Genomic DNA, 69,675 nt, shown 5'->3' with positions numbered 1-69,675 from the left:
AGTTGTTTGCAGGACAATTTTTAATAAGTTGATATTGATCCGGTGTATTAAAGTACAAAATATACACATGAGAATATAGTACATATGATAAGTGTCAATTAAGATCTTATCAGACTTTATATACAATGTTTAGATATTATTGACACGTCAGAAGCAAATACTTTCGTATTATAAACATTTCTTTATCCCTTATTAATAATGATGTTTCATATAATTCTTCACCCTTATTAATATTGAATTAATGAGTATGACTTTACGTCATCTCATAATTTCTGACATACTTTTACATCTGAACAGTGTGAGATAGAAAAAAAAAGAATCTTTTCATTCAAATATTTTAACCAGATAACCGAAGGAAAAACGTGAATTATAAAAACAAGAAAGTGAGTTGTTTTTTTAAATGGATTTTTATTTTTAAAACTTCCTTGGCATCATCAGATAAACCTTTCAAAAAAACAACTTATTATTGGTCCTATAGTGTAGTGGTCATCACTTTCGGTTTTGATCCGGACAACCCCGGTTCGAATCCGGGTAGGACCTGTTTTTTGAATTTTTTTTCACAAGAGTTCAAGTTCAGAGTGCACTACTTCAATGACGGTGAATCAAATTGACGAGTCTACAGTCCACTATTGTGACTGTTGTTCGTTTCATATAAAAACATTGAATTATAATATAAAAGGTCTAGTAAATAGAAATCAATCCTAATCACGCTCTTACTTTGAAGTTTCTTGTAGACAATAAAAGGAGAGTTCTTCGAATATCAAATTATATGTGAGAGAAAGATAACTGATTATTTCAAATCAACTTCCCCTTTAGGTGGTCTCCTTCCTTTAGGTTTTTCTTCTTTAATTTCCTTATTGTCTTCCTCTTCCTCATCATCATTTACTTCTAATTCAACTTTATTGTTAGTTGATACCGGTGTATCTTTTGATTGTTCAGTTTTAGTAGCTGGTGTTTCAGGGACTGGCTTCTCTGATGCCAATTCCGCGTTATCCAATAAGTTTCTTAAAGCATCAACTGATTTCTCATGGTAAGCTAACTTGGCAGCTGCAAAATCCTTTAAGTTTTGTTCAAATCTGTTGTTACTAATAATTTCTTGCATTACCATTATAGCATCCTTAGTAGCATGATTAAATTCATCTTCTAAAATTTCCAATTCAACTTTCACTGTACCGTTCTTTTCGTGTTTTGAATATTTTTCTCTTGCAATATCATACTTTAATCTTTTATGATAGACCTCCTTACGGTATTTTGAGGCTCTTTCGATACTTTGGGCAATTTCTTCCCTCAATTGAAAGTTAAATTTGGCTTGAATACTATGGTCCTGTAGCAATCTGGCTTCAGCAATAGAAGCCTCAGCATTACCGACGTTAGTTAAAAGATTAGCAATTCTCTTATCATCGGTATCGTGCAATTTCTGGAATTGTTCACTTGCACCCATGGAAACTTTACTTACAGCATAATTTAAAGTCCTTGGGGTTTTACCCGATGAACCTTCAGTACTGACTCCATTTGAAAATTCATACATTTTATTACCAATACTATCAGTAAATTCATTTACAGATTCCGAAAACTCTTTTGGGTAATCATAAGATTCCCTTTCATAAATAGAAGTGATCTTCAAAAAATGTTCATAGACACTCTTATAAGTATCAATCTTTAGTTCTAAATCCAAATATTCTTGTGGCAATGGAGAAATATCATCGACTTGACCCAATTTCTCCTTAACCATACGATGTGTGCTTTGAGCAACGGTTGGAATAGTTGAAGTCAATTCTTGAGTCTTTGTCGTTAACTCCTGAAATTTTTTACCCACAGATTCACTAAAAGCACCAAATGACATTTTTTCCTCCCTATTAATAATTATAATTATATTGATGTGATCAATCACACCTTATTAACTCTAAAACATGAATCAAATTAAAAACTTCAATACTATACAATAATTGAAACGTAACAATTTTATATCCCAATCCCTGTAAATTTAAACGTCTTTCGGGTCTCGAAATCAAACTTTAAAGCTTTCCTTGATAATGATGACATCATTTGATACAAGAACGATTTTTTTTTTCAATTTCGACTCGATTCGAAATTAATAAGGAAGAGTCTAGTATAATATTAGTAGTTTGGTACTTGGTTGAACTGAATTTGATTAGGTTTGGTTTGATTAGTTTATAATTTGAGATGAATCCAATTAGTTCATTCTGTTACGAGTTGTATAACTATAGACTTTTTAAAAAATTATCTTTGTAGTTAGGAATTAGGGACAATTGATGGTGAAGAAGGAACGTGAAGGTATCAAATTGATTTAGTTAGGAAGACAGAGGTTTTCCATTGAGAGAGATAATATTCATGTTATTGGCGATGAGGTCAAATTTTTTAATTCATAGACAACTGCTGAAATCTTGTTGTAATAGAAAATTCGAATTTAAGTTTCAATCGCAGTTTCTACGGTTTTATAGTGGTAATAATAGTTTGAATAATGATGACTCAAATTTAATGAAGGGCAATTTAGGTTCGAATTCAAGTGGTAAAAGTTTAGACGATTTAGATTTCAAGAAACACCATAAGATACGATCGCAAATCGAACTTTTGATTCAGGATTATGCAAAGAAACCAATTCCCAAACTGACTTATCAGTTATTAACAGAATATAAGCCACCATTAACTGATAATGATAATTTTATGTTAAGTATAAAAACAATTAATTTATTGTTGTCTTATACTTGTAGAAGGCTCAATGCTTTGCAACAATTGCCATATATCGCTGTTTTAAATCCTAATATCGAAATTAGCAACTCTTTATATTTGAAGACTTTACAGTCATTATTATCAATAGAATATCCGTATGGTCTACATAATAAAGAAAACATGGTAAAATTATTAAGTGGTTTCTTAGATGATCACCAGGATACTTTAGAAACTTTATCCCGTGGATTACAAGAAATTATTGAGTTTTATCCCAAGGAGAAAACGTTTAAATTTTTAAATGAACATTTAAGGGACAGAATATCAATGAAGTTATTAGCGACCCATTATTTAGCATTAGTGGATCAAACCAAAAAGATCGAAAATGAGAATCTAAAAGATTTCAAAATGGTTGGTATCTTACATAAGGAATTAAAAATCTCGGAATTAGTTAAACAAGTGACAGAATATGTCGGCGATTTAACCTTTGTCAATTATGACAGAATCGTACCTGTAAAGATAGTCCAAGGTGAAGATATTACATTCCCATGTATACCGACAAACTTGGAATATATTTTAACAGAAGTGATTAAAAATTCTAGTAGAGCACATATTGAAACTAGTACTCCAGATAATGACTTGGCAGAGAAACCAATTGAAATTGCAATCTTCCGTCACGATTACGATAATGAACTAGAAATTAGAATTAGAGATTTTGGTGGTGGTATAGCACCACAAGTTGAAGCTAATATGTTTGATTACTCTTACAGCACCGTTGAAGAGAGTAAAAAAGATAATGGTGTAGAGGCATGCATGATTCCTGGAGAAGTTATAAACAATGTATGCGGTATGGGATTTGGACTTCCATTATGTAGAGCATATATGGAGTTATTTGAAGGAAGATTAGACATACAGAGTTTATATGGCTGGGGTACCGATGTGTACCTTAAGCTATTAGGGCCTACGGAGAACGAATTAAAATAATGGATTGATTTAATTAAACGTAGGATTCTTGTTTTTTTTGAGTAAAGTTAAACTATGTTACGTAATGTCAGGTTATATGTATACAAATATATATGTATATTAGAATACGTATATGTATAATATTTACATGAAATGAATGATATATATTGTATTTAAGTTTCTAAATGATGGAATATTCTTTTCTATTATTGTTGCTTTGCATTAAACTCTAGCACCTCCTCTCTTAGCAGAAACAAAAGATGAATCTCTACAGGTCTTAGGCAACAAACCAATAGCTTGACATCTTCTAACAGCTTTGCTCATTCTACGTTGGTTTTTAACTGATAATCCAGTAACATCTCTATGTAATATTCTACCTGTTGAAGATAAGAAATGAGACAAATATTCGGGATTACTGTATAGATCCAATGGGTTTATGCCACAAACTTCAAAGATATCATTTTTTGAGTTTGATTTTGTTTTAAACTTTGTATCTAGATGTAATTTTGCCAATGAAAAATCGAATGGATCATAAGTTGAAGACAGCTTAAATCTCCTCGAAAACTTGGCATCAATCTGAGTCTTTTGTTCACTTTCAGCCAATTCATTGTTAACCTGTGTCAAATCCAACTTTGTCTTTTGTACTGGAGTTATGTTAACTTTAAAAGAAGAGTTGATCAATGAAGATGAACTGAATCCTCTCAGATTATTCAATTTCCAGCAATTTTTAAAATTCATTGAAAGCATCTCTATCCTTAACTTTTTCAACAAAACAAAACAATCCAATACAGTACAATTTCTAGAAAACAGATACTTCCAAGCTTAAACAATAATGTCAATATTCTTCTTTATAATGTTCTTGTTATATGTATATCTATCTATTTTTCAGTTTCTTCTTAGTCGTAACTTAAACTTTAATAGCGTTCGTTCTTAACAAATTGAAAATTTAATATATTTAAAAAGTTAGCAGCAAGTAAGCAATTTAAGTATATAAAAAATCAAGAGATAATAAATTTGTAATATAGATCTGAGCTCTTTAAGATGTGGTTTGTCAATATAATAGGTTATATGTATATATTGCGTATATATATTGTGTATGTATGTATATATTGTTCAGTACAGTTCGAAACCATTAAAAGTTGGATACATAGAAACACAGCATCATTATGGACGGTAGATCTTGAGAGGTTATCCCAATTTGAACAAGTTGGCAATAAATTGGAACTGACGACGACTATAAAAGAAGGATGAATAATTGTAACGTTTCCCATTTAATTGATGACTTTATTATATAGTTCATCTTTATCATTCTTTGGTTATTTATTATATAGGACTGATATCTCCAGAGAATTATATAATTAGTTTAGAATGGGTGGAGCTTGGATATTTATATTTGCCGTAGTATTAAATTGTGTTAACTTATTTGCACAAGTACATTTTACTATCTTATATGCAGATTTAGAGGCAGATTATATAAATCCAATTGAATTATGTTCTAGGATTAATAAACTTGTTAATCCGGAAGCTTTATTGCATGGTGTTACCTCGTTGATTTTTCTACTGACTGGCCATTGGTTTGTGTTTTTGATTAATTTACCCTTGTTGGCTTACAACGTCAATAAGATTCAGTTGAAGAATCAGCTATTGGACGCTACTGAGATTTTCAGATCGTTGGGTAAACGTAAGAGGGAAAGTTTCTTAAAGCTGGCCTTTTATCTGTTGATGTTCTTTTATTATTTGTATAGAATGATTGCTGCATTGATTGTAGAAACTGGTAAATGAACAAAATAAAATAAGATAAAATTGAACATGAAGATGAAAAGAAAATGCAGATGCAAATGCAAATGAAATTGAAAATAATAAATTAAAATAAAAGGATAGCCATCATTGGAATGGATAAATAACTTTTATTTGTTTTTTATTTTAGTGTTAATAGTTTTCATTTGATATTAATTGTTTTTGTAGGATTGAATTTATTCTATCAATCTTCGCAATTGTTCCATTATAGGGATCCAACGTTGTTGATAATAGATTTGTATTTGATATATTTAAATCTTTTTTAACAATTTCTGTATTATTTAATAAATTTTGATTTAATTGATTTAGTTTATTATTCAATTGTATTCTTTCCTTTAGTTTGGTATGTTCTTTCTGCAAGCTGTACCAATCATGTCCATTCTTGATCTTGCTTAGGTTTGACCTTATCGTCACTAAATTCTCATTCATCTCCTCCTTTGCGTTGACAATCTGTCTTAATTGGTAGCACAATTCGTTGTTGGAAACGTTTATATCTAAAATATCTTTTAAATCATTTTGCATCGATTTCATTACCATTGTGAAAATTTTTAAATCTAATTTCGACATAAGTTTATCGATCTGCTCAGTGTTGCTATTGAAGTCATTCAACGCTTGTGGTATCAGATCCAATTCGAATAAATCGGTGAATAATGAAATGAGCACGTCTATAGTGGTCACTGAAGTGATAGAAGATGAAAGCTGTCGTAGTGGGATATCATTGAAGTTATATTTAGTTTGTTGAGCAATTGAAACATCATCACGATACCCTCTTGGGCTATCTACTTTTGGTTGTTCATTGTATTCGTCATCATCTAATACATGCGAGTATTCGATATTAGGAGGTTCATTATAATGTGGTGCTTCGTCAATTGGCGCATCATCAATTGGTGCCTCATATGTTGGTACCTCATCTATTGGTGGTTCGTCGAATCGGGGTTGTTCGTTGAATTGAAATGATTCATCTTGTACTTCTCTTACTGGAGTTCTGATAATTACGGGGACATCAAATAATAAATTTCTTAGTCTTTTACCTCTTCCTCTCTGTCTGAGAAGTAACTTTGTTCCTCTGTCCATCTCAAACTATGTTATTGTCTTGGTGAACTTCACTTACAATCACAGAAACAGTTGACTTTTCCCTCTTTTGCTATCTCATCTCATTTCTTTATATATACTTTTTCAAAATATATATACATTTGTTGATTTTTTTTTGTTCGTCGTTACAGCACGCAGTTTAAATTATCGTGTACCTTTATTAAACCAGTATATTTAAATATAAAGAGACTAAACTAAATAAAATTAAAAAAAAAATAACACTGAGAGACTCACGATGGAGACAGATAAAATATTTATAAAGACATAATAATAATAGTTAGTTAGTTAACTTGATTTAACTCCAAATCACAATGATTTTTTTTCATCGTAGTAATGTTCACCTCTTTTTGCAGCTAATTTTAAAGCGGATTCTTTACCATCGTCCAAGAGAGCAACTCTAAAGTCAGCCAAGACGTTTTGAGCAGCGTTTGAGTGACGGTAAACACCACCATTGAAAGCGCTGGTGGCGTCTTTACCCAAAGCTGATTTGATTAAAGTTTTACCACCTGGGTGATCATTGATATAGTTCTTAACGTTATGCACAACACCGGAGATGACGACTAATTCTGGATCACTCTTTAAATTTTCCAAGAATTGATCCTTTGACCAGACTGGTAGATCAGTTAGACGAGGGCCCCAGTTCAATTTAGCACTCTTGGCGTCGATTTTCTTTTGTTGTTGTTGGATTAAAGCCTGTTCGATTGCATTTTGTGAGAATTTTTTCAAATCGAATGCCATGCCAAATATGTAGTTTGCGTAGATGAACATCTTAGTAGGGTCGTATTGATACCATTTGATTGCGTTTCTATAATCCGAAGGGAATTCGTGGTGGAAGTTATGGTAACCTTCACCGAAGGTGACGATAGCGGTCATCCAGTTGTCTCTTGGGGTTCTTTTGTCGTCAAAAGGTTGAGCACCGATATAGTGAGCCATTGAGTTAATACAGAAAGTGGCTTGTTGGATGGCGAATACTCTTAGGATACCTGCGTATAGGAAACCTCCTAGGTAGTCGTTGAAGAAGTAGCCGGTGACTAGAGAAGGGATGACGAAAGCTGTGATGATCATAATTGTGACATAGTGTCTGTGTTGGAATCTGACGATCCAGTCATCGTTCAAATCTTGGATGTCAGCTCTGGCCTTGTATTTTGGGTTTGGTTTGACCAACATCCAACCCATGTGAGAGTACCATAGCCCTTGTCTTGCGTCGTAAGGGTCTCTTGGCGTGTCTGTGTATCTGTGGTGAATTCTGTGAGAGTGGCCCCACCATTTGATTGAACCTTGGACAGAAGCGGAACCGAATATACCAAAGAACAATCTTAGTGGCCATCTTGCGGAGTAGGCTCTGTGAGACCACAATCTGTGGTAACCGGCAGTAACACAGACACCACCCAAAACGTAGTAAGCGGCAGCGAAGAGTAGAGTGTTTCTATGTAATGGGACCAAACCTGAGAAGGCGGTGATCCAACCTAGAGTAGGTATGAATACGACTAGGACCATGTTTAGCCAGTTGATGTGATTATGCCAGTTGTTGAAGGTCCAAGGTTGTTCGGAGATATGTTTTTGGGATTGGGATTGGGATTGGGGTTGTGAATGGGAAGAGGAAGAAGAGGAGGAGGTAGGTTTATTGAAGTCTACCATTTCTTTACTTCCCATTAGAGAGCCGAAACCGTTTACGACTCTTTCATTTTTTTTATTCAAACCTTGAGCGAGCACGTTAGCTTGCGAGACGTCTAGAGACTCTACTTGAGTTAGAGTCGACATTATTGCGATATGGGGGGGGGAGTATATGCTAGAGTGATTTAATTTAGTTATTCAGTTGATAATTAAATAAGTAAGTAATAAGTGTGAAGGGGAAGGGAGAGTGGGATAGAAGAGATTTAGAATTGGGATGTTGAGTGAACCAGTCATCCTTTATATATGTGATGACTTTTGTAGAATGTGCAAAGAGTCGATCGAGAGAGAGAGAGAGAGAGAGAGATTGGTGTCTCAAGATATTGCAGATGAGATAGCAAGAGCGATTGCAAGTGAGTGTTTAATACAGGATATAGCAGTAAGGTGTAGTGTGCGGTAGGCTTTAAACAGTTTGGTTTGGTTTGGTTTAGTGTGTTTAAAGAAATCCACCGAGCGGAAATCCAACAAATCAGCGAGAGCGAGAGCGAGCGAAAGCGAAAGCGAGCGAATGTAGATTGTAGATGCGAGACGAGACGAGACGAGACGGGACAAGCCGCCCAACCAAACCAAACCAACTCAACTCAACTCAACTGCGACTGATACTCACACAGATACTCATACTCATACTCATACTCAAACCAGAAACAGGAAAAGGCCCAAACCCAAACCCAAACCCAAACCCAAAAACCGAAATCAAAAGCAAAAGCAAAATCAGCAAACCAAAAACCAAAAACGTAATCCCCAACAAGAACAAGAACAAGAACAAAATAGACGCAGGCAGTAACGTGACCGGAAACAAACAATGGGCAGTGTTGCCTTTGCTGTTATCATTTGACAAGAGAGAGAGACACAAAACAAAAAGAATTGACAGAACTTTTAGAGACACAAAAACTAAAACACAAGAGAATGGAATCTACACACTGCATCCACATCCATTTTTTGTGCATTTATCGCGCAATCAACACTCGCTCCGTTCCCAACACAATTATTGTTGAACCTGTTATCCCCGTGGGTGTTGCGAACCATATCACATAACACATAACACACAACACAGAGAGACAGAGAGATAGAGACAAAGACAAAGACCTCTACACCACGGCCGTCCCTTATCAGCGCAAGGCATTTATGATTTAAACCCAAAAAACAAAACATTTTTGGATTTGTATATCCCTATCCCATCCCATCCCATTCCTTACTAGACCCGTCCCCCCTTCCCCCCCCCGTCCAGCCAGAATCTCTCAACTGCTCTCCGGCCCAGGTTTCCACCTTCCTCTTCGTCTTCTCATCCCATCCCATCCCAACCCAACGGATATAAAACAAATTGGGTTTCATCTCAACAGAAGCGAAAAAGGGACGGTCGTATCGTATCGTATCGTATCATATTGAACTGATTTGAACTGATTGCATTTCACTTCACTTCGCTTCACTTCACTTCATCTGATTCCACTTCTGTTCTGTTCCTGTTGTTGCATTGATTTCAAGTCAATTCGTATGTTTCTGTCACATCCACTGCAACTCTCAGTCCAACCCAGCAATTGTTGGTTGAAACATACACAAGCTCATTCACACTCACACTCACACTCACACTCACATACACAACCTCTCTCGGGAAATGGGCCTCTTTGACATCCTATTCCTCTGCTGTGGTGCCCAATCTTCCGCCAACTCTCACCAGAACAATCGCAATACCAATACCAATACCAATCACTCCAACAACAATCACCTTTCCAATAACGGCAACTCGCTGGATGTTGAACAGAAATTAGAGATCAACACTTCTAAACTAATTACACACCCGGTAGTTCCACCCGTTGTCTCTGACACCTTCTCACCAACAGTCTCATCCTCTTCCTCTTCCTCTTCCTCTTCCTCTTCCTCTTCCTCAAACTCATGCCAACTCCATGGTACTCTCCCAATCAACCAAGTCTTGGCACCGGAACAGGAAACTATTCTTACTCAAGAAACAAACACAACTACAAACACAATCACAGATTCCAAAAATGAAGAACTGCAAGATCACCAAAGTACAGCCGATAGTGTCCAGGACAACTTCTCAACCATTTCATACTCTTCTCTACAAAAAAATCAATTCCACGCTCCTGGTTGCAACACCCTCCTACCACCAATCCAACAATCTCTACAGAATAGAAAATGTCTCGTGCTGGACTTGGACGAAACTCTAGTCCACTCATCGTTTAAATACGTCTCAACCGCAGATTTCGTCTTGCCTGTAGACATCGACGACCAATTCCAAAACGTCTACGTCATTAAAAGACCAGGTGTAGACGCTTTCCTACAATACACAAGTAAACTCTTCGAAGTAGTCATCTTCACTGCCTCGGTAGAAAAATACGGTAACCCTTTACTAGATATCCTAGACTCTACAAACGATTTGGTTCATCACCGTTTGTTCAGAGACGCTTGCTATAACTACAATGGCAACTACATCAAAAACTTAGCCCAGTTGGGTAGACCGTTAAGCGATATCATCATCTTGGATAATTCACCAACTTCATATCTATTCCACCCAAACCATGCTATCCCAATCTCTTCTTGGTTCTCAGATGCTCACGATAACGAATTGTTAAGTATTTTACCATTGCTCACAGATCTAGCAAATTCAAAAGTTATAGACGTTTCAAAAATTTTAGATGTCTCTATATAATTACATTTAGACCGCTCATACATATACACATATACACATCCACGTAACACATACACATATATACATACTTATTGACCTATCTCTTCCAATATCTCTTTGCCGATACGTTCAATCACATCATGCGCCCATAACACATCCAAATGGGAATACTCATCGATATACCATATCTTGTACTTGGAATGATCCTCGTGCTCAATGAAATGATTGATCAATTGCTTACCGTCGACTAACCTATCTTGGCGTGGTACAAACAACAATATCCTAGGTCCTTTCTCTTCTATCCATCGTCTATCTTGAGGAAATATCTTATGATACCCATGTTTAAAACTCAATTGTTTACTGCTCAACCACCATTTCATTAAATTAACTGATATATTAACTGGTGAAAATAAAAAATGTCTATCACGCAATTTTTTATCCCACAGATAATCATTCCAATCAAACATATAGTTAAACATAATGTATGATAAATATGAAAATATTCTCCATCCAACTAATATATCACGCATTGTGATCATAAATGGCATGAACGATCTATTACCAAATATCATAGGATGATCGATACCTTTTGCCATCAATTTCACAAATATCTTTTCATGCAATAATGGACCAGGGTATACCGCTGGGGCTAATGCTACAAATGTCTCTAGTTTATCATTTAACGAAAACTCATCATTTTCATATAGTTTCTTTCCATTTACCAATCCCATAAACCCTTGGGTGGTACCTTGCGAGTGTGCTATTAAAGTAATCTTGGGATATCCTGTCCGTTCTATAACTTGTTCGACCAATAGTTTTAGATCATATTTAACCATATCATTTATATCCCAATTCCACTTAGATCTTCCACTTTTATTTGACTCGGTGCTCCATTTGGGGTTAAATCCACATCTATTATTACCTAACCAGACGTCATAACCTGATTCATTGAAAAAATATGCTAAACTTTTACGTCCAGAAGAAGCAAAAGACCCACAGCTCTGTAGCAGTCCATGCAATAACAATAAAGGTTTCCTTTTAACACTTAGATTTTCATTTCTATTCTTCATATGCCATAATTCGATGACGAATCCATCTTCAGTGGTCAATTCAAAATTCTCAATTTCAATATCGTATTGGTTATAGTAATAGTTCAAATCGGGCACTAGATTTGTATCTTCTAGGTCCAAGACGTCATGGAATGGGTTTTCAATATTTTCCGATCTCTGTTTTCTTAATTTTTCATCATTAGGGTTTGTGATGGTATGATCGAATTCGATATTGTTTAAAGTATCCAATTCCAAATCTATTTCTTGGTCGACCTCATTTTGCAAAGGAGTAGTGGAGACAGTTCTCTTGTGTTTTTGGAATTTTTCATTTGGTTGAGACTTAATTTTAGTGTCAGTACTTTTTGTTTCTCTTGAAGCCTGATCATTCCCGAATAGGTTAACTATGAAGATGTGCCATAAGGAGCAGATGAACAAGGACATCAGTGAGAAGAAGAGGATTATGCCAGAACTGACTTTATAGATGAGATCGAGTATTGCTTCCATTACGAGTATGTTTTGTTTTGTTCTTTTAGATTTTAGTATATATATTTTTTCACACACAGACAAAAAAATACAAGCAAAAGGGTTAGGTTCTAGTATACCTTATGCTATATAGCGAGCATGTACTTTGATTAATGGGGTTGTTGTTAGTTGGGACCCTTTTTCCAGTTCCACCAAACAGTATTGAGATATAAAGGTGGTGACCAGATGCAAATGGGTAGTTGTCTCACAGGGGAACGATTGTGTGATTTTATAAGTTACGTGGATCAGTAGTCTGTAAACTTCGACTTCGACTTCAACGTCTAAACTTCAACTTCAACTTAGAGTTGGTCCTGAATCTCACCTGAACTAAACTGTAACTGTAACTGTAATGCTTAGTATCGGATATTTTCTTATATAGTTCGAAGATGTGTCAAAATTTCGGTCATTTCTTGTTTTTCACCTCTGGGAGCGGAGCTGAGCCGAGGGCAGTGGGTTAGACCAAAAAAAGGAAAACGATAAAAAACACACACACACACAAATATTACGTCATCACATCACGTGCCACACATCAGGGTAACAACAAACACGCGTCACCACCCACGAACACCGTACCACATGACCCAGAGAAAGAAAAAAAAAGTAAAAAAAAGTAAAAAGCAAAAAAATTTAACCAAAAAAATTGAAAAACCAAAAAAAACCGAACGAATACACACACGCACACGCACAAGCACTCACAACATCTCTCGTTTTCCTATTTAAACATTTAAATTAACCATTCATACCTATAGTAATAATAATATACAATATAATATAATATAATATAATATATAATATATAATATAATATATTATATACTACCAATATTGTTTGACTTAAAGCTTAATTTTAATTTGCATTTGAACAGTTGGAGGATTGTTCGTTACTGGGTAGCTATTTCTTTTATCTTTCTTTGCACATATATATATATATTTACTTCTTTATATACACTTGTATATGTGTATGTCTATGTGCGAGTAACTGCATCTTCATCTTCTTCATATCTAATTTCAAAAGTTATTCTTAATTTTGATTTTACTGCTGCTTTACATCCAACTCTGTTTATAACATCTGTCTGAACAAAGTATTGTTAATTTGTTTTACAGTTACATCTACATCTACATTTACCTTTACATTTTGATTTTTACGTTGATTTTTTACTTTGATTTTTTTTTTCCCCCACTAAGAAGTAACTTTTCGTCTTTGGTTGGTCCATTAAATTAAAAACAAAACTAAGTTTAACAAGATAAAACAACACAGAACAGAATCAGCCTACTCTTTTTTAAAGAATTGCTCTCTGCTCTCTGTCCTCCTCCCTGTCTCTGTCTCTGGATTGATTCCTTCTCCAGAAATCAAAAACTATAGTTATACCGATTATATTTGTGCAACAAGCAACAACAGAACTGTGCCTGTCTCTCTTGTCTGCGTTTGGAAATAAAACTAAAAACAAAGAAAGCAAGCTAAGCAAGACAGATATAACAAATAGGAAGTTCTTCTGTTTTTTTGCCAGTGATCCATCGAGTCTGTTTGTGGCAATATGTCAGTTACTGATCCTTGGGCATACTCAGATTTTGCTCCTCCTTCAAGAGGAAATAGTCCCATTCTGCAAAATGATAATGGTGTCAATAACAACAAAATTGATTCCGAACTGGCATCAATTGTTTCGTCGTTAAGCGCATTGTCAAACCCTGGCTTTGGAAACACTAACAACGCTAACAACAACAATAACAATAACAATAACAACAACAGTTTGGGCTCTTCTTCTCATCAAATTGGTTCTTTCAGAAGATCAAGTGTGACCACCACAACCAGTGGTGGTAGCATCGCTAACGATGATCAAAATGCTAACCCAAACATGTTGGATGCAAACGATTTATCCTTTTTACAAAAAAGTCTACTAAATTCAGCAAATAATAGAAAGTCCCCAATGTCAGTAGGCACCGCTCCAATCATGAGTGGGAACAATGCAAGAATGAATATCTTGGGTCATTATTCAGCAAGTATCAATGGTCCTTTGTTATTTTCAAATTCAAACAATCAACAATCTGCTGCAAATGAAGGTTTCTTCGAAAAATTCGGTAAATCTTTGATCGAAGGTACTAAGGAACTAGAAAATAGTAACCTTTCAGCAAGCAATTCAAGTACAAACATTCAAGATTTTGCAAATAAAAATTCAATGACTTTGAGCGTACCTACTACAACTACGGCTTTTAGAAGAGCTTCAATCAATTCCTCAGTTACAGATGTAACTGCAAATACCTGCTCTTCTTCAACTTCCTCAAATTCAAACGATAGAAACACAGATATCCTTTCCGAACCGAATGATGAATTTAATAACAGAAGAAATATTTGGAATTTATCGAACATCTCAAACATGCCCATTTTTAAACCAGGTTTTAACAACAGTAATAATAGTAATAACAATAATAACAATAATCAAACCCATATGTTCCCATACCCTCAAAATAATATGAATGTAGGAAACCCTATGATGGTGCCTGGTCAAATACCCCCACCTCCAAACAATCCATATTATTATATGGAAGGTAATTACCCTCCATATATGCCAAATAATATTCCAATGTATTTTGACCCAAATATGAATACAGTTAATGAAATGGAGAGACATGATTCCAATAAGAATAAAAGAAATCCATATAAAAAGAAAAATAATGGTAATAGTAATAATAATAACAATAACAACCATAATGTAAATAATTCATCATCCAATAAGGGTAAACATCAAATTAATCCATATTTGGATAATAAAAATTCTCAAAGTAATTTGAACGTTAAATCTCAAAAGAAACAATCATTATCTCCTCCTACATTACCAAACTCCTCCCAACAATCATATGTCCATCAAGAAAAGATTGGCTCTGTGAATTCAAAAAACTCCAATAATAACAATAGCAATAATAATAACAATTCTAAATTGTCAAACCAACAATTCCATAGGTCTCCATTATTAGAAGAATTTAGAAACAATTCAAACAACAAGAAATACACTTTAAAGGATATTTTTGGTTATGTGTTAGAATTTTGCAAGGACCAACATGGTTCTCGTTTTATTCAACAGGAATTGGCTGTAGTAACTCCTTCTGAAAGAGAAGTTATATTTAATGAAATCAGAGATCACATATTGGAATTATCTGATGATGTTTTTGGTAACTATGTAATTCAAAAGTTTTTTGAATACGGTTCAGAAACTCAAAAGAATATATTAGTAGATCAATTTAGAAATCGTATGCAAAAGTTGTCTATGCAAATGTATGCATGTCGTGTTATTCAAAGAGCTTTAGAGTTCATTGAATTACAGCAAAGAATTGATTTAGTGTTGGAATTAGCTGATTGTGTTTTACCAATGATCAAAGATCAAAATGGTAATCATGTAATACAGAAGGCAATAGAAAGAATCCCTATAGATAAGCTACCATTTATTTTAGATTCATTAAAGGGCCAAATATATCACTTATCTACACATGCTTACGGATGTCGTGTTATACAAAGATTATTGGAATTTGGTTCAAAAGATGATCAAACCCGGATCTTAGAGGAATTGCATGATTTTATCCCATATTTAATTCAAGATCAATATGGTAATTACGTTATACAACACATTTTACAACAGAAAGATGAAGATTTAATGAAAGAAAATATGTCACCAAGTATTGCAAAGGCTAAACAAGAAATTGTTGATATTGTTTCAGAGAATGTAGTTGAATTTTCCAAACATAAATTTGCATCTAACGTCGTTGAAAAAACTATTCTTCATGGTAATGAAAAACAAAGAAATGCAGTTACTTCTAAAATAATTCCTCGTGATTTAGAACATGCGGCTAATTTAGAGGATAATGCACCAATGATTCTAATGATGCGTGATCAATTCGCCAACTATGTCGTTCAAAAATTGGTCAGTGTCACTGGCGGTGATGAAAAGAAGTTGATCGTTGTAGCAATTAGAGCATATTTGGAAAAATTGAACTCATCAAATTCGTTGGGTAATAGACATCTAGCAAGCGTTGAAAAACTAGCCAACTTGGTCGAAAACGTTGAAGTATAAACACCTTTTCAAGGAAGCAAAGAAGGAAAGACAAAAATAGGATTTTTTAAAATTAGTCCTTGTATTATCGTTCGCTTTTTTTCTTTGGTTTTATCGTTTTCCTCCCTCCTATTAATGAAGTTTGCTCATTACTCTCCCCTCATACCGAATGCGTTGTTGTTTCATATCTTTTTATCTTCTTTGTTAAACATCATTTCATCCTCTCCTCTTGATAAATATGTTTGCTGAAATCACTCTGAAAATTATAATAACTATTACCCCATTACTGTATATATTTAAATAAACATAATCTTATGTACATACAAAAATTATACATATTCTCGCCTGCTTTTGATAATAGTAGGCTGTGATTTATTATAATATAATGTTATAACCCATAATTTATGACGTTTCATATTGGTTTCGTTGCAATGATTATTTCTATAGTAAGTCCCAGCCTATCAAAAGTTAACCTACAAAAGCATAAGAAAATGTCCAAGCCATTACAAAACCTGCTAGTTCCCTGAATAACGAATCAAAATATATCTCCTGGATTGGATTGACATAATACTTAGATGGTTTAAATTTACAAATATATGCAATGAAAATAGTCGATACTACAAAATAGCAACAGAAAAACATTAAAAAGCCATAAATTGATTCCAACTGAAGTATGCCTGCACCAATCCCAAATACTAAAGATGTACTATCTAATAAATATAATAATGTCTTCTTATTCGAACTTACATTCTCAAAAGAGTGTATCCCAACCATATCTTCATGATCCATCCTGTAGGTATTAATAATTATATACTATATGTATCTTACGCCTGATTTCTCTTCTTATAAATATATATCAATGAATAAGTCAATCAATTGCTCAATCGTTGGCATCTTGGATGATACTGACCACTTATCGATTGATTCAGTTCCTACTTTAATATTCATCTCTTTTTGATTAAATTTCATCAAAATTTCAGTTCGAAGTTAATTTTTTGACGACAACATATCAGTGAAAAATTTATAAGATATTTTAAATATAAGAGCATCTCATCTCATCTCATCGCTACTTTTGTAAATGTTGTATTTATGATATGGGAGTTGTACATCGCTAGAACTTGGGGAATATAGCATTTCATTACATTACATTATGCCTACTCAATTAGAGGAATTGGTTTCATTTTTACACTCACCTCAACCAGCAGTTAGACAAATTGCGTTAGACAATTTAGTTGGTTTTAGTACTGGTCCAACAGCAAATATTTTTAAATATGACAATTATAGGGCCATTAAGGATCTAAAGGAGCTATCTAGGGAAAATTCCAAGGTTTTGGTTCAACAATCCGTTACTATCTTGGCTAATTTATGTGATGATGTTGAAATGAGAAAGCTAATCGCTGATGATAAAGAATATGTTGAATATTTAACATGGAAAATTTGTGATTTAGAAAATACCAATGCTGATATTATGTGTATTCTATTGAGTAATATTGCCAAGGAAAATATTGTTACCTGTGTCTTCGACTTCACAAGAACTGATAGTGATGGTGACAAGAAACTACCACCTTTAGACAAAAATGTTTTTAAAAGTAATAAAGTTATGGATTGTTTAATGGACTGTTTTGTTAAAGGTTATGATAGAAAGTTGAATAAATTTGCTAACTACGATTATTTGTCTTACTTTTTCGCAGATATCTCAAGATTCAAAACTGGTAGAGAATATTTTACTGAAACTCAAGAGTATGATAACGTCGTTCCAATTTCAAAACTACTAGTATTCACTGAAAAATATGATTCAAAGACTAGAAGAGAAGGTGTTGCATCAACTATAAAAAACTCTTTGTTTGATGCTTCTACCCATGAAAGAATTCTAAACGATGAAGATATTAATTTGTTACCTTATATTTTGTTGCCAATTGCAAGTGCAAAGGATTCCGAAATTGATGAAGAAGATATGTTCAACCTACCAGATGAATTGCAATTACTTCCTGAAGATAAAGTTAGAGATCCTGTTCCAGCTATCGTTTGTGTTCATTTGGAAAGTATCTTATTGTTATGTACCAGCAATGCTGGTAGAGAATATATGAGAAACAAGTCAGTTTATCCTTTAGTTAGAGAATTGCATAAGAATGTCGAAAACGAAGATATTGGCGAATTATGTTACAGAATTGTTAACATGATGATGAGAGGTGAGCCAAATGCAGGTCCAGTTGAAGAATTACCAATCAAAAATGGTGAAGATCCTGAAGAAGAAGAAAGTGAAATGCAAAATAAACAAATAGAGGAAGATGACGATGAAGATAGCGATGAAGAAGATGCCATTATAGAAGTTGTTTAAGAACAAAAACTTATAGAAAGAAAAAAATGGACGATAATTATTTGTTCAATAATTAATAGTAATAATATATATATATACGTATCTACATAATATGTACCATAAAAACGAAATCATAGTCTTGAAGCCTATTTCTTTAATTCCATATGTTCATTGTCAACCTTTCTACAAAGTTTCTTGACAATTGCAAACATAAGTTTTTTGTTTTCTGGTCCAGGGTATCTTTTTCTGATGGATTTACCAAAATCCTTAACGTTAACTTTATCATTACCAATAGCGTCAATGACATCTTGCTCAGTAATCAATGGAACTGACTCTGATTCTTCTGTCTTTATCTTTTTGGTTTCTGGAGTTGTTTCATCAGATTCAATAGTTTGATCTTGTTCCATTTCTTCACGCTTACGTTTGGAAACTTCTGGATTCCATTCGCCAGGAGCAAAATTTTCCAATACTTTCTTGTCCGCTTTTAATATTATGATGCAATCTTTGATACTCTTAACCATGACTTGTGGTTCTCTATAACTTGTCTTCGCAGAACTTTTCATTTGCTTTTTAGGAGATGATTTCCTGGATGTTGGAAGTTCATCTGATGATTCTTTCTTTACTGGTGACTTTTCATTTTCCTTATTCTCTAGATCAGATTCTGATAAGTATGGATTAATTTCACCTTCATCTGAAGAATACAGTGCGGCCAATTCAGTTTTTTGTAATGCCTTTTTGATTCTTTCACCTTCCTCATCAATTTTCTTTTCTCCAAATAAATCGTTATCGTTTTCGGTATCATCAGGAAGCTGCTCATCATCACGTAGACCCATTGCATTTGCCTGTAACATTTCTTTCTTAATCCTTTGTTCAGACTCTTTGTTTTCTTGTTCGTTACCGTCTATGATTGGGGCTTCTTCGTCATCTGCAAATTCTTCATCATAATCAAGTTCTACTTCAGAGTTATCATCATGCTCACTTTCACTTCCTTCGATATTTCTACGTTGATCGGCTACTGCTTTTAGTCTTCTTCTAGTTCTATCATATCTTGTTGTTGTCGTACCGATATTATCTAAATGTTTCATTAACCAACGAGGAACTTCACCACTTTTTTTATCCATACGTTTTTCAGCTTCTTCGATGGTCAGCGTAGCATATTTATTTCTGGCGGTGAATTTATAAACTTTATCAGCTGGAATCATGGTAAAACTACCATCATCTTCTACTGCCAACATAACGTATGAGTCGGAATTACCAGCTTCATAGGAACCTACCCAAGTATTATAACCATCAAAATCTTCCATCACCCATGGATAAAATTCTTCGAATCTTAACTTTTTGGCATTTTCATCTAGAACTTTAATTTGACGAGTCTTTCTTCTTGAGTTACCTCTTTTAGCACGACCACCACCATCTGGGGCAACATCGGCTAATGGATCCATTGTACCTGCTTCAAATACTTCTTCTTCAGCTGGGGCTTCTTTACCGTCATATTTAACTAAACCAACTTTGGAAGGGTCTTCCGCTGGACCTGCATCTTCTAATTTTGTAACTACAATGTTAGGATTATTTTCTGCGCCTGGTTCTGTACTTTGATTAGGAACATTATTTCCATCTGGTTCTTTCTTGACTACGTTGTCAGCACTTGGAGTAGAAGTTCCTGTGGATGATGAACCTGCGTCGATTGAAGATGGGGTCATGGCAGGTGGTTTTTCCGGTCCATTTACCTTAGAATCCAATGGATTGGTAGGGGGAAGTCCATTAGCCACTGGAGTGGGGACATTTTGAGATTTTGGATGAATATTATTAGGCATATTACCAGTATTTGGACCCCCGTTAATCTGAGCCTTTTTATATTCTGCAATTTCTTTTTGTCTTTCAACAATTTCAGCTCTTGTCAATTGAAATTGTAGGTTTCTGGTGTCCTTACGATGCAATCTGATTGGTAAATGGAAATCATTAGAAGGGTTAATTTTTTTTTTACTTTGAAACTTTAAAAGATGAGTTCTCATGTTTTCTAAATTTTCTCTTGATATGGCTCTCAAAGGGAATTCATTATACACCTCGCCTCTTTCATCTTCTAATTTCATTCTTCCTGCTACTTCAACACCAGTTTGTTGTAGCAATTGTGCATTTCTTTCGTCTTCGAAACCTGGATCATCCTTCTTCAACATTCCTTTACCACCGTTTCTAGCCCCCATTCTTGCCCTCAAGAAATTTCTTCTATTTCTATCCGGTTTGATGAATGGAGAAGCATCGACTGATCCAGTACCACCACCTCCACTAGGGGTGGCACTTCTACTAAACGTACTTCTACGCATTAGGAACAGATATGGTTACAGGATATTTCACTTACTACTAATCTAAAAAACTTGGCTTAGTAACAAACAAATATGCAAAATAAGGTCTAACGTTACTTCGATGACCAAATCTTGAACACTTTGTGGTATGTAACTGCTCTATTATAGATTATATTCACAATATAAGTCTTGAAGCGATATAAAATTTGATAGGAAAGACCTGAAGTTTATTTGATTAAAAGAAGCCTTATTCTCTTTTTATTTTATTTTTTTGATATCTTCTTTTCTATCTTCTGAAAGGATACTAGTTTCTCAAACTTTTAAACTTTCAACAAGCAGTACGCAACACGATATATTAAATGTCTTGCTCCCCCTTTCGTGGTCCTCGTAGCCATTCGTATTGTAACTTTAGATAAAGTGTATCGTTAAAGGTAGCTTTGTCTGTTTTTAACTTGTTGAAGTATCAAATTTCAAATTTCAAAAAAAAATTTTCCGTCAAAAATTGGGACATTTTAGGACAAATAGGGACAAATATGTCGTTTTGCATGATTGTATCACGTGGATTATGTTCACGTGATGCAGTTGGAACGTACAATTATCGATCTAATGGTTCAGTTTGAGTTACTTTCGATTAAACCAAAATCGTATTAACAATTATCACCATACAAGATCACCATTCCACTTCTCAGAATAACCTCCAGACTCCTGTTCAACTGTCTACTGCCTGTAACACCATTTTGTTCAGATATTTTCCTTCCAAATCAACCAACCAAATTTCGAAAATTAGGACAAAAAAAAGCAAAAATCAGCGATGAAGTTCGAAATTTGTCATTTTAAATAAGAACTCAACTATATCACATAGTTTATTAAAAAGATCAGTAATATAAAATCGAGTTTAAAAGTAGTATTTGTTGTTATATATTTTGGTTATTGTTAGGATATATCGAATCTGGTGAGTACAAATTTACCTCTGGTTGTTTTTATTACGAGATGTCTACAGTCGTTGATCCTCAAGAGGCTTATGAGTTGATTACCAAGAACTTACAAGAAGTTTTGAATCCACAAATTATTAAGAATGTTTTAGAAGTTGAAAAAAGACCATTGAAGTTATACTGGGGTACCGCTCCAACTGGTAGACCACACTGTGGTTATTTTGTTCCTATGACTAAGTTGGCTCACTTTTTAAAAGCTGGTTGTGAAGTTACTGTATTGTTGGCAGATCTACATGCTTTCTTGGATAATATGAAGGCTCCATTGGAAGTGGTTAACTACAGGGCTAAATACTATGAATATACTGTCAAGGCTATTTTGAGAAGTATCAATGTTCCAATTGACAAGTTGAAGTTTGTTGTTGGTTCTTCTTACCAATTATCAGCTGAATACACTATGGATATCTTTAGAATGTCGAATATCGTTTCTCAAAATGATGCTAAGAGAGCAGGTGCTGATGTTGTTAAACAAGTTGCTAACCCATTGTTGAGTGGGTTGATTTATCCATTAATGCAAGCTTTGGATGAACAATATTTGGATGTCGATGTTCAATTTGGTGGTGTCGATCAAAGAAAGATCTTTGTCTTAGCTGAAGAAAACTTGCAAGGTTTGGGTTACAAGAAGAGAGCACATTTGATGAACCCAATGGTTCCAGGTTTAACTCAAGGTGGTAAAATGTCAGCTTCTGATCCAAACTCTAAGATCGATTTGTTAGAAGAACCAAATCAAGTTAAAAAGAAGATTAACAGTGCTTACTGTAGTCCAGGTGATGTCGAAGATAACGGTCTATTGTCTTTCACTCAATACGTTTTGGCTCCAATCCAAGAATTAAAGTCTGGTATTAACGGTAAGTTCGAATTCTTCATTAACAGACCAGAAAAATTCGGTGGCCCAATCACTTACACTTCTTTTGAAGAATTAAGAGAAGATTTCAAAAATGAAAAATTATCTCCTCCTGATTTGAAAATTGGTATCACCGATGCTATCAATGGATTATTGGCTCCAATCAGAGAAGAATATGCTGCTAGCCCAGAGTTCCAAGAAGCTCAAGCTAAAGGTTACCCAGTTGTTACACAAGAAAAAACTAAAAAGGTTAAGAAACCAAAAAACAAAGGTAGTAGATATCCAGGTGCGGCTAAACAAGCTTCTTCAGATGCCGCTGTTGAAGAAACTGCAGAAAAATTGAAAGAAACTGCTTTATAAGTTGAAAGTTTTCGTAATAAAGCTTAGCCAGTTGTATATTAATTGTCTAACCATTTTATTTCTCCCATATTATAATTTTTAGTTTAATTTGACATCTATATAGAAAAAAATGAAGATTGTAAATGCTATGCATGTTAGTTGTATATAATAGGAATTAAACAAATACATATTTCCGTTATGAAACAAAAGAGGAGCCTGTAAAGTTATCACTAGGCTCAAATAGTTTCCCAACCACCTAGATCTGAATTTCCATCAGTTAATCGGAACACAATATGAGGCACTGAATTACCTAGTATTATCTCATTGACCAAATGTCTATATCTATTTGTATTAAGATAAACCGGTGCATTGTATTTTAAATCTTCATCTGGTTCACCATGCCTATTTAAATATGGAGCAGGATAAAATGATCCTCTATTGCCATACGATAAATAAATAGTATTGCTTTTGACCAAAATGAATGCTCCAAATGATGATATCACTTTACATTGATTTCTAGAATGGTTCGTACATTCTCCTTGAAGATATCTATGCAACGAAGACAGCTTCTGAACGTGAACTTTCGTACCACAAAATATACAGTACGCCACATCCTCTTTTAAAGCCTTATGTGCCAGTTGTTCCTCATCATTGACAAAGAACTCAGAAAGGCAGTTTGGTAGTTTTATAAGGCTTGGTGGTAAAAATGAATCAAGACATTGGATATTAGACAATCTTTTTATCATATTTGGTTCATTCTCTTCTCTACCATATCTAATCGGTGAAAATTCATTTTGACTCAATTCAATCACCATGGATAAATCTCTTTCATAGTAATTTTTCAAAATGTCATAAAAATTTGGTAAATGGAAAGAACTTAACAAATGATCAAGATCTCTGGAAGAAATGCCTCCTGTTTCCCAAGCCTTATCAATAGCAAAGTGAGCGAATGAAACAATTGAGAGTTTGGCCAAAAATAGTTGTATTTGTTTCAATATAATGTAGTGAATATGAAACTTTAATGAATTGTATCTTTCAATTTCTACAGTCGATAATTTGGGAATAAACAATGAAATATACTCTTTGAATATCTCTAAACATAAGTAACCTTCATTATTCAAATTTCGGTTTTTATCTTGCGTGATTTCAAGGTCCCATGGTTTCAAATGTAAGTAATTATCATAGAAATTGACCTTTACTAAATCTCTTGATAAAACTAGCAGGCATTGATGTAACTTCCTTTTGACTAATTGAAAAATTTGGTCGCAGTAACTAGATCTACCTTCTACTAATAATATTGTTCTGCCATAAATTTGACTCCCAACGTATAATAAATCAATGTCAATTGAGTGCTGAATGAAATTTTGCCAAGTGAATACTTCCACAGAATTTGATAAATGATCATATTTGTTGTCTATCAATGAATATTTTAATCCAGTTAACAATCTAATAGTCAGCAACTTCTGGTTACTGATTTTCTCTAAAAACTTATTTTGGCAAATTTCTCCGTCTCTTAATGTCATCTCGATATTTGAAGAAGTGCTCGTCAACAGTTTATCAACTATGTCTATCAATTTTTTATTAACTGAGGACACCTTCAATAAGTCTTTAAAAATGCAGGCAGACCTCATCCCTGTTGCTGCCGCCATAGGCTTCCATATGTTTTTAGAATGCTTTCTTGATAAAACGTTGCTGGAAAGAAATTTCGAAAAATCCTTGTTGTTACAATCGCTAAATTTTGGTAGAAAGGAGTTGCATAAACCATTGCATAATGGACAACACATTAGTCCAAACCCAAATGAAACAGGTATATTTTTCGTTGTCTGATTGTGAGCTGCACTTATCGATTTCATGTGATTGCTTAGGCACGTAATGTGGGCACCATGACCGCATGCGCGAAGAACTTCTTCCTGTTTTGTCATTTCCATCCCTTCATTAACATTTCTCAACTCGTTTAGCTTAGCTTTATCGTGTCCTAAAAATAGTCTGCAAACAGCGGAAGGGTTCCCAAAATTGATACCATGGTCACATATATTTACCTCCAGGTAAGAAAAGTATACAAAAATATCATCATCCTTATTCATCTTACAAAACACGCAAGAATCTTCTGGAAACTGCCATCCAGAATTCAAATCATATAGATTGTCATCAGACATTTTAGATTGTAAATCTGGTTTTTCTGGAGATGAGATGCTGTTATTTTCAATGAATTTCATCTGCTGTTTGGCTAGTTTTCTTAAGAGTTTCTCCTTTCTTAATTTCGCAAGCTGCTTTTTCTTTTCAAATTCCTCATCTTTTGTTGCTTTGGTGTTATCTGAGGAAAATAAAATATTCACATTAAAGGAAGGAGTCTGTTCTTTAAGATAATCCAAAACATTTATATGGGGGGTATTTTCCATAAGAAACCTAAAAATTTCCCTGATTTTACCATGGACACTTACAAAATTGTCATTTAGTAGGCAAGAGTACAAATTTGACCCAATGCTATGATAGTGACAATATTCAGGATGTATAACATCATATTCGCGCCAAAAAATTTTCATGAACCCACCGATATTGTTAACAACGCAAGTATGAATCAAATGTACAACCATAGGCAACAAATTATCATGTTCCATTTTGATAATATGATCCAGGGTATTTTTTAAGAAAATACCAAATGTATCCGTTGATGTGATGGCATACAATTGAGTATATGGAGTATCCTTCAATAAATGGCTAATTTTCTTTACCGGGATAAAAGTAGAATCATAACTTATATTTAACTCCTTCTCAGTATAATTCCTAATACACTTTTCGGCTTCATACCTCTTGCTTGATGATAAGCCAATATAATAAGGATCGATATCCTTAATAAATTCGGGTTTTAAGCTATAAAGACCAAAATCTGTCAATCCTGAAGGTGGTGAAAAATCTGAGTACATGTCTAAATATAGATCAAACGATACATGTTTTGTGATGTACTCTGGTATAGAGGCCATAATTTGAGTATAAGTGCAACTTTGAAAACATAGAGCATGGATAATTTCAGTTTTCATTGATCTTTCAAAGCCATCTATTGATGATGACATAATCAGTGATCGTACATCAGTTAATAGTTGAATTAACAATAAGATACACTGACCTACTATCGACACAGTGGTCTCTTTATCAGGGTAGTCGCCCATTGGTACACCATTAGCCCAATTTTTTAAACCCCATCTTCCTAAAAATGAAACCATAAAATCATTAGGATCAGCCATTGACATACTAAATTGAACATTATGAACATCACTGAAGAATGTGAATTCTCGCATATTATATTTAGTATACATTCTTAATTGATGTAAAATGGGTGCACCGTTCCTCACCCAAAACCCGACATTAATTTGACCTATCAAAACTAACGTTGAAAGTGCAGATTCAGATATCAATAGACATTTCTGTTTATCACTAAATATCTCATTAAAGTCGACCGAATTTTTTAAATTATCACTTAATGGACTATATCTACCACATTTACTCCATTGAACCACGAATTTAAAGAAGTAAGACATTGGGTTGAAAAAATTTTGAATATCTGCACCAACTTTGAAACTGACTACATCAGCAGAATGATTGCAGATGTTTTCTTTGATAAAGGCTAAGCCAGAATTCTCTAGATTTTTACCTGTTGCTGGTATGGAGGGAGAAGTAAGAGGTTTTCTAGATTGACTCAAAAGTTCTAATTCCTTTACTAGACCTATATTCGCTAATTTCATTGAAAGTTTTTTTCGCTTTTCTCCATCAGTTATCATTGATAATGTTCTAATATAACTGTCAGTCATAATTAAAATTGAAGGAAAATAAAAGTAAAAACAGGAAAAATCAAAATTCTCAAATTCCACATGTTCTGAGGTCTCTCTTTTTAGAGGCAAGATATTATTAAATTGTGAAATGCATTCTATTATCATGTTTACTATGGTATCATTTTCTAAAAGCTCTTCAGAGATTGTATTTGTTGACATTAAAACGCATAAGTCCTTAAAACAAATGATGGTTTTTCTATTTTTGATAGTTTCAGGTGGTAATCTAATATGTCTGGAGAGAACAATGGGGAAATAATCCAACAGATCCTCTGAAGTGAAAGACATTAAAGTAAATGCAAAACGTATTATTCTTTCAATAAATTGTGATCTGATTGCCATATTTGAAACTTTGGGGTCTTGGAACGTATATTGTGCTAGGATACTCATTAGTGAAACTTTAAAGCCTGAAGAATCAGATGCTACGGTACTGTATAGCACTGCTAGATAGATATCTAGATACTGAGCTGCTAAAAAGTTTTTTGTCTTGTCTACTATGGTGAACATAGTACAAATACATTTTAAAAGGCGGTTTCTACCTAAGGCCGATAGTATTTCTGCTGTATTAATTATTAGATATTGAAATCTTGATCCATGTAAGCCTTTAAAACGGTTAGCGGCAGATGACGAGGATGTGTCCGCTAGCTTTCGGTCATAATTTAACATGATTCTATGTAGCTGTGGGTTACTTTCATCTGAAAATGACCATGGTTTAAACCACGGGAAAGTTTCCTTCTCTTCATATGAAACAAGGAACCCACCTAATAGATTAATTGATTGTAAATATGGACCCATGTTGCCCTTAGTAGATTGATTTGAAACCAAATTTGAATTCCATGAATCAAGCATCGATATTCTTAAAGAATTTTTGATTGAAAGTGGAGTATTATTTTTCAAGCAAATATTAAATAGCCAATGGATTAGATCTTCTACCAAGTCCTGTTTAAAAATATCGTTCATTTTTCTTAAATGGGAGGTGACACCTTCACTCTCAAATTCTTTATGGATTCTTTTCAATTTTAAAAAGTCTTTGCTATGGACAATTGTCACCGATCTTGCACCTTGTTCCAGTTCTTTAGTGATGCTTATTGCGTATTCTATTGGTTTTTTAATAATTTTTGAAATTTTTTCCATTAAATCGATATAATTTATATTAGTATCTTCCTCGTCTATCTGTAGAGTCCATACTTCATCGTGTGGCATTTCATACCCAATTTCCTTGTTTTGTACAGTACTATAGGTACCCTTACTATCGTCAATAATAGTTTTTGAAGTATTTCTAAAAATATTTGAATCTCTATCAACATGTGATTCTTTATTTTTTTGAGCTGAGTTTTCCAAAGTTTCAGCTAGTGGCGTAACGTGTCTTAAGTTTTTAAAATATACTGATATATCAATAATATGATCAAGTACTTGATTAAAATTTTTGAATGCATCTTCATTAAAGTCGTCATTATCATTAGTATTACCGTTAAAAAAAAAATTAGTATTGTTATCATCATCATCATTATTAGGAATATTATTATTTTGTTCATTTTTACAATTAAATGCGAATTCTGGTTTCTTAAATACATTTGGATTACCACAATGGCAAACTTTGCCCTCCGGCCTTATAACAGATTTTGAAATATAAGTATGACCAACATGTTTATCCTCGTCGAAACACAATTCACAAATTTCATATAAAGGATTGATAGTACAAGTCAGACAGTAATAAACAGTCTGAGTTGGATAACATTGTCTATTACAACAACTTCCAATATGTAAATTTTCACTTGAATTATCTAAATTTTTCCAATTCCCCATGGTCAACGCATTTGAATAAGTACCATTATACCAATTAACAGAAGTCAATACATTTATCAAATAACTCCAATTAGGTTTAGAATACAAACAAGTATTTAAAACTTTCCAAACATAAAAACTCACTGCCTCATTATACTCGCAATCCAAAAGTTTCGGAAGATGCACTAAAAAATCACGTAAATTATCAATCAATCTTGGATCTTCCATGATAAAACCCAATATCTCTCTCTTTGCACAACTAAATCTACCAAAATCAAAAACTTCTTTATCTTTTTAAACTTCACTTCAAAATAATAAATATTACTGGGGAAGAACAACCGGAACTAGAGATAAACCAAAACCAAAATCAAAGTAAAAAGGTCAATGTCTTAGTGTTAAACAGTTCTAACCCCTCGCAGACACCTCAAACTGGAATATTCAGTCCCTATAACCTACATTTAACAATAAATTTTATGTGTAATGTGTATATATATTTATACAAACTAAATTAAAGGTATGGTTTCCCAATTTCTAAATTTTTTTGATATCAAATTTTGAGCCATCGCCATTAAAGAAATATATAAAAAATAAATGAATGATCTGAGGTATAAAATTAAAGGAATTGATGGGTAAATATAGAACAGAAGATATGTTTGATAGCATTTAATGTCATTTTAAATTGAATTTTGGGATGTTATTTTTTGTTTGAAGTGAAGAAACGATAAAATTTGGTTTAAGAGATGTTTAATTAGCAAGAAGTCTTGTTTGTTTAAACAGGAAGTTTAATAGACAAATTGGGATTATGCTGAAAAGTTTTAGTTTAAAGGTTTTGGTTTAATGGCTGATTTAATGATAAATGTTGTTAGATTGGGTACATTTTGATGTATATTTAATGGAAAGGTTTAAATTAAAAGGTTGGTTTTTTCTTTGATGTTTTTGTCGTTGGTTTTTTTTATGGTTTCGGTTTCTCAGCTTGAAAAATTACTAATCAATTAATGGGGGGGGTGTCTCTGACTGAGAGAGAGAGGGAAAAAAACGTAATTGGAATTATTCTGAGTTGAGGTTTCAACTAGTTTAGTTCATTGAAAGTTGATTTTATTTGTGGATTTTAGTTTAAATTTGGAGGGGGCGTAGATGGATGATGATGATTATGATGATGATTCTGATGATTCTGATTAAATAGAATCATTCAATGAATAAAAACTGTTGATCTGATTTATGGATAGATAGATAGATAGATAGATTGAAAATCAAAAACATAGCTTGATTTAAGGTTTAGGACTAGTTCATTTTCGATATTTATATATAGGTTTTCGGATTCAAGAACATAGCTATATGGAATAAGGGAATATGTCGTTTGATGGACAACCAATTACTGATCATATCAGCATGGGTGATAGAATGCATGGTATGTCTGATCTAGTTGAAATAAGAGATAGATTAAGAAGAAGTTTGAAAAGCATACATAATGATAAACATTTCCGTGATTGTAAAGATTTTAATCAACGTAAAGTTATGAATAAAATGTTAAAAGAATATATCTTTCGAATTCTTTATTTCACAATTGCTTCGGATGGAAGATTACTTAAAGCTTTATTCCCTCCTCAATCTGATTCATACGATTTTTCTGATATAAGGGAATCTATTGTAAATTCTTATGATGAAAGTTACAAGGAAAAAGACCAAAAGACTGGTAGTGATGAATGGTATCCTACTGTATATAACGATATTACTGATCCTAATTACGAATCATTTTTAAATGATATCCCATTTTACAAAATTGGAAGGTTCTCTCAAAAAGTATCTGGCACGCATCAAGGAAGAAATTGTAGTCGTAAATTTAAAAAAGGTGAGCCTATGTTTAGATGTAAAGAATGTGGTCTGGACGATACTTGTGTCCTGTGTTCAACTTGTTTTAATCCTGATGACCATAAAGATCATCATGTCTCCATGAATGTTGCAAAGGATTCAACGTCAGGAATTTGTGATTGTGGTGATTCTAGCGCTTGGAAGACTGAACTTACATGTCTGGCTAGTCTCGATGTTAAAAATACACAAGTTGAAGATAGCAAGGATAATGAAATTTTTAATACAGATGAATATAAACAACTTTTGGAAATGGTCATTGAAGAAGCCTTTTCCCACTTTCTAGATGTCTTTAATCAAACCATTGAAACTGTACCCTGTCTCCAGACCGATATCACTGAAAAGCTTAGGGAAATGGTGCAAAAGAGTAAATTTGATGAAAAAAATAGGTTCCTCAAGGGATTATCTTATACTAATGATTTTTGCAAAGATGATTATATTAGGGAAAATAATTCCGATGATTCAATTGCAAGTTCAAGTTCAAGATCAAGTTCAACCTTCAACTATTCAAAGGAACCAAAAAATTACTCCATCTTGGTTTATAACGATGAATATCACAGCTACTCAGAGGTGATAGCGGCACTCAGAATAGCACTTCAGGATGATGCTGACGTGGATTCGTCTGACTTTTATTATCAATAAAGAAGGTCGAACCATTGTAAAATGTTCGCGTGACTTATCTGCTTTAACTGGCAGTTTTTTCTCTGTTAAAGGAAGTGAATTGAACGCAACATTGACTTCTTGGTCTGAATACATTCACCAAGAGTCATGTAAGTATATTATTCGCTGGATGTTGGATTGCTTTAAGGTCCCAAATGAAGAATTTCAATCGGTTTTTAGGGAATCTCTGTCCAAAGTGCTTTGCTCTAGAGTTGATACCAATATATTTTCAAAAGATATGACAGCAATCATTGATGAGTATTTCTCAAGAACAGATTGTCATGATGAATTTAAATATACTGACTTATCAGTGTTAGATGAGGGAAATGTGATCCCATTGGGTCATCATAGAAAGCTATCTGATTTTAGCTTGGATTACATTTCATCATTTGTAAATGAAACTGAGCAAGATACATGCGTGAAGTATTCTAATACATTCGTACAGTATATTTTCTTCTTTGAAAATAGATACTGGAAGAGATTAAGGGAGGATCTTGAAGATTTAATTATACCAACCCTATCAGCAAGTGTGGTTCACAAACCTTTATTTTGTGAACAATTCGTTGAAATATACAGTCATCTTACAAACCATGTTGCATATCATGATCGTGAGCCTCATTTATCCTTTCTACAAGAAAGTGTCGTTCAACTTTTTACCTGTCCTGAAAATGTTACTCTTATTTTGGAGAAAGAAAAATTCGAAGATATAGTTTGGTCAATATTCGACGTGTTTAAAAATTGTTGTGTAATAGAAAATGGATTTTTAGTTTGGAAAATTCCAACCAAGAACAATCCAACACGAAGTTTGCCAATTTCATTTAAACAAGGGTTGCAGGCCATTGCGACATTGGTTGGAAAATTTGAAGATGCAAATTCATTATTACTGCCAAGACACTTTATTCCTATCGTCACTATTTGTAAAGTTTTTGACAATACCTGGAAGATTCAGAGAAAAACAGGGGAGCATGTAATCCATGAGGATAAAGATTACTTAACATACTGGGATTTTACACAATGGATATATAGCATTGTTGGTACTGTTCGAGAAATATTGAATTCGAGATCTGACATTGATCCAAAGCTGTTGAATAACGCCATTAAATTGATGTATACACTATTTTCAGTAAAATCAATTGAATATAATAATGGAATAGTTCAGGACTTATTAACCTCTTTTAAAGTCAGCTCGGATCGAGTTCCATATATGCATCCAACACATACTCTTTTCTCATATATTGTTGAAAGTTACACTAAAAATGTAAACATCGAATTTTTGAATGAATTGGGAGATTTTTTCCAAATTGCTGATAAATCTCTAACTTCAATGGTTTTATGTGCACAAATTGATGTTGGCTTGTGGGTGAGGAATGGAGGTTCGGTACTACGTCAAGCTACTTATTATAGAAGAAATCCTTTATTGGACATATACTGTAGAGATCTTCATTTAGTTCAATTGTACTTGGTTTGGAGTAGCACTCAAAGTATAGATGATTGTATCCATGCTTTATTAGTAAGGTGGGAAATATTTGATTGGTATTCAGGAGTTCATCAGTACACAGAAACTGTTTTTGAAGATAAGTTTAATCAAATAATTAAATGCTTTATTGAATTCATTTATTGGACTTTGACTGAAGATAGATTTTTTAGAGATCATATTGAACCGGATAAATTTACTTCGCAAACTATAAGAAAATGTATCATCTATAAATTGCATATCAAACCACTTACCTATTCACTGCTAGTTGAAGGCATGCCAAAGGAGTATTATGAGGATGTAAAAAAATTCGATATGATTCTCGATGAAGTAGCTGAATATGTTCCACCAAGAGGGATTGAAGATGTTGGTATTTACAAATTAAAGGAAAGTTTGTATTCCGAAATAGATCCACTTTCTTTTGATAATATTGATAATGATTTCGAAACAAGTGCTATGGAAATTAAGAATCATTTATCCAAGTCAAAGAAAAACGGTGTATCTATTGTATTAGAACCTAAAATAGGTTCTTCCAAAGATACTGTACATGCATTAAAACAAATTGGTAAGGTTCTGCAATCAAAGTATTTTACTAAATGCATATATAGACTATTACAGCTTTGTGTGGAAAATGGTGAGTCCGTATATTTATATGAATTGCTTCATTTAGTTCATGCAATACTAAAAATTCACGAAGACATTGAAACTGATATAAAATTACCTCAAGCTTTTTTGTTGATACCTATCTGTAATCCTTTATTTTCAATAAAGTATATTGGTTCTTCATCATTTAGTGAGCACATAAAAAACAAGGCAGGATTTTTACTTCAATATATGAGAAGCAGGTGCCCTGACGAAGTTTATGAATCTTTGTGTGATAGCTTTGGACAATCTACAGTAGATATGTTTGCTAGTACAATTAACATTGGATCACTTGATGAAACTGAGAAGGATCGCAAGAGGAGGTTGGCAAAAGAACGTCAAAAAAAGTTATTAGCCAAATTTTCTAATCAACAATCAAAATTCATACAAGAACACGAAGCTCAATTTGAGGGAAAGTCTACTATTTCGGGTGAAAATTCTGAAAATGTAGGAGACTCTAGAAATATGGAACCAAGTGTCATAGAAGAAACGATTTGTAGTCTCTGTCAAGATGAATCATGCGATGATGTATTTGTCTCAGTGGGATATTCGGGCTACACATCTATATTTAGGAGTGGGCATATTAATGAAGAGTGGGAGCATGGATCAAAGTGGGGATTTGACGATAAAGAAATTAATTGTAAAGAGTCGCGTGCAGGAGACCTGGGAACAGATTGGGAAATTGTAAAGGAGCAAGGTAAAAAGGTTTTTGTCTCATGTAATCATAAATTTCACTTGAAATGTGTCGATAGATATCTAGCAAAGAAGAAATTTAAGTTTGCTGCATTTATTTGCCCTCTATGCCAAACATACTCGAACTGTTATCTTCCTGTACCCAAAACAATAGATGAATCGAGTTTTACTGTTGAAACTATACTTGATGAAGATTTTCAGATTGAAGACCAGGTTGGATTATTGGGTGAGTTCAGTGTGTCAGACTATGAAAAGTTCTATAATGCATCAATCTCTGTAATCGAAAAGTCAAAGAACTTTGATAAGAATTTTGATGTGGAATTATTAACTGGTAAACAAGATTCGATCTTAGTTTTGCTGACAAATTGGATTAATACCATTTCCATGATGGAAATTGCTGGAAGAATGGACTTAGAATATAATAAAACCTTGCTTCATGGGAAACATCAAAAATATGAAACTTTAAAGAATATGTTAATATCGATATGTTTAATGACATTGACACTCGGGGCCCCAAATGATGAATTGACTCCATATTCCCCAGAAGGGCCTATATTACATCTACATGATCAAATGTTTCAATTTATTATAAGAGAAACATTATTTTCTGAAAATTCGCTAAGAGCCACAGTTACGACTACAGTCATAGCATACATTAATCAAATTGCTAATCACTTTATAGTTCAAGAAGATACAGCATGGTTGAATAGTACTATTGAAATTTTGAAGGCAAATGATGATTATCATGAACCTAGTAGTGAAATTATGAGTATTTTTGATGTTTTAAGACCATTTAGTGGAGAACATAGAGAGGATATTTTCTGCTTACTTTATAGTAAGATTCTAAAAAAGATATTGCCACTATTAAGGAAATGTTTAATAGCTTTGAAGGTATTTGATGATTTAACAAAAAAAGAACGAGTGGATTTTCTAGAGGTTGGAGGAGTAGATGTATTCGAAAACTGTGATATGAATAATTTGGTTGAATTTGTAGACAAATCCATAGATCTGTTAACAGAGCATGATTCTTTAGCAACTTTGTTAAAAGTTTGTTCGGTACATGAAATGGACGATACTCGACTGGAGAATAAATATTTAGAATTAATTCCATATGATTCTTGCTGTATGGCCAAACTTATTGATTTAGAACCATCACTGAACAATTATTTACTAAATACAATTGAAACTAAGCTGAAAGAAGAGGCTTCTCTTTTGGTCATTCCTGATACACATGAGAAATTTACACTGGATTATAAAGTATGTTTAACATGTCGTGCAAAGATAAACAAGAGAGTAGATAATAAGGAGCTTGTGACCCATCTAGACAATTACTGCTTTGAAGATTTTGGTCTTTTCTTAGAACCAAGCAGTTCAGAGATTACTCTAATTTTGAGAAAGCCATTTTCAAGAGTCAATATTCCAGCTCCATATTTGAATTCTCATGGTGAATTTGGTAAGGAGGCTATGTATATGGGTGAAACTTTAAAGTTAAATTTAAAGAGATATATTCACCTCAATAAGATATGGGTAAACAATGAATTACCAGGCTATATTAGTAGATTGATGGGAGAACAATTCAGCGTAAATTTGATGTCAGAAGGGATACTTTTTGCATTAAATAATAGATTGCAAAGAGGTGGATTCATGATTCCTGGGAATGAAGATGATGAAGATATTGATGACAATACCAATCCGCCAAATATATTACCTATGGGATTTGAAGGCATTCCTGGAGAATTTCTAACACCGGAAAATCCTGATGAGGAGCCATTTGGTGATAATATTGATAATGCAAGGTTTGCTACAACTTTGAATTTAACAGAAGGTAATACAGCTACTGAAGTGCTGACACAAATGTTTCAAAATTTTCAAAATGCAGTAGATAATGGGTTAAATCCAGCCAATCCAGACGAGGCCATGCCATTTTTAAGATTACTAGGAACAAACATACCAAGAGGTGATGCAAGAAGAAATCGGAGAAATAATGCTAATAATACTGACAACAATAATAACTATGGTGATGGAGAGTATACCGATGATGAATCCGATAATGATGACAGTGAACGTGATACCGTGTTATGGTAATTTGATAATTGAATAAAAGTTACAATTATAGTATAAATTCGGATAGACATGTGTTTTGTTAAGTGGTATAAATGAGTATAATGTCGTGTGAATTAATTAGACATAGCCACATAGAATCGAGATTAAATTTTTTTTTTCCAATCGACTACATTTCCTCCTCTTCTTAAAAATCGATAATCCCTCTCTATACATTAAAACTTTCATCTCTTCTTAGAAAATGTTTTAATATCCAATTCAATAATAAGAATAGTGTATATAGATAGATAGATAGTTTAAATCATATTATTACTATTTTAGGTATCGAAGAAATGAAGTTAAATCGTCAAGAGTAAGCTTCAACCTGTGATGGAAGGAAGGCACCCTATTACCTATGTTAAAAGAGGGATAATGCAAGGATTTTAAAGTAAAGTTAAGTGAGAGAGTTCAAAGGGATAACCTCAATTACTCCATTCATTGAGGAAGAGGTCGTGCCACGAACCGAACCGTTGTAGTGATAAGTTACGAATCATCCTCATCTGTTTTTCTGAAGGCAAGGAAAAAAACCTCACATTGGAAAATAAAGCAACAAGCTCTACTGGAACTTCAAGACATCTCAAGAAAAAAGTTTATCCAATTCCAATTGAGCGTAATACAAGTGGAATAAACTTCAAAATACTCACTTTGAAAATGTATAATCGTTGTAAACCAACCGATCTTTAAAATCATAGAAATGTTTCTTGAGTAAGTATGACGTAAACCTCTATCGCGAATGAATGAAATGTTGAGCTAATAGATAACATTTCCCGACAAAAACGTCCAGGAGACTTTTTACGAAGAATAGAGACATGCTTTTCTCATCTTGATTACAAGAGAGATTAAAAGGAGATGGGAAAGAGGAAGAGTTGATTGACCAATAAAATGGTAGAGTTGTACTAATCACTTTTAGGGATAAACTAGGATAGTCCCTTCCTCTCCGAGACCAGAGACACATGCAGACAAACACAATGGCGACAGGAATTTGTGCACCGAGATGAAGATAATCATGTGATTATCACGTTGTCTGTTGAGCCCTATTCATGATTTTATACGAACCATATAGTGTATAATCATCTGTGTTTCTCTAATTGTCTATTTGTTTGTAATGCTACAAGAATATATGATAAATGCATCACAGCACTTGCGAGAGATAATCAAAGTAACACTCCTTTCCTATCCATCATACAATACGGCTTACTATAAAATTCTCTTAAAAATTCTTTACTTTCTCTCTAACTAAACAGCTATATCTATCTCTTTTAGTCCATAACCAGAAAATATTTTATGAGAACCTACACTACAATAAGGAGTTAGGAAGCTACTTAATTCCACTTATGAATTTGTTGAAAACTGTTTCCTGTTTGCAAGTAAACGGGATCGAGATTAATTTAAAATTTTCATCAACTGCTTCCACACAGTTCATACATAATTTTGCATTAAAAAAAGAAACCTTTTGGTGTTATCTTGTGAACCTCCCCAGTAGCTTTTAAGTACAACAGAACATAAATTGAAAAATATCAAACTACAATTACACTTAAAGATTAGAATAAAAAAAAAAAATTTCTAATTTGATTCGAAACTGCTCTATTCTTGCATAGGAATATGTAGATAGTCTACTAAACAAGATACCGACGACTCTATACGGAGGGGGGGAGGGATGTTGAATAGTTTTCATTTTTCATTTTCCAATTAAATTAAGTTACGTTAAATTAGTTATATACTCTACTCCGTATATATGCAACTTTGAAGCAGTTTGTACCGATGAGCTTTTTGCTTGATTATTTTTAACAAAAAAACCCTCGAATAAGTGACAGAAACTGTAAACGGTATAGTGGCTTAATTGATGTATCTTATAGTTTAATCGATGCATAGATGGGATAAATTGTTTGTTAGATATCTGTTTGGGATTTGGATAATAGGGAGAGCAGCAGTTTGTGTGGTTCGCATTGAATTCTTTGTCTTGTTACCATTTTCATTGTAATAACTACTCTTATTGAAAGGAAAAAAAAAAGGTCCTCGACTGATTGGATGACTTATCTATGACAATAGAAATATATCTATATATTTATTCATATATATATATATATATAGGCATCGATGTTAACAATGGCTAAATTGTTAATATCAAATGCTTTTCAATCCTTTGCTCTTGACATTTTGCTTCAGTATAGCTTCATTTTGAAAGCAGTACCAGCAAGCTTCGTAGGAGGAATAAAATAATTGAGTAACTAAGTTCAAATTAAAGAGCTTGTCATTATATTAACACACTATAATCTAGTCTAAGAAATTTATATAATGTCAATTCAAACAAAATCCATTTCATTGATATCAAATATTGTAATCAATAGATATTTCGTAATTATAAGTGTAATGATGGGTTTATCATTCCTTCTAAATTATGCTTTTGAGGTTGCAGTAGAAACTTTCTATGAGCAACATCATATGGTTAAGCTTTTGGAAAAGGTGCAGCAAAAAGTTGTCATTGAAAATCAAGATATGGATATTGTATGATAATAACATTTAAAAAGAATAAATTAAATACATTGCTATTTCACATTGGTTTTATTTCCATGCTAACAAAATGCTGCATTAATAAATAATTGATTGTATGTGTAAGGCTGCTGAAGGCATGCTTCCGTCCAGCGACAGAATCTTAAGATATCCTCTCTATTCTGGTTAGTTATTTTAACATATTAATGTTACTAGATTGATAAGTTCTATTTTTTACATTTATGTGCCTATATGATATTGTTATGTGATAAATCAAGATTTCATTTCATTCCCTAATTTTACCTTAAGGTCTTGATTAACTAACGATAAAAACAGTTAAAACATATTTATTGTTTTACTATTAATAGATAATATATGGAAAATAATATTATATGTACGTATAAATATATATATATTATTTTTGCTTTAATAATTTAATTTATATCATAGTTTATATATATCATCGACTATTATTTCTAATACCTAAAAGTCTATTTACAAAAGATAATACGGTTACTTAGGCCGCTTTTCATAACTCATAAATAAATTAAATTTCCCCAGAAGTTGATGCTTGTTGAATTCTTGCAATGTATGCTTTGGAAACGATATTCCAACTTCTCATATATTTAGCTAAACATTGATCGATGCATGCTTCATTAGTATTGCTATATGGACTGGTTAAACATTTTTCAAAACAGTTTTCTGTAGTCTTATTAACCAACTCTGTAGCATTGGCAACAGCTAACTCTTGAGCAATTTGTTCCTTTAATTTGGCTGTTACGCTAGAAGAACCACTTGTCGATGGGATAGCTGTATTTTGTTGAGATGGAGAACCACCACCAAAAATTGAAGATAATGCCATTTAGTATTGAGAAGATATTTAATAAAAATATGGATTAGAGATGTCTCACTTTATATAAATTATTTACACAAAGCACTCTGTGCCTTTTAATTCATAGCTATTTTTTAAAGTGAAGAGAAGCTTAGATGGTTAAAGGTTCATTTTAAACCCAATCGAATCGCTTTGAAGCAATTGGAATATCTTCTGCTTCTTATTACATTAGTTCGTATATGATGATTGTTCGTGTTGACTTTGGCTATTGATGACAGGGGCACATGATTCTATTTGAAGAGGACTGATAAGGATGCCCGCTAATATATTAACGAATATAACTATTTAAACTATGGGTACACTTTAGTTCTTGAAAATTGGATTTGATTTATATCATATGTTGAATAAATATAATTATATATAGAGGTAGATCAATAAAGTAATTAGAAAACTTTGACTACTTAATTATCATTTTCCATAATTTATGTCGTTATCTTAATTATAATTGGAAATAAAAAAAGAAGTTACTTAAGTAGCAAACAGATTCTATCGCTAAAAAATTGCCATGATATTCATTTTTGACTATATTTCTTAACCTCATAAAAATTTAACTGATTGAGCAAGGTGAGCCAAGATTAAAATAAAGGATATGGGTGCTTAAACTCTTCAGCTTAAATTCTTGGATAATACTTATTTGCCTACAAAAGTCAAATCTTAATTAAAAAATTCACATATTGTTTAGGTTCAATTTTGGTTATTGTTAGTCTAGCAAAAAGGTAGTATTAAACTTTTTTTTTTTTTGGGGGGGGGGGGGGAGGAATATCTCTATTGGATAGAACAGAGAATTAAATCAATTCCTATAATAAGCAGGAATCCTTGTAGCAGCTAAACCTTCAGACCTATTTAAAAAATGACCATCGATTTTATAGTAAATTTCATCCTTATCAAGTTGTAGAGCCGATTCTAACGTGAATTCTGTTGTGACTCTGACAAATTCTTTCTCTAAACTAAGATGTTTAAAACAAAAGTTCTTCCAAAGTATTGAACACAAATAATTATTTATTTTAAATAGTATAATTTCATATTTTTATTAAAATATCGATAATGGTTTTTATTATTTCTTTTCAGCTATAATATTAAATTATATTTTTGGACCATTACCAATATACTGAATACTTGAGTGTGAGAGTGCAAGGAACTATTGGAATAGATGATTATTAATTATAAGATCGGGAAATCGAAGATTAGATATATAAATATGGACATAACTCTAGAGATAATTCAATTTCCTAGATTACATTTAATATTTTTATATATTTCTTTTATATTATGTATAGAAATCCCCACGGGTAAAATAAGGATAAATATGTCACCCAATAAAATTGATCAAAAATCACAAGAACTTATGAATAACGTGTTTTTAGTGATGCATAAATGCAGTAAAGCATTATTCTATTATAATCTCTTATGGTTCGTCATATTCATAGCAGTATGCTAGAGTCATATATAATAAGTTCGAGTACTTTAATTTTCGCCTGTATCTTGCCTTTGGACATATCAGGTCTGAACACCATCTTAATGTCAGAATGGTATAAGCTTAAAGCTTAATAAGAAGTAGATATTTGTTAAATAGGCATCTTTACCTATCACCGAGGTAAGTGAGTGGTATCTCGCTCTCTCTCTTGTAACAGAGTAGTGTATATTACATAAATAGTTGTACATATTGCAACTGAAAATTTGTCCCTTTTATATATGAGAAATCGATACATTCATCTTGTACGAATAACAGCAGTAGTGACATTAACTTTATCTTAGGGTATCCAGATTAAAGTCACAGCATTTAAAATTAGTAATTTAATCCTGTATATTATACTATAGAGAACCTTTTAAATGTATTGATTGGCCTGTTAATAATGCTTTTAATGTAGAGAATTATGTTGTGGTTTTTCTACCGAATCGTTCATAGTAATAGATTCTTTATTTATTTCCAAGGACATTCTTAATAAGTTGATATTGATCCAGTGTATTAAAGTATAAAATATACACATGGGAATATAGTACATATGATAAGTATCAATTAAGATCTCATCATTTCTTATATACAGTGTTGGAAAAGTTTTCAGCGTCAGTAATACTTTCGTGTAAAGTAACATTTCTTTATCCTATATGAATAATGTCGTAATACGTTTATATCACGTGTTACCTCATAATTCTGACAAGATCCTATATAATAAACGCTTATCAACCTTCATTCTAACGTATACCAAATTCAATATACAATTAAATAATAATTACAGGCCAAATAATACAAAAAAAAAGTTTTATGACTACTCTTTGACAGTACGTTGGAGAAGTTTTTCAAAAAAAACAACAAATAAAGTGGTTGTTTGGCCGAGCGGTCTAAGGCGCCTGATTCAAGTATTAAATTACTTAACTACTAAGTAGGAATACTCAGGTATCGTAAGATGCAAGAGTTCGAATCTCTTAGCAACCATTATTTTTTTGCCTCGAAAACACTTGGAAGTTCTATTTGTGTAATATTTTACGCGTTGTTTACATTGATAAAATGTAAACACATAAATATTTACGTGTTTGGCATCAACAAAAGCAAAGTCGGCTTGTCAATAGACATGTAGAGGTTCTTGTTTGCTTGTTTTATTAAAAGCAAGATTACTTTTTTTAATAATGCTTGTCATAACATATTCAACTAAGATCAATAGGAGTTATACGTAGTCTCCGCCCTATAGATCCTATTTTGTTGGTAACAATAAGATATTATCACATAGTAAATTCAGCTTTTTCTTGATGTTAGTAAACAAATATTACGTGAATGTATGTTAGTAAATAAAAGATTAAGTTTGTTTACGTATTTAGGTGAAGTATTATGGATTTCATAAAATTGGTATACTTTTCGTATATTACAAGACCAATCTCCTACAATAATTAAACGAGGAGCATAAAGGACTCGAATAGTTGACAAGAACGATATGTTTGGACATTGTTGGAAATCCAAAAACTAAAACTATAAAAACCAGACCATCAATCATCTTAATCACAACTTTAAGATCGATCTCTTTTCTTATATATAATAATTTTATGTAATATATTTCAATATAATACATACAGTAGAAATACATAAAAAAATATAAATTAATAACGACTATTAAAAAAATGATTCTAGCTAATTCATCAATTGTTCCAGAATCTCTAATCACTAACATCAATATTTCAGAGAAGAAATTTGCACAAGAAAATCACAATACTGAGAGGGATTTCCAGCTAGATCTTCAATTAAGTGAGGCTGCTCTCAGTCATAAGGCATTTATGATGAACCATAAAGTTCAGCGTCATAAATTAAAGGAAATGGAAAAAAATGAACCATTATTGAATGAAGACAAGAACAGGTTAATTATGCATCCAATTAGATATCCTGACATATATGAAGCATACAAAAAGGCAGAAGCATCCTTTTGGACAGCAGAAGAGATTGATTTATCCAAAGATCTCTCCGACTGGAATGATAAATTGAATTCTAATGAAAGATTTTTTATTTCTCGAGTTCTTGCATTTTTTGCAGCATCAGATGGTATCGTAAATGAAAACCTAACAGAAAACTTCTCTGTTGAAGTTAAGGTTCCTGAAGCAAGATGCTTTTATGGATTTCAAATAATGATTGAAAATATTCACTCTGAAACATATTCATTACTAATTGATACATATATTAAAGATCCTAAAGAAAGTGATTTTTTATTTAATGCAATTGACTACATTCCTCAAATAAAGGAAAAGGCGGAATGGGCATTGAGATGGATTAATAATGACGAAGCATTGTTTGGTGAACGTTTAGTCGCCTTTGCTTCAATTGAAGGTGTCTTCTTTTCGGGTTCATTTGCCTCAATCTTTTGGTTGAAGAAGAGAGGTTTAATGCCAGGTCTAACTTTTTCTAACGAGTTGATTTGTAGGGATGAAGGATTACATACTGACTTTGCTAGTTTATTGTTCTCACATTTAGATAATAAACCAGACCCTGCTATCGTCGAAAAAATTGTCACTGAAGCTGTTGAAATTGAAAAAAGATATTTTATTGATGCCTTGCCTGTAGCATTACTAGGTATGAATGCGAAATTAATGAATCAATATGTTGAGTTTGTTGCCGATAGATTGCTTGTATCATTTGGTAATGAAAAATATTATAAAGTAGAGAACCCATTTGATTTTATGGAAAATATATCCTTAGCTGGTAAAACAAACTTTTTTGAAAAAAGAGTTTCAGATTATCAAAAAGCTAGTGTCATAGCTAAGTCCAGTGAGAATAAAGTTGATGATGAAACATTTGCTGTCAATGAAGAATTTTGAAAACAGTAAAATGGAGCTTTCATTTCATTCTTTTGGTATAACTTAACTAATTCGAAAAAAAATTTATACACTTTAATAAAATATAATCAAAAACTTTAGAATTGATATTTTTAGAGTAACTCATTTTAGATATATTTAAATATTGTATTTTATTCGGACAATGTTTTAAACCATCATGTAGGGATAACCATTTCTGCTTTATTTAATATTATTTTAGCAAGCACTACGGAAGAGTACTAATTGTAAACATACGTAAAATATTGGTATATGATTACTATTATTTATATAGTGTAATTTCTGTATTATGTAATTGAATGTTTTAAAGTTTATCATTTGAGGATAATTTGTAAGCCAGTTTTTACAATATTTTTTTTAATACTTTTCTTCTCTTAGTTTATAGGGAGGTTAGAAATTGTTTGAAACTTTTACAAAACATAAAAAAGTAAACAAAACTAAAAATTTAATTAAGCTCAACCTTTATAAATTAAAATTGCTAGGGTATATTTGTCACATTTGAAATGATATTCAACATCTTTTTATATATTACACAATCGATATATTTTCATATTAATCTTACAACAATTTTGTGGGTTTACTCATAGATATCCTGAAGTTTTCTTGCATCGATACATCTCACTGAGCGGCAAAAATAATAAACTCATTTTGCATTAAATATTTAATTAATAAATAGAGAGAATGAATTATTTAAAAAGGGATATTTCGAGTATTACTAATTAAATATATCAATTTTTTCATTCATTAAAAAATAAATATTAAGAATATTAAACTATGTAAAGATCTCAATAAAATATAAAAAATATTTTTGACATGAGTAACTTTTTCACATTTAATGATAAAGTTGCTCCTTTAGCTCTAGACTTGAAATCAAAATAGAGAGAAGTTAAAACCTAACAGTAAAACACAATAATGAATGAATCAACCAGGCAACAGAAACTGAAACCAATTAATTAATCAAAAGACAAAACAGAATATAAACTAAAGAAATAAAAAGCACAATTAAAAAAAACGAGTGACATTACTTTGACTTTTTATTAGGACAATTTTTGATAAATTTTTTTAAACAAACAATTATTGGCATCAGTAATCTAAATGATAAGATTTATTTTCTGGTACGAATCCTTCTGATTCATTCTGACCATATTGATTTTCAGGTAGTGAAGGAGCGCTATGAATATTTGTACCCATTTGGCCCATTGGAATAGGTGGACTCATCATTGAACCTGTAGGAGGTGGAGGTGGTATAGGGTATAACATCATGTATGGATGATTTCCAGCAGAGGCTTGAGGTGGAATACCTGGATTCATAGGACCAAGTGGGTAATGCATTGGGTGGTAGTAATAAGGTTGGAAATAGTAAGGCTTTAATGGTTCATTATAATTAACATTATTACGTTTGTAATATTTCTTTCTATTAGAGGAATTACTACCCTTACTATTGTTTCCATTATTATTAGACAAATTATTATTAATTACGTTAGTATTTGGATTTGAATTACTATTATTATTACCACCGTTATTAATATTAATATTATTATTACTCAAACTGCCAGCAGATGAATGATTATATGTTGTGTTTGAACCTGATTGACCTGCAGACTCAGATATCTCTGATGTAACATCAGTTGTTGTCGTAGTGGTGGTATTTGTTGGATTGATATCATTTTCAGATTTATAGGTATAATTTCTTGTTGAACTCCAACCTGTTGGTAACGATTTTCTATTGTATGAATAAGAATTCTTTATATAAGGCAAATAAGGGTTGATTTCAAACTCTGATAAGCCTGGAATAGGAGGAGGTGGTAAATAAGTCAACATTGGGTCATTTTCAATTGGAGATCTTCTTCTAAACATATTAATTGGGGGAGGGGCTAAGTTAAATTGAGGACCAGTATATTGCTTAGAATTGCTATCGTTGAAATAATTCGAAGATCTTCTATAATTTCTTCTACCATGTAAACCACCAATTTCTTTATATTGAACATGCATTGTTTTATTTAAGAAAATAGCATGATTCTCCCTTTCTAATGCAGCAGCAGCAGCTTCTTCTGTTTCGTATTGAATAAATGCAAACACATTTGTTGGTTTAACAATCAAGTTTATATCAACAATTTCACCATGAGCTGAGAATCTTTCTCTTAAGGTTTCTTTAGTAGTCGCAGGGTCCAATTGTCCAACGAAGATTGATTTTTTATCAATAGTAATTATAGAGTCATCGTCACTTTCTTCTTCATCGTCTTCTAGATGATCTTGATGTTCTTCATCTTCATCATCTTCCTCGTCATCATCATCATCATCATCATCATCTTCATCTTCATCTTCGTCATCTTCATTATCATTCTCCTCATGGTCTTGCTGATCTTCATTTTCTGCGATGTTATTTCCACTTTTCTCAATACTTTGAGTCTCAATGACGTTATTTTCGTTTGTGGTGTCTGAATCAGCATCAGTAATTTGTTCAGACTCAGAGTTTGAATTATAGTTCAAATTATGTTGGTTTTGGACAGGATAGGTATTTGATAATCTTTTAATATCCTTTTTAGATGAAGAATCAATATCTTTATTCAAATCATCAGAATTTTTAAAAATAGAATTATTGTCTATTTCAGATTGATTTTCTTTTTTAATTTGTAACAATAAATTATAACGTTTTGATACTTTAATATTTTGAACCCATTCAACATCCCAATTTGCATCAGTTCTTAAATTTGCGAATGCTCTAATAGCATCATCTCTGTATGCAAATTGAACAAACCAAGAATTACCAGAGGCTATTGGATAACAATATCTTTTAACATATTGGTTATTTTCTCTATTTGGTACCAATAATTCTAATTCACCGAATTTTTCGCACATTTTAGCTACATCAACATAAGATATAGGCAAACTGTGGGTTACAAATAGGGTTCTATTAACTTTTGCAGGTTCACAACGCAAAATTCTACCATTCAAAATCGAGCCCTGTGCCTTTTTCAAAGCTTTCTTTGCATCCTTATCATTAGTATATTGAACAAAGGCATATGGTCTATTAGCTGGATCTCTTAAGACTTTAACTCTTGCTAAGTTACCGTACTGTTTAAAATTTTCAGTGACAGAGACACATAGTTCATCATCTGACAAAGAAGCAGCTAAACTTGCTACGAAAACACAAGAAGAAGGTCTTCCACGGAAACTAACTGTGGAATTAGTGATATTGATATTGGTATCTACAGTAGTATTACCTTCTTCAATATTTGTTTCCTCTAAATTTTCCTTGTTATCATGATCATTTCCCTTGTTGTCGTTATCTTTTGAGTCATCAATACTTTTATCATTTGAGGCATCTGAATTTATTGTTGACGCATCGTTTGTATCACTATTTTCGTTAATTTGAGAAGTTGATAAAGATTTTGTTGTTGAATTATTTTTAACTTCTAAATGCATGTTATTGTTATTATTAATTGTATTATCTTGAACTACTGTCATTTTTGATTTATTATTTCTTGTCTTTATAATAATAATAATAATAATAATAATAGTAATAATAATAAATGTTTATGAATACACTAGACAGATGGGTAAAATTTGAATAAGTTTTCGTAATTATATTATATTTGGAATTAATTTTTTAAACGTACACTAATATTTTTTTTAAGTTTCTTTGATTCTAAAAAAAATAATAAAAAAATGAACAATAGGTTAAACTTTAGTCAAGTTCCAATGTAAAGCAGTTCTTAATAAATAAAATGGATTAGATGAAAAACTTCTGCAGTGAATGGGGATAATGTAAAATTTTTTAAATTTGGACAGTAAATAATATAATGCTTGATAATTTATACTAGGAAGAAAGAAAATAGCACTTTTTTTTAAAGAAAATTTCCTTTATTGTTTTTATTATGATGAAAATTCTTGTTGTTATTATCTATTATCTCAGTCTTCTTTTTAATTTAATTTAATTTAGTATATTATTATATAATTACCTCCTTCTTCCTTTTCCTCTTCCTCTTCTTCTTCTTCGGCTTTTCGTTTCTTTTTTATTAGCCGCCTAAATGTATATGGAGATATAATATCGAGCTGGGGAAGTGAGGAACGAAGGTAAAAAAAGCGTTAGGTATATATAACTGATCTTAAAGGGTACAAAAATTAAAACAAAAAAAAAAATTAAAAAAACAAAGCAGTAGGATTGAGTGATATATTTATATTTCTTTTTTTATTGAGAGGGGGAGGGGGAAGGATGGGAGTTGCAGAAATGGTATGATAGGATTGTGAAATATTAAAAAAACAAATATATGTATATATATATATATACCGTGTAAGTTAAGTTGATATAACTATGAGATAACTGTACGAAACCGAAGTAAATGATAGACAGAACAACGATTTATAACAAAGTAAGTGCTAATATATATGACAATAATAATAATAATATGATTAAAAATAACAGACTGATTGAGGAGCAATAGAGGAAATATAATCTTAAAAGAGAATTTAAAGGGAATTCCAAATTTTAGAAGGAGATCTAAGGAAGAAGAACATAATTACGAAAGCGAGAGAGAACCACAAACGGGAACAGAGAAACGAACATATAAACTAAATTGAAAAAGATATGAACAACTAAATCAAAATCTAAACCAACATGAAAGATAGAAACGAAACAATTTGTGGTATCGATCTCCTTATATACCTCACAAAAATATAATTTTTAAAAGGTTTGAAAATTGGACAGAAATACAAAATAAGTTTCTTTAGAATACAAGATTAAGAAGAAGAAGAAGCCACAAAAACCAAACAAACAAGAAAACCACAGAAAGGGAGACAAATGAAATCAGAGAGTATGAAACTAGAAACAAAAAATAATAAAATAAGGGTTGGGTAAAATAAAATAAAATAAAATAAAATAAAATAAAATAAAATGAAATAAAAAAGTTTAAACAACAATTGCAACCTCCAAAAATAGGATGAGATAGACAGAAAGACAGACAGACAGACAGCGGAAAATGAAAATGAGATCCGATCAAAGTAATGAATATCATTCAATAAGTCTTTTTCTTTCAAAAAAATAAAATAAAATTGAACCCCAAAGAATCTAGATAAATCTTGTAGTAGCATCGATAAATCAATACCTCAAATTAATTATTCCGTAGTTAGTGGTTTCTTGTTATTTCTTTAGATACCATAAACTTCATAGATATATCAGAATACAATACGCACCTATTTTCCCCCTTCCTGTCCTCAAAGTGAACATCAGAAAGAAGAACAAGAACAAGAACAGGAAGAGGTGAAATTACGAACCTCTAACTAATTTTATTACTCCAATTTTTATTTCTATGCTATGCTATGCTATGCTATGCTATGCTATATTTGCTATGTATCTCTCCCTCTTCATTTTTTACCACAACGATTGGTTGTCTCCCAACCAACGTTGTTTTTTCTCTTGTTCCTTTCCTTTTATTACAAATCATGTCGTCATTAATATGTGCTTGTTCCTAAAATATCTGTGTGCCGTTGTTCTTCTTGTCGTTGCTATTAGTGCTGATTATCCGGGCAACCATCTTAACCCTGGTTATTTATATCTAGCTACTACTGCCAGTACTTCTTCTTCTAGCGATAAATAATATTAATTGGTATTTCTCTCTCTTGAGTGAAGAGTACCAATTTCAATTCCAAAATCTCCAATTCAGGTCTACATCAATAATTCTGGTTGGTTATACAGTTATTCACATATTTTTTTTTTATTAATTGATTCTATTGAATTCAGAAATGATTCACTGATTATCATCCACAAAAATGAACGACGAAAACGAGAACAACAAAAGAAGACAAGATAATCTACCGTAGCTCTCTCCCTCTTATCAGGAATAGTGATTAACCACCACTTATTCCCGGGTTATCCCTAATTATATTCAATTTATTTTTTGTTACTCCACTTCCCGCCAATCTCTCTTCATTATTTCAATCCCTCTCCTATTGTTACTCTAATCCTTTACTCTGAAAAGGAACAATTTTTATTTTCACACCTATATCTCTCCGTCTAGCCGCTGTCCTTGCGCTCCCCTGTTTCCCCTTCTAGTCAGTGCTGGCACGGAAACAGTAACAACGGGAAAATCATTTTGCCTATTACAGTAATAACCAATCACTTATCCTAATTGTATCACAAACAATGGAGAGAATCCGGCCGAAAACTGCACTTTTTTCTCGTATTAAATCCTCGCCGTACCATTTGTTTCCCTTAGTTTATATCATACTCGTTTCACATGCTGCACACACATACATGCATACACTCACAATTATGTCTCTCTTTGTCCCAGTTTCCCCCCCTCTACCCAATTATTTTTGCTATGAATATTCATAAACAGCACTAGAACAACAGACTAAGAGAAAAACCCTTGGTCCAACCTCAGTTAAATCTCATGTAACTAAATTAAGTGTGACAGTAATATGCAATAGGTAAATCTCTAACCATTTTTTTTTTGTTCTTGTCTTTATCCCCCACCCCTGCAGAAACAATTTTGTACGCCCAAGATATACAACGGTAATAAACCATTAAATAACTACCATCTTCGTACCCCTCTTATGTCCTCATTAAACGATTAACACAAAGAGTCATTCATAACTGTACGCTGTTTACCTACTTCTCTGATTTTCTATTTTTGATTACGCTACACCAATATGAAATATAAACACAAAAAGTCGTGGCACAGACAGACACTTTTCTAATTTTTTATGCAAATCTATTAATACTTACTTAATTTGTTCACGTACGTACATACAACATTCATGCACATTGGATATTCTAAAGATAACAAGACATCATTAATAATAAACGTGATACTAATTATAAGTGTTAGGGCAATTGAAATTACCAAAGGAGGGTGGTTTAGAAATTTAGTCGTATTAATACCCAATTCGGTATTTATAAATAGTTCTTTTACATAAATACATTAATACATAAATACATAAACAATTTATGATGCAATTGATATTCCTTCCTTAATCTTTCCAAACATAAATAACATTACACAACATAAACATAATGGATTCTTTTTTAAATATAAATAAATCTATTAAAACTAAAATCAACATATATCTCCAAATATATAAATAGATGCATAGTTCGAGGGGGTAGATGGAAGTGAAGTGAAGTGAAGTGAAGTTTAGTGAAGAAATGTGAAAAAACATATCTCTTGTGCCAAGTAATTGGATATTTTCACCTAATCAAGTTCAGTTGGACCCAGTAAATCTTCATCTTCATCTTCATCGAAATCAATATCCATATTATCTTGACCATCGACAATTGTTGCTTCATGGTTAGGCAATACTTCTAGGTATTCTTGTGCTTCATCTTCGTCGCTATTGGCTTTATTTTTACGACTCTTTAGTACAACTCTAACTTCTTCTTTGTCTTTAATTTCATTTCTTAAAATTCTAATTGCCATCCTGTTCAAAATTTCATTCTGAATTAATCTATTTAATGGACGTGCACCCATATCATCAGAATAACCATACTTTGTTAAATATTCTTTAGCTTCTTCGCTAACATTCAATTTATAATGCTTATCATTGGCTTCAAATCTTTGTTCAATTTCTTTTAGACGAATGTCAACAATCTTATGGATAGCCTTCCTTGATAACTTATTAAAGACTACTATACCTGAAATTCTGTTCAAAAATTCTGGTCTGAAATGTTGCTTGACTGCCGCTAATACCAAACCTTTCGTAGCTTCTTGTACTTTAGATCCAGGTTGTTGTTGTAAGTATTGTGCACCTAAATTAGATGTCATAATAATAATAGTATTGGAGCAGTCAATGGTCTTACCTTGACCACTGGTGATTCTACCATCATCTAACATTTGTAACATGACTGTTAAAACATCAGGGTGAGCCTTTTCAACTTCGTCAAACAAAACAACAGAATATGGTTTATATTTCAATTGGTTTGTTAAGAACCCACCTTCTTCAAAACCGACATAACCAGCGGTGGTACCTAATAACTTGGAAACTGAGTGCTTTTCACTTAATTCTGAACAATCAACTCTAATGATCATATCTTCATCATTGAACAAAAATCCTGCAATCTTCTTTGCCAACTCAGTCTTACCAGAACCTGATAAACCAAGGAACAAAAATGATGCAGGTTGTCTTGGATTAGCTAGACCTGATCTGCTCAACCTTACAGCATTGGAAACCGCCTTAACAGCTTCCATTTGACCAACTACTTCTTGAGATAAGTCCCTTTCCATATGAATCAATTTTTCATTTTCTGATTCAGTCAACTTCTTAACTGGAATACCAGTCAACCTTGCAGCAGTTTCGGCAACAGTATCAGTATCAACAACGTTTTGAACCATAGAATCGGAACCGGCTCTCTTTTGTTCTTCAGCTACTTGTTGTTCCAATTCTTCAATATGCTTCAAAATATCTGGAATAGCAAAGTATCTTAAATCAGCAACGGTTGCAGTATCGTTTCTACGTTCCGCATCCAATGCTTTAGTTTCTAATTCTTCTAATTTCTTCTTTGCTTGTGTCAATTCTTCATGACCCTTTCTTTCCTCTTCATAACGTTGTCTCAATGGTTCTAATTCTTCAATCAATGAAGCTTCTCTCTTTTTAGCTTGCTTCAATCTATCCTTTGTAGAGGCATCAGCATCCTTGTCTCTTTCCAAGGCTTGTATTTCAACTTGTAGCAATTGTAATTGACGTTCTTTAGAATCTAATTCCTCAGGTTTCGAGTCTCTAGCAACTGCAACACCGGCACAAGAGATATCGACTAAATCTAATGCAGAATCTGGTAATCTTCTGTATGGCAGATATCTCTTTGCTAATTGTGCGGCAGTAACCAATGCACTATCTAGGATTCTAACACCGTGATGAATTTCATACTTTTGTTGTAAACCTCTTAGAATTGCAACTGTTTGTCTAACGGTTGGTTCGCAAACATCTATCTTTTGGAATCTTCTTTCAAATGCACCATCTTTTTCAACAATGGATCTATATTCGTTGTTTGTAGTAGCACCAATGACTTTTAAACCACCTCTTGACAAAGCTGGCTTCAAAATATTAGCGGCGTCATCTTTACCGTTACCCATCAACATATGAATTTCATCGATAAATAATACGATTAACGTCTTTGAATCCTCAATTTCTTTTAAAACACCTTTCAATCTTTCTTCAAAATCACCTTTATATTTTGCACCGGCAGTTAAGGCAGCTAAATCCAAACTGAATAATTTAGAACCTTGTAAAATTCTTGGGACATCGTCATCGATAATTCTTTGAGCGACACCTTCTATAATAGCAGTTTTACCAATACCAGGTTCACCAATTAAGCAGGGATTAGATTTAATTCTCCTTGCCAATACTCTAATACAACTTCTAATTTCTTCTTCTCTGCCGATAACAGGGTCTAATTTACCTGCTCTAGCTTCTTCAGTCATATCAATTGCATATTTTGTTAGATATTCCAGTGGAGTAGAAGTGTCTGCACCACGGGAATCAATTCTTTGATTACCTCTTAATTCCAAAGCCTGTTGCTTAATAGCTTCGAGGTCAATTTGAGCTTCTTTAAATATGGTTTTAATTGAGGAATCGTTAAATAATGCAAATAGTAAATGATCTTGAGCAATGAAGGAATCCTTTTGTTGTTTTTGTATTTTAGCAGCATCTTGTAAAACTTGACCTAGTGCATAACTTGGTGTTATTTGTTGTGGAGCAGGGTGTTGTTGTGGTATACGCACCAAAGATTTATTTACAATTTTAGTGAAAGCACCATAATCGTAACGAGCTTTTTCAATTAAATTTTGTAAATATGGAATTGAACCATCTGGCTGAGTTTCAATGAAAGCAGCTAATATATGAATTGGTTGTAATTGTGGATGTTGATGATCTTGGGCTAGTTTTTGAGCAATTGTTAAAATATTCAAAGCTCTTTCTGTGAATTGAGTTTCGTCATTCATTTTTCTAGTTTGTGTATCTTTCTTTTTATTGTTTCTATACCAATAGAATGTATTATTAAAATAACTGTAATATCTTTTGATAACGAGTTAATATTCTATACTTTTTTTGTTTGTTCTTATATACTATTAAATAAGTAATAATTAATTGAATTAAAAATATATTAGACACAAGAAAAGGTAATTAATTAATCAACTGAATAAATTGTCATTTAATTTGAAATTATTATCCCTTATATATGTATATGTACATATATATATATATATATATATATATCTGATTTAGCAAGTTAAATAAGGTGATGTATAGTACAACTCTTTATTATTACGATTTCTGCATAACCTCAAAAATTCAACATGAAATCCCCTTCGTACGTTGAATTTTTCTTTTCTTCTAGCAAATTCTAGAATAATCCATAACGTACGCTTACTTTCTACACCCTTCTCTTGGCTTCTTTTGCACTCATCTTCTCTCCACTCCCCCGCAAGCACAATCATACACATATATCTCTCCATCTCTCTCTCTCTCTCTTTATCACCACCCAATCAATCAATGGATCAGAAAGTCTGTCAGTCAACTTAAGTCATTGTCTATCCTATCCTATCCTATCCTATCCCATCATCACCTTACCTCTATTTCAATAGTTTCATACCAAACTTTCGAATGCTCTCTTCTTTTTACTTGATCTTGTCGTACTTGCCATTTTTATTACTCTGTGCATGCAAGTGAAGAATAGCAGTGCTGTTGCGTTAAATTATTTCTTTTTTCTTTTTCTCTCTCTTTTTTCTTTTTCTTTGCGAAATTCAACTGAATCGAATCGAATCGAATTTTTATTTTTTATTTTTTGTGGTCGTCTCTCGCCATCCTTATTTTTTTTGCTTTCACATTTCGGTTTCTGAAACTAGTAGAAACTGCTGGAAACTACTGGAGATAAATATTCATGATTAAATTATTGTTAGCGGGAAATTTCGAACTTCAAACTTCGAACTGTGATCGAGTTTATATGATTAATCGTAATGACTCTGGGGCAAGGCAGAAATAGAGAGAGGTATTATATTTTTAAGTCAAGGAGATGATGATTGCAAAATTTAGTTTTTAATTGGTCGTTTTTGATCAATTTGGTTGCATTCTGTAACTAGGAGTCCAGATTTCGTTTAGTGTCTGGAGGAATAGCGGGAAAGGAGGAAGGAAATGGGGTAGTCGACGCAACCACAGGAGCATGGAATAGGCACAGTTCAATAGATTAGAGATTATATACGTGCGTCTCCCCTTTCCCTTTATTTGTTGGTTTTAATCTTGAAATATATAATAATAATAATAATAATAATAATAATAATAATAATAATAATAATAATAATAATAATAATAATAGTGAAAATAATAGTAATAGTGAAAATTAAATTAATAATATATATGCCTAAAAAATAAAAGATTGGGAGATTTAATATATATAAATATCCTAATATATGAAAGGAATGACGTGATTGAAATTAATTAATTAATTGACTAAAGTTGGGTATGATATAATAATTATAATGAAGTTTATAATATAAGGATGAAGCCTCTTTCTCTATACTTGGGACTCTTCCGTATTGTAAAAAAATGTTTTTTTTTCTTTCTTTCTTTGAAAAAAAGTGTAATAAAGTAAATTAAAATGTAATAGTTCCTTTTAATCCCCCAATTCTATAAGTGGTGTGATATGATGGATATAGTTCTTGTTTTCTCAAACATAAATAATTATTACAATTACAATGTACCAATAAAGGTATATCTAACCGGAATAAGCAAACTTAGATTTTTGTCTAATTGCCTTACCGTATTTTAGTAATAGCAATGGAACTGGTATCATTGCTGCTGCAAATAACCCTAAAACTAAACCGGCCCAACCTGTACCCATGTTATGGAACATGTAACCGGCAAATAATGGGAAAACTGCACCAAACATAGATCTCATAAATGTATTAGCTGCAACAGCTGAAGCAGCTAAAAACAAATAGGATTCAATAATGTAGTTCAAACATGGCAAGAAAATACCCATTAAACCAAAACCAATAAATGAACCAGCAATTGTTGGAACAATCCAATGAATTTTGTGAGGATAGTAACCTGTCCAACAGAACCATAGAATACCAATTGGGAAAACTACACCTGCAACAATCATTGGATATAATCTTGCTTCAGGTACCAAACCACCTGCTTTTCTAACTCTGGACAAATAGAATGCATCCATCTTCCAAATGAAAACAGTACAGATCATAATACCAACAATCAAAGCGATATATGGCAATTCACCATTGACTCTCAAACCGTAACCTTCGACAAAGACAATTGGATAAGCTTCTAATAACAGATATAGAATACCGTAGACAAAAGAATTGTAAATAGTAATAATCAATAAGATCGGTTCACGGAATAACATCACAATTGGTCTAGTGACAGTTTTTTGAACAATATCCTTAACAGATAATTCAACACTTTCATGAGCGGCATGAATACCCCAGTTGTTTGTAGCTTTTCTCATTTGTTTAGCTTTGTTAACTAAAATAGAAGGATGATGGGTTTCTTCCATAAAAAAGAGTAATGCAACAAAAATTGCAGCGGAGAAACAACCAATAACGTATTCTAACCATCTCCAAGTAGTATGTTGAACGATATATGAACCCATAACAGGACCCAAAATTGGACCTACAAACACACCTAAGGAAAACAATGCAATAGCTTTACCTCTCATATTTGTATCGAACATATCAGCAAAACAGGCAGGGACGACTGCCATAGGAGCTGCACCAATTAGACCACCAAAAAATCTACAAATCATAATACTTTGGAAATCCTTTGAAACAGCGACAGCAAATTGAAAGACCGAGAAACCGAATGCAGATAGAATGATGACACCTTTTCTACCGTATAATTCTGATAATGGTGCATAAATAATCGGAGATGCAGCGAAACCTAAAACATATAAAGTAATACCTAAAACAGAAACGACAGTAATAACATGAAATTCTTCATTTAATTGAAGGACACCCGAACCAAAAATAGAAGAACCCATAGTAATGGCAATACAATCAAGACATAAAACTGTACAAAGGAATACCTTTTTCGTAGTAGTCCAGTTAAATGGATGTAAAGGATCATCCGGACCATCGAATGTAACTTGAAATTGATCTCTATCTGGTAATCCAGGCGGATAAGGTCTACCACCACCCATTGGCAATGCATGAGAATAATCAATATGAGTTTCATCTCTTAAAGCTTCACCTTCAGTGTCACCTGTACCTGTTAAAATACGTGATAGCCTTCTATTAATTTCTGGACCTGATTCACTGGCAGATGTTAAAGTATCAATTTTTTCTAGTTTTATGCCACTAGCAGCACCATCCATTGATAATGAGGATGGAAATACATCATTAATTTCTACTGGTTCTTGTACTGATAAACTTGAACTAGATCCAGTATCTGTAGCAGTATCTGTAGCAGTCTCTTTGCCAGATACTTCCCTACTCAAACTCATAATTTATATTTGTCCTAAAATGTCTTAACAATATAAGCTGAACAATAAAACGCTTTCTTTTTTTTGTCCTAGATATTAACCCCTTCCAAAATTTGTCCTATAATTCAGATAATACGAATTGAACTATTAAAATTAAAATGTATGCAGGTGCTCAATCGAAATGATAAACTGAATGAAATGGATCAACTAATTCCTTGTGTGTATCAATTCACAGATGTCAAGCAAGGTGTTTGATTTTATATAGTCTCAAAGAGATTTTTAAAGAAAGAATTAAAAATGAAGACCTTCTAATTGAAACAAGTGTTTAATGAATCTTAAGTTTAAGGTAAAAACTGAAAAGAACAAAAATATCATCAAGACAGAATAAGTTAATTCAAGTTAAAACTTCAATTATACATATTCACTTTATATATATATATATATTCATATAACCAGATGAATTGAGCTTTATATAGATGGGTATATATAATAAAGTGAATATACTAAAATAGTAATAATTCGATGAGTAAGCAATTCAAAATCAATATCATCTCCGACATTTTTTTTCAATTTACAGTATTAATTAGTATAAATAACATAACAATAACAATAACAATAACAATAACAAGAACAAGAACAATAACAATGAAATGGAAGCAATTTTGTTCAGTATTTTGATATTACAGGGAAATAACTGATTTATGCTACATTGCACTGCAACAAATTATAAGATCAGGTCCAGTTTAAGCCTGTCTTCTCCAACCCCCTTCGCACCAACTTCAAAGAAATAAGGAAGCATATCATGAATTTAGAGCATCCCACGGAATGACAAACTATATTTGTATGTAATTAGTTATACAATATTATATATCGAAAACAGGTAATCAATATAGTTAACAGTTATGCAACTTGGATAATAAGAAGGAAGGTTCCATTATGAATATTACCGTTTCTACGAGCGATAACATATATAATATTTTTTCTTTTTTTTTTTGTGCTTTAGGGAAGAGACAAATATTTACTGCCCGATGACATACAGTGATATCGATGATCTCTATCAATCAATTAAATCCAATCTTTCCATTGAAGAATCCAAATAATAATTGCACCAATGTATTTCAGAATACACACATAATGATACAACCAACTGAGCACAAACTCTCTGAAGTTAGTGAAACCCAAACGAACATCATCTCATCTCTTGCGGAATAACCGTGAAGTGTAATTTTCTTTTTTAAAATTTCCAGTTTTTCACTACCCAGATGAAAGCAAAAATCAAAAAAGTTTTTTTTAAAATAAAACAGTGCTTTTGATCCAGTTAAGAACCGGAGAATAATACATTTTCAACATCAGTTGTTTATTCAATTCCCTAAATGGGCATTAATGCAACCTAAATGTCACTGCTGCAACTAATAGAAATGTATCGTTTCCATCCTTCTCAGTCAGGAAGCCAATGGCAAAAGCAAATATTGTGAACCTAAAGTACCCATTAGTAACAAGAACAAAGCCAAACAAGAGAGAGAAATACTAAGAGTGAAGAGGAAAGACAGAGACGATACAGGGAGCATCGACTCCATTTATAGTTACTGGTTTGTTCGATGTAAAGAATTGTAGCAACGCTTTGAACTTAAACCCAGGCTTCAAAGCTCGGCCGAATAAAATGGGGGAGAGAGAGAAAGGTAGAGTAGGTTTGATAAAAAAAACTAAATAAAATAAAATGGTATAGTTCGATTCGGAAATGGAAAGTAAGAACAGATTGCATTAAACTAGCTGTAGTATGATTAATTATTTAGTTTAATGAAAAATCAGTTCAGATTAGTGAGAAGAAATAGGTAGTTTGCGTTGCGTTTAAGGGCAAAGTTGCTAAAAAAAATCTATTGGGCTTTATTATACCTCGTAGCCATTCGGCTGCAATGCAATGACCTAGAAAGTTTTATTTTATTGTGATTATTACCTGAGATTTATGCCTTGTCAGTTGCTTATTTATATCTTGGGGGAAAGAAATCTAAGACACACAGGTTATACTGCATTTAGATTTGGATATGTGCTGTAGCTGTTTACAACCAGTTATCAGGTTATTTCTCTACTACTAAATCATTACATTCCGTGGATGATATTATATTAGCTTACTCTTCTCTCTCATAGATACGTATTAAAGTACTCACATAACTAATGGTTATATGAGTTAGCAATGGTTAATCAATATCTGGTTAAGTACATAAACCAAGTATCAGATTTTATATATCAAACTCATAAACGTAGTAGTTCAACATGAGCGGATGGAATCAATTACACATTGTAACCTTTTTCTTATAATAGTTCCAACTATACTTTTTTGTATCTTTTAAAAAGCTGATTTGAAATGCATCTGCCTACCCTTTGTAAAATTGATTATCGTACAGTGTCTGATGCTATCAATTGCAACTCTATTCGACTGTATCAAACATATATTCTGATTCAATAATTGTTTTGACTAAAGAGTAAGATGGATCATTTTGCTGCTTTTTTGTATCTTTCCCAGTCGAACTCTCTTATGTGTGGGATATTTTCGGCCCGTTCCGGTTACTCCCGGAAGACATCAATACGCTAACTAGTAAGAATATATACCAGTATCTCCTAGTTACAGAAACAGTCAATTTTTTTTGCAGTAGGAATCTAAGCTGCCTGAGATATTTGATAGTGGATTATACTTGGACGTATCTTTGTAGTATAAAAAGGACTTGAACCAGTGAATGTAGGGCAGTAGAATAAGGTTATAGAACATCGACAATTAGAACAAAAACAGAATAAGAATTTGGAGTTCCACGGAACTAAAACAAAAATAATCATCATTAACAATATAGGTAATTGCTAAATTACATTTGCCCATTGGGACAGCGATGTGTCGTTACTTGTGCGGTTCCACTCTTCTCTTCTCACTGCATGGTTTCTTTATTACTTTGTGTATTCCGTTAGAAATTACATTCTGTTATTTGTTGTTAAGAGAGTATGCTAAATGTTGTTCTTGCCATCCTTAAACAAATCAAACAGTGTCGAAAGAAGTAAAAAGGAAGAGCCTTTTCCCCTTGTATTCGTCCGATCATCTGAAGTTTTCAATTAACGATATACACAATGGTTTTAATCGATTTTGTTAAAAAATTTCCATATTTTCTATATTTTAGCGATTTCTACGTTTTCTTATTTTCTCATAGACAAAAAAAATAATTGTATAGTGTCATTTAAGCTCATCGGCGATTGTTCATAACTGAATATAATGAAAAAAGTGATGACAGTAACAGTAAATCAATATTTTTTATTCCTCTCCAAACATAAAATTCCCAATATTAATCAAATGTATCTTAAATGGGTTTTCTTATAAACTTTTATTACTTAAACACGTTAACTACATTAAGATATTTACAATTATGATAGAAGAATAATGTAAAATAAAATGGCAAACAATATTTACCCACAAATACACATAGTCATATATATATATATATATATCAAACTTGTTGCAATAATGATTATAATAACAACATTATCATTGTAAATTTTTAGAACAGTAATACATGTACTATTTATTTAATATAATTGATTTTTCTTACATTGCAAAATAATTTATACTTGTACCTCATTACAACAAGTTTAATTGATGAAGTACTAGCTTTATTATACAGACAACTATTCTACATGTTAAAAATTTTCAAATGAATTATTATTAATATTTGTTTATTTTTATTTACTTTCTTCATAGTTTAAACCTATCGGCGATAAATAACTTTTTCCATTATCTTCGTATTTCTTTTTTGGTGCAGTATTCCGCGGTTGTTAACATTTGGCAATGTGACAACCTATCTCCATTCACACTTTGAAAAAGATTTCCTACCGCCAACCTCCTTATGTACATAATTATGTCAGAAAAATGATCTTGGGGGTCAAAACATCCCATTTAGGAAGATCGCTAGTGCATTCACGTGATTTACAATGGTGCAGTTTCTCTTTTCAACCATTTAAATGAAATACTTTGTGGTTGGGTGAACTGTACGGTTGTATCAAAAATCTTCCTATGATATTCATTGATCTGTTCTCTTTCTCTTTTATCTAACATCTTTACATCGATTAGTTTTCTACAATATGGCACTAGTGTAATATTTTCAAAACATAAAAACTTTTTATCTCCGAATCTCATCTCTGGTTTTACTACTTCTACTAATAAATCGTTTTCAATTCTAATACCATACTCACCGTCTTTATAATAACCAGGCTCATTACTAATGATATTACCAGCTTGTAATGGATACTTAATCGAGGTTGGTTTGGTACCAATACCAATAGGTCCCTCATGAACATTCAACATAGCACCAATACCATGACCAGTACCATGTCTGTAATCCAAACCTTGTTCCCATAAATATTGTCTGGCAATAACATCTATTTGATAACCGTTAGTTCCCTCTGGGAATATTAATCTTTCCAAAGCCAAATTACCTTTCAAAACTAAGGTATAGTTTTTGATCTCTTCTTCAGTTGGTTTATCTAGATGGATGGTTCTAGTGATATCGGTGGTACCTTCTAAAAATTGGGAACCAGAATCACATAGGTAAATTTTTTGTGGGTTTATCATCGAAGAGTTTTCCTTTGGTGGTTTATAATGAATAACAGCTGCATTAGCACCAGTAGAAGAGATTGTGTCGAAAGAATTACCAATAAAAGTCTTCTTGGTCTTTCTAATTTCAGTTAATTTTTCTGCTGCTGTATATTCATCTATCAATGCTTCATGTTGAATCAACCTATCTTCTAACCAGGCAAAATATTGAGTTAAACATACTGAATCTAGTACTTGTGCTCTATGGGCATTAGCTATTTCAGTCACGTTTTTTACAGATTTAAGTACATCGACTGGAGAATGAAGCATTTTGTAAGTTTTCTTTGAAACTTCTCTAATCAATTGCCAGGATGAGTTATCTGGGACAATGAAAGTTGTAGCGTCATTAGTCGCCTCAGTAACAAAGCCAGATAATGATTCCCAAAATTGATCATAAGGCTTGACCACAATCCTGTTTGATTCGAAATATTGTTTGATTTTGTCATCATATTTAGAATCTGTAAATAAAATAGTTTCGTCTGATTGATCGTCAATTAACAAATAAGCATAAAAAACAGGGTTAAAATCAATTTCAGAGCCACGCAAGTTTAGCAACCAACAGATTTCATCTAATGCAACAGTTACAAAGTAATTTTTGATTTTACTGTCATCATTGGATTTTTTTGAAGAAGATAACTTTTTCAAGATACGAGAACGTTTTGAAGAAAATTCTTCACCATGGTAGCTTTCATCTAATAAAATCAAATCATTTGATGGTCTTGATGGGACCGGTTCGAAATCTCCCCAAATTTTATCTATTAGATTCTCTGTAATTGGTACTAATTGGATATAGTCACTTGAATTACCGTTGATACTATTTTCTGATAACATTTTCTCTAGAGTCGATTTGAAATTCAAAACTTGTTCATAGGTGATTAACTTTGGATCGATACCAATCTTTAAAGGTTTTTTATTTGATTTCAAACCTAAACCTTTTAACATTTCGATGGCTTCATTACAACACCATTGTTGCCAATTTAATTTATCTTCACCTTGTCTTAACAAAGCCCAGTTATAATCTAATTCCTGTAAAGCTTGATTGAAATAACGCCCATCAGTCGATAGGATAGACTTACCAGTAGGTTCTTTTTCATCATTAAAATTTAATAAATCTCTAGTGATACAAGCAATACCAGCAGAACCAGTAAAGCCAGAGATGAAACTTCTTCTTTCATCCTTTTCGGAAACATATTCACTTTGATGAGAGTCTTCACTTGGTACAATGTAACAACATAAATCGTTTGATCTCATTTCATTACGCAAATGTAACAATCTTTCAGTAGTATTAACCTCCTTAAAATTCTTACATAAGGTGTCACTTGAATAAACACTTTCATTTGAAGCAGATAATTGATTATTAGCACTACTATGGGCTCTTCTTCTCGTATTTTCATACTGTCTAAAGAAAATGCTTGATCTTTTACCATGTCTTGATAATAAACCAGGAGAACAAGTACAATCATCACAAGGCCTAAAAGGTCTATTACCTCTAACACTTGAACTTGAAGGTGGGACACCTCCAGCCATTGCCATTCTCGAAGATTGAGCAGTTGACATATTGGGTTTGATAATAGTATTATTCCTTACCTGCAGTTGATCCAGAGTCTTTTATTATTATATATATATTGGAAAGCTTAAAGCAACTTAAAATTCGATATATACAAATTTAAGTTGAAATAATTAATAATTAATACTTTACGTTTGATCCAAATTAATTAAAAAATAAGCAAGTGATCCTAATTACTATTCAAGAGATATCGAGTTGACCAAATTAAATTAACCAAGTCCATTCGAAACTTTATATTCGAAATTCGAAATTCGAAATTGGATTTTTTTTGGATTTTAATTTTTTCCATTATTGAATTCTCCCACTTTGCGGTGAAGTTAAAAGTTTAGTAATCGATTAGTACAAGAAACGAATATAGGTATTAGAGTAGAGTAAGAGTAAGAGTATGGTTGGTTATAGATGGGGGAAAAGGGGCGGTACGAGAGACATGGTTGATATGATTGTGAAGTTGATTGTTATGTTTTGATCTGTATTGTCAGAGAGAGAGAGAGAGAGAGCAATAATAAGTCTGTAATCCAATATTATTATGCACACCCTTTTATTATGTCAATTTCCTACCATGCATATGCGTGGTAGTGCTGGTGGCGATGGTAATAAGCATTTGATTAGTGGTTTGGACTATTGTATTTAGGATTGCAGTCTAACTAACTATCTATCTAGTTAGTTCGTAAGTTAGTTTGCTGTTATGAGCTGAGTTGAGCTTTTGTTATTATCAGAGTGTCCCTTTTCCTAACCCCCGGGGGCAGAGAAACACGCGCAGAGTAAAATTGGGTGCATATTACTAGCAAAGAGATGCGGTGTGCGGCGTTACCAAACACACAAGCCCATGTACATGAGCACTGTATCAATACATGTTATGTATATGTATGGTTAAAAAAAGACGTCATCTACAGTTGGTCATGTGTTTTTTTTGAGTTTGAGTTTGTAACGCTTCTGTCTAGTCTTGGTCTGTTAACACCTACACAATGAAATAGAATAAACCCCATATACAATCCCCTTCCTAATAGAATTTTCACATTCATCCCCATCCAACAGACACAGGCTAGCGGCTAAATTTCCGATGCTTCCTATCTATGCGGTGTATGACAGCAAAAGAAAAGAATAAATTAGTAAATCCATTTTTGTGTCATATCTTATCTTATCTTATCTATTTTATTTTTGAAAGATTGGCATAACACACCACCATGCTCTACCGCACCCCATCTTATATAAATAGCCCACTTTTAATCGTTTTAGCCTTTCCATTTCTTTCATCACTTTCTTTTCCTCCTGTCAACTTAATTCAGATTCAGATTCAGATTGGGATTGTTCTGTCTTGCCCTTTTCCCGTCTTGATTCAAATGTATTGAAATTTTATTTCGTATCCAGATCTTGCTCAGGCTCTGTCGTTACATATACTTGAATTCCAACTCCTCTCTGTTCTGGTTACTTTTGTTTTTCTGACTACTTGTTTTTCTATTTAACAGGGTGAGTGTCCCTCTTAAGAACTGCTTTTCCTTTTCCTTTCCCTTCTTCTTCTTCCTTTTTCTTTGGCGTACGTAATACGTATGTATAATGAATGAATGAATGAACAAATCGATAAATGACAAGGAGGAAAATTAAAGTAGAATAGAACAGGACAGTGCACGGCAGAGCATATGAAGGGCAACGGAAGAGAAAAAAATAAAATAAATTATTAAATATCAAAGTTTTAGTTTTCATTAATTAGCAAATAAATATATGTATGTATACTTATCTTTATTATACGCTATTTCTTACTGTTAGGCTTTTGTTTAAACATACTTTATTAGTTTTAAATTTTTGTATGATTCTTTAAATTTCGAAAAACTAAATTTATTAAATAGATTACAAAACTAAATTGTGCTTACTTGTTTATTACTACTACTACCACCATATATACAATACACACTGTTGTGTTTAAGAGTAATTAACTGCATTTCACCTTTAAGCAAACTTACCCACGAATTTAAAAGAAGGTAATCATTCAGTTCAAGCCATTACCGTTCAATTCAATTCAATTCAATTCAGTTCAGTTCAGTTCAGTTCAGTTCAGTTCAGTTCAGTTCAGTTCAGTTCAATCCACTTTAGCTCAAATTTTAATTTAAGAGATCAGTTGTATATATACATCCAAAGAAAGAAAATAAAGTAGCTAAATTTGTCATAGTTAATAAAGAGTTTTGATATTTTCAACCTCTAACTCATCATTTATTACTTTCTCCTTTTCAATTGTGCCTTTTCATTTCCCTAAGTATCAATTTGTAATTACAAGTACTAATTAACCCTTTTTTTGTGTTTGTTGTTAATTTTTGTTTCATCCATTCAATTAATATCATAATATTCTTTGCTATCCAAATTTTATTATCACTACAACGTTATTTATTTAATACTAGACATTCTGAAAATTATTTCTATTTTATGTATATACCAAGTCAAGTTACTCAACTATAGGTTTAAAAATAAAAAAGAAAGAAGAAGAAGAAGAAGAAGAAGAAGAGGAAGTTAAAAAAAGAAGAAAACACAAACAGAGCTTTAACATTTAAACTGCTTACTAAGATTAACTTCTAAATTACAGAATCTATACCCTGTCCACATTATGAATGGTTTAGAAGATGAAAAATTTCTTTATAAATTAAGATTTCAAAAATTCTCAGAGTCTCACACTCTTTACGTTTTATTTCTATCCTTAATAGCAATTTTACAATTTATTTCAATTGCATTTTTCTGTAAAGGTTTCCTTTTAACAAGGAATGTTCTAGATAACGTCAATAATTTAAACCCTTCAGACTTGAACCAAGATTATACCAAAAAATTCGATAAAGCTGTAATATTAATAATTGATGCATTAAGATTCGATTTCGTTATCCCTGTAAACTCAACAGATCCACTTCATAATCAAAATTATCATAATAATATAATCACTTTATATGACCAATTCATTTCACAAAATAATAATAAAGACCATAGTTCAATTTTGCTGAAATTTATTGCAGACCCACCAACTACAACGTTACAAAGACTGAAAGGTTTAACTACAGGTTCACTACCAACTTTCATTGATGCTGGTACAAATTTTGACGGTAGTGTCATCGAAGAAGATAATTTAATTAAACAATTGTACTTGAAAAATGAAGAAATTTATTTTGTGGGTGATGACACTTGGGACTCTCTTTTCAACCCTTTCTTATCAAATCATAGTAAACCTTTCGAATCGTTAAACGTTTGGGATCTGGATACTGTTGATAATGGTGTAATCTCTTATTTTAACGATCATCTAATTAACCAAAAGACAAATGATAAAAAATGGGATATACTTATTGGACATATGCTAGGTGTTGACCATGTTGGTCATAAATATGGTCCAAATCATTTTACTATGCGTGAGAAACAATTACAAGTAAATAATTTCATCAATGACATAATCGAATCAATTGATGATGACACTTTATTGGTGATTATGGGTGATCATGGTATGGATCACACTGGTAATCACGGTGGTGATTCAAAAGATGAATTAGAAAGTACTCTGTTTATGTATTCTAAAAAGACAGACGTTTGGGAATTGGGAGATCCAAATAATTATAATATAGAAAATTCGGGTGACAACTACAGATCTGTAAATCAAATCGATTTAGTGCCTACTTTATCATTATTATTAGATGTACCAATTCCATTTAACAACTTAGGCTGGCCAATCAATGAAATTTCAAAAAATCAGAATGAAAGGAATATTTTTGAGCAACTAACATTAAAACAATTGAAAAATTATCAGGAAGTTAGTGGATTAGTTGTTAATAATACTGAAAAATATTTTCACTTAGAACAATTATACCAAGATTCTTTAATCGATTCTAGCAAAGCAACAATTTTCCAAAACGATTTATTAGAATTATGTAAGGATCTGTGGGCTAGGTTTGATTATATAAGTATCACGACTGGTATTATATTTTTAACATTTTCTTTGATTATTCTAATCTTAACTACAAAATTAATCCCTTCAATTGTGGTTAGCCAATTAGTCCCATCCTTTGTACCATTAATCTTCATTATGATATTGGTATCAAACTTATGTATACATAGTTTGAATTATGTCTTTCAATATTCATTTTTCTATGATGATTTCTGGTGGTCTTTATTTGCAACAGCACTAGGTATCGTAATTGGTTGTTTTGTTCCAATTTTGGATAGATACACAATCAAATGGTTAATTTTCAGATTTTTCGGAGAATTATCAGATTATTGGTCCAGGGTAGGTGCATTCTTCTTAATATTGCATGCTTTATTGTTTACATCAAATTCGTTCACAATTTGGGAAGATAAAATTGTTGGCTATTTTGTGATCTCAATTGCAATTTTGACATTATACGAATTTACATTTGTGCCAAAAAGACAATCTACCAGTGCATTATTAACTGGTGTCGTAAATGAAGATGAATCCGAGGAAGATGCTAATAACATCCAACTAATTAAGGAATCAGATTCACTACCATTATCCAAAGGATCCCGTCTACTAGGTGTTTATTATTCTATTGTTTTGATTGTTTGTACAAGATTGGCGTCTACCATAACAATCTGTAGAGAAGAGCAAGGTGATTATTGTATTCCAACATTTACAACAAAAAACAACTATTCGCAACTTACTCTATGTGTTTCACTGGTTCTAATGTTATTAACACCTTCCTCAATTAAAGGTTACTACAAACTAACTTCGTCTTTCCAAGGTGCAGCACCGATCTGGATCAGCTATTTCTTAAGATTCTTCTTATTGATGAATGCAGGATACTGGGGGTTAACTACTATAGAAAATATGCTTGAAAATCCCGAGTTGGATTTATTATTTGTGAAATTGACACTTGCCAGGACGTTGTTGGGTTTTTCATTAATTGCATTAAATGTAGGTTGGTTTATGGGCCCACTTTGTATCGATGTTCAAATTGATCAAAAAATTGATTCCTCTGAAAACCAAGCAACTATAATGGGTTATAATAACATATATGGTTCTCAGTATTTTTTGTTTATTTTGAATTTATTCATGTGTATCATGATCTTTAACAAACCAATGGCACAAATATCTCTATATTTGATGTTAAATCAAATACTAGCGGTAATTGAAATTATCGACCTATTCAAATTAAAAGAAAATATAATTGGCCCATTCACGTTAAGTTTGATTTCGTACCAACAATTTTTCAGTACTGGCCATGAAGCCACAATTCCATCAGTTCAGTGGGATGTTGGTTTTATAATAACAGATAGGATCACATTCCCATTTACACATATAGGTATCTTTTTAAATACCTTTGGACCACATATATTAGTTTCGTTATCGGTGGGATTACTAACACTATGGAGACAATCACCTGCAATTTTAAAACCGCAAACTCTACTTGGAAGAATTGTCTCAAATGGCGGCTGTTTACTAATTTACAATACCGTGTTATGTTTAAGCTCTTTTGTGTGGGTTACACATTTCCGTAGACATCTAATGGTATGGAAGATTTTTTGTCCAAGATTTCTATTTGCCTGTTTAAGTCTAATATCTACTCAATTATTTGTGACACTAATCACAATTGCATTTGCAAGTGGAACTCTAATACGACAAATCAACAAGTTGTTTTGGGCTTAATTAAGTTAACAAGTTAACATCATTAATAAAGGACAAAAACCCCCAGATAGAATATTTGTCACGAAAAATCATATGCATAGTTATAGTCAAATCATTTATCTCCCATTTCCTAATGAAGACTATGACCAAGTTACAAAACCATTTTCCTGCCATCCATTTTTTTTACAATAATTAATTAATCAATCAGAAATAATATATAGAAGTACAAAATAAATTGGAGTATAAGAATAATGTATGTAAGGAATGAAGATCAATCCCTACTCTAACATCTATAATCCTGTATACCAGATTCTTTTTGAAACCATGTATTACTACCTTGGCTGTGGTATCTTATTCTTCTCATCTTGAGGTACAATTCAACTCCGTTAGATCTCGGTATCTCTCTGATTCGAGATACCACGTGACTACAAAGTCCATTCCGGGTTCTGCAATGATGTAACT

The 69,675-nt window shown here is 32.4% G+C and overlaps 21 protein-coding genes, 2 non-coding genes and 1 further gene across 23 annotated transcripts, besides 2 other annotated features; 11 read left to right on the top strand and 13 right to left on the bottom strand.

The window, feature by feature from the left end:
• Positions 1-468: 468 nt before the first annotated feature.
• Kpol_478trna2 lies at positions 469-540 on the top strand. The gene has a single exon. It is a non-coding gene; the product is annotated as a tRNA-Gln (tRNA).
• A 250-nt stretch (positions 541-790) lies between these two features.
• On the bottom strand, positions 791-1,843 carry Kpol_478p22 (BAR domain-containing protein; the record flags this gene model as incomplete). The annotated part of the gene is made up of 1 exon (XM_001643594.1): positions 791-1,843. One exon carries the CDS (start codon positions 1,841-1,843, stop codon positions 791-793), a length of 1,053 nt encoding a protein of 350 aa, XP_001643644.1.
• Positions 1,844-2,352: 509 nt separating this feature from the next.
• On the top strand, positions 2,353-3,672 carry PKP1 (protein kinase PKP1; the record flags this gene model as incomplete). Its single annotated transcript, XM_001643593.1, has 1 exon — positions 2,353-3,672. One exon carries the CDS (start codon positions 2,353-2,355, stop codon positions 3,670-3,672), a length of 1,320 nt encoding a protein of 439 aa, XP_001643643.1.
• Positions 3,673-3,873: 201 nt separating this feature from the next.
• Positions 3,874-4,398, bottom strand: RSM18 (mitochondrial 37S ribosomal protein bS18m; the record flags this gene model as incomplete). The annotated part of the gene is made up of 1 exon (XM_001643592.1): positions 3,874-4,398. The coding sequence occupies one exon, from the start codon at positions 4,396-4,398 to the stop codon at positions 3,874-3,876; it is 525 nt and encodes a 174-aa protein (XP_001643642.1).
• A 621-nt stretch (positions 4,399-5,019) lies between these two features.
• On the top strand, positions 5,020-5,433 carry ERV14 (cornichon family protein; the record flags this gene model as incomplete). Its single annotated transcript, XM_001643591.1, has 1 exon — positions 5,020-5,433. The coding sequence occupies one exon, from the start codon at positions 5,020-5,022 to the stop codon at positions 5,431-5,433; it is 414 nt and encodes a 137-aa protein (XP_001643641.1).
• A 147-nt stretch (positions 5,434-5,580) lies between these two features.
• AME1 (Ame1p) lies at positions 5,581-6,522 on the bottom strand (the record flags this gene model as incomplete). The annotated part of the gene is made up of 1 exon (XM_001643590.1): positions 5,581-6,522. The coding sequence occupies one exon, from the start codon at positions 6,520-6,522 to the stop codon at positions 5,581-5,583; it is 942 nt and encodes a 313-aa protein (XP_001643640.1).
• A 324-nt stretch (positions 6,523-6,846) lies between these two features.
• Positions 6,847-8,301, bottom strand: OLE1 (stearoyl-CoA 9-desaturase; the record flags this gene model as incomplete). The annotated part of the gene is made up of 1 exon (XM_001643589.1): positions 6,847-8,301. The coding sequence occupies one exon, from the start codon at positions 8,299-8,301 to the stop codon at positions 6,847-6,849; it is 1,455 nt and encodes a 484-aa protein (XP_001643639.1).
• A 1,522-nt stretch (positions 8,302-9,823) lies between these two features.
• Positions 9,824-10,876, top strand: Kpol_478p16 (HAD family hydrolase; the record flags this gene model as incomplete). The annotated part of the gene is made up of 1 exon (XM_001643588.1): positions 9,824-10,876. One exon carries the CDS (start codon positions 9,824-9,826, stop codon positions 10,874-10,876), a length of 1,053 nt encoding a protein of 350 aa, XP_001643638.1.
• Positions 10,877-10,944: 68 nt separating this feature from the next.
• On the bottom strand, positions 10,945-12,408 carry Kpol_478p15 (uncharacterized protein; the record flags this gene model as incomplete). The annotated part of the gene is made up of 1 exon (XM_001643587.1): positions 10,945-12,408. One exon carries the CDS (start codon positions 12,406-12,408, stop codon positions 10,945-10,947), a length of 1,464 nt encoding a protein of 487 aa, XP_001643637.1.
• Positions 12,409-13,960: 1,552 nt separating this feature from the next.
• PUF3 (mRNA-binding protein PUF3) lies at positions 13,961-16,486 on the top strand (the record flags this gene model as incomplete). Its single annotated transcript, XM_001643586.1, has 1 exon — positions 13,961-16,486. The coding sequence occupies one exon, from the start codon at positions 13,961-13,963 to the stop codon at positions 16,484-16,486; it is 2,526 nt and encodes an 841-aa protein (XP_001643636.1).
• A 447-nt stretch (positions 16,487-16,933) lies between these two features.
• EMC6 (Emc6p) lies at positions 16,934-17,254 on the bottom strand (the record flags this gene model as incomplete). The annotated part of the gene is made up of 1 exon (XM_001643585.1): positions 16,934-17,254. One exon carries the CDS (start codon positions 17,252-17,254, stop codon positions 16,934-16,936), a length of 321 nt encoding a protein of 106 aa, XP_001643635.1.
• Positions 17,255-17,615: 361 nt separating this feature from the next.
• HGH1 (Hgh1p) lies at positions 17,616-18,803 on the top strand (the record flags this gene model as incomplete). The annotated part of the gene is made up of 1 exon (XM_001643584.1): positions 17,616-18,803. One exon carries the CDS (start codon positions 17,616-17,618, stop codon positions 18,801-18,803), a length of 1,188 nt encoding a protein of 395 aa, XP_001643634.1.
• Positions 18,804-18,928: 125 nt separating this feature from the next.
• TFG1 (transcription factor IIF subunit TFG1) lies at positions 18,929-21,103 on the bottom strand (the record flags this gene model as incomplete). The annotated part of the gene is made up of 1 exon (XM_001643583.1): positions 18,929-21,103. The coding sequence occupies one exon, from the start codon at positions 21,101-21,103 to the stop codon at positions 18,929-18,931; it is 2,175 nt and encodes a 724-aa protein (XP_001643633.1).
• Positions 21,104-22,072: 969 nt separating this feature from the next.
• On the top strand, positions 22,073-23,275 carry TYS1 (tyrosine--tRNA ligase TYS1; the record flags this gene model as incomplete). The annotated part of the gene is made up of 1 exon (XM_001643582.1): positions 22,073-23,275. One exon carries the CDS (start codon positions 22,073-22,075, stop codon positions 23,273-23,275), a length of 1,203 nt encoding a protein of 400 aa, XP_001643632.1.
• A 215-nt stretch (positions 23,276-23,490) lies between these two features.
• On the bottom strand, positions 23,491-29,091 carry UBR2 (putative ubiquitin-protein ligase UBR2; the record flags this gene model as incomplete). The annotated part of the gene is made up of 1 exon (XM_001643581.1): positions 23,491-29,091. One exon carries the CDS (start codon positions 29,089-29,091, stop codon positions 23,491-23,493), a length of 5,601 nt encoding a protein of 1,866 aa, XP_001643631.1.
• Positions 29,092-30,213: 1,122 nt separating this feature from the next.
• Positions 30,214-31,368: a sequence feature (similar to hypothetical protein; correction of possible frameshift sequencing error~similar to Saccharomyces cerevisiae UBR1 (YGR184C)).
• Positions 30,214-36,283, top strand: Kpol_478p8 (the record flags this gene model as incomplete).
• Positions 31,370-36,283: a sequence feature (similar to hypothetical protein; correction of possible frameshift sequencing error~similar to Saccharomyces cerevisiae UBR1 (YGR184C)).
• A 3,052-nt stretch (positions 36,284-39,335) lies between these two features.
• On the bottom strand, positions 39,336-39,650 carry TIM13 (protein translocase subunit TIM13; the record flags this gene model as incomplete). Its single annotated transcript, XM_001643580.1, has 1 exon — positions 39,336-39,650. The coding sequence occupies one exon, from the start codon at positions 39,648-39,650 to the stop codon at positions 39,336-39,338; it is 315 nt and encodes a 104-aa protein (XP_001643630.1).
• Positions 39,651-42,001: 2,351 nt separating this feature from the next.
• Kpol_478trna1 lies at positions 42,002-42,114 on the top strand. Its single transcript has 2 exons — positions 42,002-42,040; positions 42,070-42,114. It is a non-coding gene; the product is annotated as a tRNA-Leu (tRNA).
• A 677-nt stretch (positions 42,115-42,791) lies between these two features.
• Kpol_478p6 (uncharacterized protein) lies at positions 42,792-43,976 on the top strand (the record flags this gene model as incomplete). Its single annotated transcript, XM_001643579.1, has 1 exon — positions 42,792-43,976. The coding sequence occupies one exon, from the start codon at positions 42,792-42,794 to the stop codon at positions 43,974-43,976; it is 1,185 nt and encodes a 394-aa protein (XP_001643629.1).
• A 1,098-nt stretch (positions 43,977-45,074) lies between these two features.
• On the bottom strand, positions 45,075-47,459 carry RIM4 (Rim4p; the record flags this gene model as incomplete). Its single annotated transcript, XM_001643578.1, has 1 exon — positions 45,075-47,459. The coding sequence occupies one exon, from the start codon at positions 47,457-47,459 to the stop codon at positions 45,075-45,077; it is 2,385 nt and encodes a 794-aa protein (XP_001643628.1).
• A 3,725-nt stretch (positions 47,460-51,184) lies between these two features.
• Positions 51,185-53,926, bottom strand: HSP104 (chaperone ATPase HSP104; the record flags this gene model as incomplete). Its single annotated transcript, XM_001643577.1, has 1 exon — positions 51,185-53,926. One exon carries the CDS (start codon positions 53,924-53,926, stop codon positions 51,185-51,187), a length of 2,742 nt encoding a protein of 913 aa, XP_001643627.1.
• Positions 53,927-55,695: 1,769 nt separating this feature from the next.
• On the bottom strand, positions 55,696-57,438 carry Kpol_478p3 (MFS transporter; the record flags this gene model as incomplete). Its single annotated transcript, XM_001643576.1, has 1 exon — positions 55,696-57,438. The coding sequence occupies one exon, from the start codon at positions 57,436-57,438 to the stop codon at positions 55,696-55,698; it is 1,743 nt and encodes a 580-aa protein (XP_001643626.1).
• Positions 57,439-61,378: 3,940 nt separating this feature from the next.
• Positions 61,379-63,601, bottom strand: Kpol_478p2 (uncharacterized protein; the record flags this gene model as incomplete). The annotated part of the gene is made up of 1 exon (XM_001643575.1): positions 61,379-63,601. The coding sequence occupies one exon, from the start codon at positions 63,599-63,601 to the stop codon at positions 61,379-61,381; it is 2,223 nt and encodes a 740-aa protein (XP_001643625.1).
• Positions 63,602-66,204: 2,603 nt separating this feature from the next.
• Positions 66,205-69,234, top strand: Kpol_478p1 (GPI ethanolamine phosphate transferase 3; the record flags this gene model as incomplete). The annotated part of the gene is made up of 1 exon (XM_001643574.1): positions 66,205-69,234. One exon carries the CDS (start codon positions 66,205-66,207, stop codon positions 69,232-69,234), a length of 3,030 nt encoding a protein of 1,009 aa, XP_001643624.1.
• Positions 69,235-69,675: the final 441 nt, after the last annotated feature.

Source organism: Vanderwaltozyma polyspora, genomic scaffold (genome assembly GCF_000150035.1).
Source record: "Vanderwaltozyma polyspora DSM 70294 KpolScaffold478 genomic scaffold, whole genome shotgun sequence".
In the NCBI taxonomy this organism is placed as follows: Eukaryota; Fungi; Ascomycota; class Saccharomycetes; order Saccharomycetales; family Saccharomycetaceae; genus Vanderwaltozyma; species Vanderwaltozyma polyspora.
Note: the sequence above shows the minus strand (reverse complement) of the source record. Positions and strands in the feature narration are given on the sequence as shown.